This window comes from Tiliqua scincoides, chromosome 4 (assembly GCF_035046505.1).
Source record: "Tiliqua scincoides isolate rTilSci1 chromosome 4, rTilSci1.hap2, whole genome shotgun sequence".
Taxonomy (NCBI): domain Eukaryota; kingdom Metazoa; phylum Chordata; class Lepidosauria; order Squamata; family Scincidae; genus Tiliqua; species Tiliqua scincoides.
The window spans coordinates 134,502,442-134,563,389 of NC_089824.1; the positions used below are offsets into that span (position 1 = coordinate 134,502,442).

The window sequence follows — 60,948 nt, forward strand, 5'->3', positions numbered from 1 at the left end:
CATAAAAGAATATTAAAGAACGTGAAAAAAAAATCCTCTTTCAGCCTGACATGAGACATTCTATTCTACCACCTCAGGATTCTCCTGCTTCCTTCTGTTGCCTGTTTGGACTATCTGCATAGATGGATTGCCCCAACCCAAATCACGAGGGACACTGTGTGGTTTTTACTGTAGGGAATATAGATGCAGAACTTAGATGAAGGATTTTCTTTTTCTTGAAACAGATTGGACCTGATGAATTCGATATTTCTACTAAGAAGTTAATTTTTCTATTGCTTCCATCATACATATGCTAACAGTGAACATGTTTGTTTTATACTTTCTTGACAAATGGGTGCTTAATTGAATCTATATGACTTACACTTCATAGTTTATTATTTTATTTGATGGGTTGTTAACCACTCTGAGTAAGAACATAAGAATGCCCTGCCAGATCAGGACCCGTAGTAGCCCACCAGCACTAGTGTTCCTGGGGGATGGGGGTGGGAAAATGCTAAGTTTTCCAGGTGACTGACTGCCAGTATAAAGCTGCCCCTCCCCATCCATTTGAGCCATTTGGAGCAGTGAAAGCAAAGTGGAGGAAGGGAAAAAAGGAATAGCTGCGTCCAACTGTATATTCCTTTACTGAAGTTTCTGCCATGTTTCAAATAATGCTCTCTTGGGAATAAAACATAAAACATATTTGAGGGATCACCTCCTTCCATACAATCCAACCCGTCCTCTCAGGTCATCAGAGCGGGCCTTTCTAACTGTACCACCACTAGTGGAGGTGAGGGGGATAGCAGCAAAAAAGAGGGCCTTCTCGGTGTTGGCTCCCCATCTGTGAACAGAGATGCTCTGTTCCCTCCCCCTGGAACAGAGAACTGCTCCCTCTTGAGAGTCCTTTCGGTGGGGGCTTAAGACCTTTTTATTCAGGGAGGCCTTTCATGCCGACACCGGGGGGGGGGGCATGGTGCTTTTTGAGTGTATTTTAATACGGGATCCAGGTTTTATTGTGTTTTATTGTTTTAAAAATTTTTTTATACATATATGTACATTGTTTGTTTTTAATATGGTTTTAATTGCGAGCCGCCTTGAGTGCCCTTCATTGGATAGAAAGTCGGGATATAAATTCTATAAATAAATAAATAAATAAATAAATAAATAAATAAATAAAATATATTGCACACCTTTGCAATTCAAAACAGATAAAAATGAGGGGAGGCAAGCTGATCTTTCCAAGTAATGCATAGCCATAGAGACGTGTTGGGCATGCTTTGGGTGCACTATTGGTTCAGGTGGAATAAAGGTAAGGCCCACATGCTAGAAATATACATGAACTCTGTGCACCCTGCCCAGAATTGTCTGCAACATGCAAGGAATCAATGAAAGACATGCAGGAGTTCCACAGCAGGCAAGTCAATATCAATTGCTCCTTGAAGTTTGAAAGCCCCTGCTCTAGGTTGGAATAGAGTTTCCTTAGTCATATATCCTCATAACAAGCTCCACGATATAGGTAAGTCTACATTTTACAGTCAGGACAGTCAAGCTGCTGGAGTGTGATTTGTCCACAGCTGCCCGATAAGTCTCCAACCTGAGTTGGCATTTCAGTTCAGCCCTCTCGGGTATCGCTTGTGCCAGCAGACAGCCAATTACCAGTAACCAATTCTTCCAGGGCCCCTTTAGTGAAACCATTTCATCGAGTGCAACCTTAACATTTAGATCAAGTTCCCTTTTTTTTTTTTTGGAAAAACAGAACAAGACCAAGCCATCAAGGGCTCCGTTCAGCTGTCATGATCTATAGCCTGAAGCACTGCACGGGGTTATAGCTCCCTGTTCTACAATAAGAAAACAGCTGACTTATCTTAGAGAAAGGTCTGCCTCCAGATACCACTTTTCCCCTTTCAGCATTGCAAGTGCAGCTGCGATTTCCTTTCTGGACATTTTTTTCTCCCACTAATTCATGAAAACCTGAGGCCCAATTTTGGCCTGATAGTATATACCAGGTGACACCAGTGGGCATGAGGATCCTATCCTTATTCATCTCCCCTTCCCTCTCTCATACTCACCCCTGCAAAAGGGCTGGAGCAGATCTGAGGAGACTCATTGGGGCAGCGGAGATTTGCCCAGACGTAAGAGAGTGGACTCCTCACTCCATGCAGGATGCAGGACATGTTCTGTCATGTGGCTGCACAGGCAGCAGTGGTGTAGGTAATGATCGTGTAGCCTGGTGCCGAACTCAAAATGATGCCCTGGAAGTGACATCACAACCAAAAATGATATCAAACCCGGGCTTTTAAACAAAAGTGAATATCAGGGAAAAACCTGCCTCCTCCCCCCAGAATCTCGCCAACCATTTGCCCTTCCACCTCCCCCCCCCCGCCAGTGCTAGCTTGGATTTTGTTGTCCCCCCATGGCAAAAACAAATTTAATTTAGTAAATAAATCAAGAATTTTTTGTTCCATTTTTTGTTCCATAAGGCAGTTGTGTTTTCATTTTCTGGTTAATTGGTCATAACTTTTGATAGAAGACAGATATTTCAATGACATTTGTTTCATTGCATTCAGCATTAAATTACTTTTCCAGTGATATATAACATGATGGTATTATTTGTACATACCAATTTTTTCACAATTTTGGCCACTAGTGTCAAGCTCAGCTTGTTGCCCCCCTATCATTTGTTGCCCAGGATTGTCTCTTTAGCATTGTTCAGGTACAACTAGTGCTTACAGCTTTCTCTCGCAGTGATACCATTTCCCCGGCCCTATCATCTTTTGTTGATCATGACGATGATGATGGAGAATTGGAAAGGCAAAACCACAAAAGGAGAATGACACAATCACTAATCTCTCTCCCTTAGTGTGTATAAACCACTTGTGAACTGACTTAATATGGACAGCTTGCACATGAAGTTGAGCACACCAGTAATTTAATTTCTGCTACATCTGGGGTGGGGAGGGGGGAGGATTGCCTAGCTGAGAAGTCTGTAATGTAATGTTTGAGTGATGGTAAAGCTGCAATCACAAATATTCACAATTCACCAAAATTTCCAGTTTCAACATTCATAGTCCAAATGTTAAATTAGTAATGAGAATGTAAAATGTCCCCCTTAACACTAGAACATTTGAGCACTTTCCACTATTCAGCATTTTGTGATCATTTTGATTTTGGCAGGTCTCAAATATCACAGCCCATAAGTTGTCAGCCGCTAAATACTGTCGCATGTCATCTATCAAATACTACCAATCACAAAACACCATTACAATTCAACAGCCAAAGAATGTCAAATTTCAGCTGTCGCATAACAGCAAAATCAAACGACAAATATTAAAATAAGGTAACATTGGCTGATTAATACAGATGCAAATATTTAGCAAATATTTGAATATTCAGAATCTGCTCAGAGAAAATTCAGCATCAAAATCTGCAGTCAAGAATTGTGAGAAGCCAAATCTTTTCCATTTTAATTGTGCTTTTAGGCACGGTCGCCAAGATTGTAGTGCCTCTTACTGCTTCATTCTCCTTTTAACAAATATGAAGAGAAATCAAAACCAACCATTTACGCCAATTTATTAAATGTTGTTTACCTGGGTTAATGTTCTATACAAAGTTAAGCAGTTGGTTTTGCTACATTTTATGAAGTGCTTTGTGATTTGTCAGTTGATTTGGATGTCCTCGGAGAATGGATTCAAAAGAATTCACCTAGCCCATTCTATACATTTTGATAAGTAAATTCCATTGCTTACCTAGACTGTAGCAGCCCATTCCTAAAGACAGCACTGTCGCTGGGTGCAGCGGTGCCAGAGCGGCTACCACTGCATCCTGAGGCACCACAGCAGCTGCCGGAGGTCTCCTCGGGGGAAGGGGACTTTTGCCCCTTTCCCCCAGTGAAAGCCCCAAGCCCCACAATGGGGCTTCTTAAGTCTGTGCCAGCTATTTTGCAGGAGCAGAGTTGAGAGACTCTGTGTGGGACCGGAAGGCCCGACATGGAGGTCTGGATACAGCAGAGCAGAGCTACACTGGTCCTGCCCCTCCACCCCACTTCCTCCCCCTACCCTGTTCCACCCACTCCCTGCCTCCCCACGCCCTGATTATACTTACTGCCAACCAGCACCACTGGAGCACCGACCGGGCCTCTGAACAGCACTGAGGCTCAGTGTCAACTGAACACAATGAGATTTACTTCTGAGTAGACATGCATAGGACTGTGCTATAAATGCTTGGCCCTTACCTAAATGCTTGGACCTTACCCATGGAGATATGAAAGGACTTTAAGGTATTTCCATCACAGCGAAAACAGCAATTTAGTACACACACAGCACAAACCTAACCAACTTTCCAGTACTGATGCAGCCGCAATGCTGCCCTGACTTAAGAGAGCAGACATTCCCTTACTTACAGGAGGCCATTGGGACTGCCCCCCCCCCCGTTACCAAAAGGGCTGTTTTGTTTAGGGGAATTAGTATACTACCCTTTTTGGAACTTCAGGATCGCAGGCTGGATAACAAGAAGGCATAATGCAGAGAAATTCCCTTTAGGTTAATGAGGAGACTGAGAGAAAGATAACTTTCAATAAAAGATTAAATTTTTATTACAAAAGCACACAGGTAAACATAATGCACATGGAAAAATGATAAGTATATATTTCTAGTACTTGCATCTAGTGTACCTAGCTTATGGTGGTTGCATGTGAAAAGTATTTGGTGCATCTGAGAAGATTAGGAAAAGGGAAAGATTGTAGGGAAGGATTTTAGGGGTCCCTGATCTGCCAATCCCAGTTGCTAACTAAAGATGGGGAAAGAAGGGGAGGAAAAGGGGGGGGGAGAAGGGAAAGAGTTCCAGATGCGATATAGTTACCTTTCTTGTAGAGCAATTGGATGGGGGGGGAAGAGTCCTGGGAGGAGGACCTTCTGTCTTGGGGGGAAGAGTCAGAGAGAGCGAGCATGTGCCAGCCCTCTCTCTTAAAAGGATTTTTGCTGACCTGGAACTGACCTGGAGCTGACCTGGATGTACTTGCTTAGTACACACAGTGGGGTAAAATAATGAATGATCAGGAAGTCAGTTATCAGCAATGGCTGACTTCCTGGGAGGGGGGGACTTACAACATGCAGTAAACCAGGAAGGCCATTCAAATCTGCATACAGTGCTTAAGCAGTGATTGAGTTAAACAATACAAAGAATAGAGACATTTAAACAATGATTAGCTATGCCAGACTCCTTGACCCTAGGGAGGAGGATGTTGTCACCATGAGCTTGTGACTTTACCTGAATTTGGCCTGCATGAGAAGTTTAAATATGTTTGCATAAACAGTGATTGGATTAGGAGACACTTTTGCATAAACAGTGATTGGGTTAAAAGAATACAGTGTCCACATGGAAGGGGAGGTTGTGTAATCCATGAGCTTATAGCTTGACCAGGGTTTTTTGGAAAAGTGTGCTGGGAAGAGGGTGGCCTGCATGATGTTTTACTAACATAACCAGATATAAAATCACAACTAAGGAAAAAGGGGCTTTTCACATAACAGCCCCCCTCACAGAATGCAGTGTGTGCACCTGATTGGCATGGCTACATTGGCTCTGGAAAGTTGGATAGGACTGAGCTGATGTGTTCCAACCCCTTGATGGCTACAAAAGTGTTTGTCAAGGAGGAATTATGGGTGGGTTTTTTCTTAACCCGCCCCAGATTATTTTCATGCTCTGTGTTTGTCCTACAGATTGATTCTATTGCATCAAAATTAACAAGTCCACAAACAGCCCCTTTCCTCGAAGGCTTTTAGCTTGTACTTTTTAACAGCAGTATACTCACATGACCATGATGTACATCCCTGTGATAAATCCAGCAAGTGGTTGACACTTTCCATTTAGAAGTCATCACTTTTCAGCATCTGCTGAAGAGTGGGTGGAAGCAATCCCCAGACCCTGACAGCACATTACAGTACAGGATGAGAGTTCCTTTAGTTCTGAGATGATTTTATGAATAAGGGAAGGTGCATTACTGGTCAATAAGTTGCCATGTTTGGATCTTCGGTCTGAACCTTATTAAAAATTCTTCTCAGACAGTGCAAGGGGGAAAACCCTGTTGTGCTAGATTTTTAATACATGCCACCAAAATTTGATTGACTACTCAGTATTTTGTATTCATAAATTCTTGTAGTACTTGGCATTGCAGCATTCTCTCTCTTAACAGCATGAATAGAAATTGCCCATCTCCTGCTTTTCACTATTTGCCATTTTCACAAAACATCTAAAACGGAACAAAGAAGAATCAAAGAAGATGGCACTTTCAGTGATACAACAATTTCAGGGGCAGATTGAAAAGCTAGAAGTCTTGCAAGTTGCCCTTTTACCGCATGTAGTTGGAGAAGAATGTGTAGCTTAGATATACACACACCATAGAATTGCAACAAACTAGAAATGCTTCTACTTTCACATAGGTGTTAGCCATGTTACAGCCCAATCCTGAGCTGCCCGGGGCTCCCAGGCTCAGCGGCACCGAAGAGGGCTATCGATGAATCCTGCGCCTCCCGTGCTACTGTGGGAGACGCCTCAGGAGAACCTTCCCCCGAGTAAGGTAAGCAGCCCTGCAATGGGGCGCTCGTGTAGGTAAAAGCACCCTCCATGAGCACCTTGGATCCTGTGGAGCAGAGCTCCATGGATCCGCCTCCCATCCCTCCCCAGCCACGCCTCCTGCCCGCCCCCCTCCCCGCATCACACCTCCCCGGCATGCCTCCCGCCCTCTCTCCGCCCCCACTGGCCTCCCCACCCCCATCCACACCCCCACCTACCGTTCTGCAGCCTGGTGGTCCAGGAGACCAGGCGCTAGCACAGGTGGCTAGTACGGGTGGGAGCCCGGCAGTGAAACTCGCGAACGTGCCTTGCAGCACATTTGCGACTGTGGTCGGCAGCATAGAGCCATGCCGCCGACCACAGGATTGGGCTCTTAATCTCTATTCAAATCTCCAAAGAAATGTTATTGTTGAGTGTTATCCATTCTGGACTTATCCAGGAAAAAGGGATGAGTACATCGATTCATATGTCAGAGAACTGAAAAAAACAACAACGAAGAACTCTGCATTTGGAAATATTGATGACAATCCTGAGTTTAACTAAAGGGATGAAGACTAAGTTGGTTGCATATGGTGGTTTCAGAACAAACACCCTAGGGCACTGGTTCCCAACCTGTGGTTCGGGGACACAGAACAGAACCCCCCAGGATAATGAGGGCCGCCTGTATTGCAAATCTAAATGTATTTTTAGTGTGAGGGGGTGGAAGGTTACATGTGGTCCCCAACAATTCCAACTTTTGCCTCAGTGGTCCATGGCCTCCTAACGGTTGGGAACTACTGCCATAGAGAATGCACCCTAAGAGTGACAACTAGTGAAGAGAAGGCCACTTTCTGCTTCTCTCATAATCAGAGCATCTACAGTCCCATTGCTGGGAAGGGATGCCTGTGTGTAATCATTCATAATAGGCAGAATTTGTCCACTAGATACAAAAGCATCAAAGAAGAACTGATTATATAGTAACCTGCTGTTTTCAAGCAGCTAAAAGTATTCTAGATGCGACAATCACCCCGGTTTTCCATGGCTGCAGAAATATATCCTTCACCATTACAAACAAGCTGACCAAGCTAACATCATAATGTTAAGCCAACTAAAAGAGGTTGGTTTGTGGCCAAAGTGTATAGCTCTACCAAGGCCAACACTCTGGTTATCACTGAGAAAAAGATTGGCAACATCAGGGTTTGCATGGATCACTATTGCCTAAATTGGTGACATCAGGGATCTCAACAAAACCATATAGAGACAACACTTCTCAGTTCTCACACCCACAGAGGTTCCAAGACAGCTGGTTGGGAAAAGCATCTCCACCATCCTAGATAAGAATGATGGCCATTTATCAAGCTAGATGAGTCATCTAAATCAGTGGTTCTCAAACTTTCCCACCTTGCAACCCACCTTCAGCATAGAGCTTGGCAACCCAGATGTTTTGGTCATGCTGTCACTGCCAAAACATCCAGATTGCTGAGCATTTACATTCTTTTTTTTTTTTACATGAAAAGCCTAGTGTGAGGCCCGGAGTGGGCTGAAGACCACCACATGTTTGGTGAAGCAGCAGGTGGTTTTACATGACCCACAAAAAAATCAAGTCATAAACTACTTGTGGGTCACAAATCGCAGTTTGAGAAATGCTGATCTAAACCAGGGGTCTCCAAACCCCGGCCTAGGGGCCAGATGCAGCCTGCAGCAAGCCTCTATCCAGCCCGTGGCCAGCCTCTTGTCCCCTGAAAGCCTCTGGCCCACTCGACTGAACATGACCAGAGCTGTTCTCTGATTGCATCTGGAGGGTGTTCTGAGGGCCAGAGAGGCTGAGTGAATGAGCCCACTCATTCATTTATTCATTCATCTAAGTTCCATCTCTAATTTATTTATTTAAATTTTATATTTAAATTTTTTCCCGGCCCTGAGCACTGCGCCGGATATTTAATGCGGCCCTCTGGCCAAAAAGTTTGGAGACCCGTGATCTAAACCATGAACCTTTGAGGAAGATACAAGTCCTTTTGCTGTAAAATCTGCAGGTAAAGTATCCAGCAAATTAATTAAGTATTTGGTGATACTGCGGGTGCCTATCTCATAGCTAATGAAATTATCACAGCAGCCTCAACAAATGAAGAGCGTGATTGGACACCGAAGATGGTGATAGAGCTTTGACTTCTTATTTTCTTGATTTATTATTATTAATAAATTATATGCTGTCCTTCCATCTCTGTAGTTGATTATCAGGGCAGCTAACAACATTTGAAAAACAGTACATTAGAAATAAACAATGAAATCTCCCTGTGGAGGGAGGGCTGCAATCTGGGTACCACCATCTGCCCCCCCCATCCCTACCACCCACAACTCTCCAAATAGTGGGCTATTCAAGGAAATAAAGATAGTTGCTAGGGATGTTAGGATCTCTCCCCTGTTTCGCATCACCCCAATCTTTCCGTCATGATTGTGTCCATAAAACATTGTCATTGTCCAAATGGTAAGTACAGTACTGCAGGCACCACAATGCACTATGTAAGCAGCCCTTCCCACTCACAGCAGGCGCCATTCCAGGCAGCGACGGCAACACACAGGAGACACCATTTGGTTCAGCAAGTGCCTGCACGTTGCTGTTGCTGCCAGGAATGGCTCCGACGGCAAATGGGAAGGGTCACTTATTTAGCACATTGTATTGCCTGCAGTACTGTACTTACCATTTTGCCCCCCTCTAGCTATGCTATTGGAAGCTTCTCTTCTAGACCAGGGGTGTCCAAAGCTTTTGGCAGGAGGGCCACATCATCTCTCTGACACTGTGTCGGGGGCCGGGGAGAAAAAAGAATTAATTTACATTTAAAATTTGAATAAATTTACATAAGTTCATCTTTCATATATTCATTTATGTAAACTTATATGAATGAATGAAGGTCTTGCAATAGCTCAAGGCCTATAAAAGGCCTTGCACAAAGCAAGGCTGGCCTTTCCTTTGCTGCTGCTACTGCATCACAGACGTGAAACAGCAAGCAGTGGAGGAAGCCCTCATCCCACAGCGAGAGGTCAAACAGTCACCCTTGCGCTGAGAGCAGTTGCTTCGGGCCAGTGCGGGCTCCAACAAATCTCCGGAGGGCCAGAGGCTCATTGGAGATTGGGGAATCCCTGAGGGCTGCATTGAGAGGCCTCGAGGGCTACATGTGGCCCCAGGGCCGGGGTTTGGGCACCCCTGTTCTAGACTGAATTCCATAATCCCAAAGATAAAATTACTGTATGCATATACTAGCGTTGCTTTAAGACATTGACCTACATATGTAGCAACTATAAGGCAAGGTCATGAGAGGGCACAGCTTTGCAGGAGAAAGGAGAAATAACTGAAGGACGTAGAAGCAGTCACTTGAAGGCAGACCTCACCTTCCTTGTGCTCTCTAGAGAACTCTGCCACAGATCCTGATCATGTCCCACGGTAGAACTTTTGGGATTCGGTTGAATTCTACCCTGCTGTCCTGAGGTCTACAGTGTGAACCAACGTTGAGAATTCTTTCCTAAAAGAAGAAAACTTCACAGGGAGAGAGAAGGGAAGCTGCTAAAAGCTAATGTAAATGTTAATAATTGACAACTGCCCTCAATTCTATTCAACAATTCCATATTCACATATCCTACAGGGATCCCCCCCCCCCTTGGTAAAATGCCCTAGATTGCCTTTTCTAGTAGCATGCAATGCAATTATTTCAGTGAGCTGTTTACAAGAACAATAGTTTCCTCCCCGTCCCCCCCACCGCCGCCGCCAATTTTGAAGGCAATGACTTAAAAGTGTATTGTTTTTAGGTGGAAAAGTTGTGAAAATGGGGGGGGGGGTGAAAATGCAGCTGAATCCTAGGATGATGTATTTTGAATGTAAGTGGTCCCTGAGCAAATGCCTATTTCCGTACAAGAATGTGAAATAAGTAACTGTCCTGCATCCAGCTGAGCCCCAATTCGCTTTGCAGGACTAATGCATCTATTCCAAAACAGCAACATTCAGCCAAAAGGCTGCTTCTGCACAGCAGGCTGCAACTCCCATAATGCACCTCTTGTGGGGATTACCATATTATGTGACAAACTCAGTCGACTAGTCTGCTCTCAGTTGCCCTTGAGACATACTTCAGCAAAAGGTAGACCTACATGGTACATGGGGCCACTGCTGCAAATGGCAGGCTTGCACTGAGCCTCTTCCACCTCAAGTTCAGACTGTTTCCTACATTTCCTCACCTATGTGAGGAAATAGCCAATGGCCATTGACTGTGGCTATTGGGAACATGGAAGCACAGAACATAATGATGTCATTCAACATGGGTAAGTGTGCCTAAACCCAACAGGGGAGGGGAGAACCTGAGGTACATTTTTGTCAGTGATCCTGTGTCGAGCATAATGCGTAGTTCTGGCTTAATTTTGGACATTGCCCACAGCTCAGATTAGCAATACTCTTGGAAGACCTCCTGTGATATCATGATGTAGATTCATTCAAACGCAGTACATGCAAGTGCTACATATGTCAATTAAGCCTGAAAGACATATGTCAATTAAGCCTAAAAGAGAATACTCAAGTAACCACTAGCTGATCAGAGCAACATCTCAAGCAAACATCTATTTGCTTTGGCATGGGAAAGGTGGGATATACATTTTTCAAATAAATAAATAAATAAAGTATTCAAAGAACAGCCACAAGAGCATTTGCTCTTACAGTACCCATTTAACTTATTCATTATAATTTTTGGATTAAACAATTTATAGCCTGCAATCTCCCCCAGCTCCATAAGGCAACTTACAAAAAAAAAGTTGAAAACATAAAGCATGAGGCAACTGTAGCAATAAAACAAAGACAGTAACAACAGGATCAAAAATTGCAATAGAAAGCACATACACAACAAAAATCATACACCAAAGGCCAATGGAACAAAGAAGTTTTTAGCCGGTGCCATAATTCAACCAATGAGGGCACCGTCTTCACCTCCTGTGAGAGGGAGATCAACAACCTGGACACCACCACAGAGAAGGCCATTCACATATCGTTGCCAAACAGGCATCCGCTGAGAATTGCAGACACGAAAGAGTCTCCGCCTCCGCAAAACGGGAAGTGGAGCATGATCACCCCACTCTCACTTTCCCTGACCCGAGGAGCCCTGCAGGCGCTCGCACCCAGGTCCCCGCAGCCAGGGACGGCTGCTGCAGGGACAGGAGGGTGCACCCCAGTCCCTGCAGCCCAGTCAAAAGGGGAAGTGCTGGGGGAGTTGCTTAGGATTAGTTGGTTGGTTAGGGAGTTGGTTAGGACTTGTAGATGTGTTCTCTAGCTTCCAAAAGGATAGGCATCAACTTCTTAATGCAGGAAGCTAAACTGTTTCTTTTCAGTGTGACAACAATTATGGCCCAGAGAGCCACTCACTGCAAATACTCCAACCACCATCTTACAAAAGCCCAAGCTACTTCCGGAGTTGCAGCAGGAAGCTGATGACTCCTTTTCCATTCTCAATCCACTGAACAGTAATGCTGGGTATTCTTTACCACCACCTTTTTGCATGGAAAAAATCACTTACCTAGTTGAGGACTGAAGTTGAAAACTGAAAATTAAAAACTAAAACTCAACCTAAACAACTAAGACTAAAAATCTAACACTAAAACTAAGTGCTAAAAACTTAAGACTGAAAACCAAGCTAAAATCTGAACAGGAAAGAAGAAACAATGAGAGTTAATGCATGGTTACCAGCCCTGGAAAATACTACTGGTAAGAGTAAGGAGCCTGGTATGACTAGCAGCTGATGACAGTGTTCTTTTTTCAATGGGTAATTAGTCACAACCTGTTTTAGAACAGCACCAAATTCTAGTGCCTGAGGAAAACTGTGGCTTCTGAGGAAGCTCACCAAAGTTGTGGACCAAAAAAAAAAATCAGATTTCAGTTTTTAATTGAAGATCTTAAGAGTTTTAGTTCTTAGCTTCTTGTTTATTAGCCTTTATTTGTTTTTCAGTTTTAATCCATTGTTTTTAGCTTCAAATGTGGTTTTGGTTTTTCAGAGTTTTTAGCTTGGTTTTCAGTCTTTAGTTTTTAGCTTTTTAGGTTGAGTTTTAGTTCTTGATTTTCAGTTTTTAACTTAGTTTTAGTGTGGTGATGTTAGCCTCCCTCCCCTTCAAGACTGGTTTAGGCTCATTAGGTAAAAAAGCTAGACCATGGCACCCAGCCCAAAAAACAGTATATAGTTCAATCAGGATAGCATTCCAAAACCATTTAAACATAAGCCCTCCTGCTGACCTGTTCTGCATTCAAGGCTGCCATTTTTAAAAGAGACACATGCACAGCAGTCATACTTGATAGAGCCAATGCAGAAAATGCATAAAGGTGAGTGTTCACTCAAGGGCAAGAATTGTCCTGCAAGCTGGCAAGGTTTTGCTGCTCATTTTCAAGCATGATCAGCCACTGACACATCCAAGTTCCACTAAAGAAAATGACAGCCATCCTAATTCATTCAAGTACTTTGCAGAGTTATTAGGAAGTGCTCAACAGCCTAGGTCTCTTTATTTTCTACTTCCTTAATTGTTAAGACAGTGTCAGCCTCCCCACACATGTTAATTAATTGCTCTGACTGCCTATGAATTTAATAAGCAATGAGGAGTTTCATTAGCAAACTGAAAGTATCCTTTCAGCTGAAAAAGCAAGCCGAAAGTTAATATAACTGCTGCTGCCATCACCCACATGACTATATTGTCTCTCTGCAATCAACATCCTTTATTCTAGTATTCTGACATGCTCAGTCTAACAGTTCCAGACTACTAAAATGGCAGACCCAGACTACAAAAAAGAGCCATAATTTAGTTTTTAGAGGTACTGGAACCTTTGGCTGCTTTGGGAGTGAAATTGCTTCAAGGACATCAGCACTCCGCCCTCCAGAAACTGGAAACTTAATCCATGAGAGCACTCACTTTGCAACATTAATGTAACCTCTGAGTTAGTAACTCCTGGATCTCAGACACACCATGAAGTGGCCATCATAGACACTTCTGAAACTAATGTGATGTCATGATTACAAGGTTGGACTAGAACACTGGTTCCCAACCTGTGGTCTGTGGAACAGGTGGTCTGCAAGGGCTCAGAAAAAGGGTTTCCTTCTACCACTTCTAGCATCTTGCTAAGCAAGTGCTCCCCGCAGGTTGCTGAAGTGTTGGCTGTGGCTCCGGGTCATCTGATCTCCACCTTCTTTGGTAGTTCATGTGGGACTGCTCACTTGGGAGACACTTCCTCATGGACTACCAGAGAGGGTGGAGAACAGACAGCCCACAGCCAGCAACAAAAGCAGCATGCACATCTTCTGTATATAGAATAAATCTCTTATAAATCTTCTCTAATTATTACAAATTTAAAAATTTTTTGTGTACAAGGGTGTGGAGAATTGCATGTAGTCCATGATGATTCCAATTTTTGCCTCAGTGGTCTGTGGGCTTCTAAAGGTTGGGAATCACTGGACTAGAAGCAGGGAGACCTGGGTTCCACATCACCATGCAGGGAGTTAGGTATGATTGGGCTTTTAAAAAAAGAAAAGACTGGGGAAAAATCATGGAGGATGGGTCTTTCCATTTTTTTCACCTTGAAAGCTCAATGAAGCCTGTACCAATACCAGGTGCTGGTGACAGAGCATAAGGAAGGGCTACTGCCTTCACGCCTTGTTTAGGAACTACCCAGAGTCATCCATCTGGCTACTCTTGGAACCAGAAGGTTAGAATCTCTAGAGACTTTCTTAGATCTGATTTAACATAGGGAGCCCTTATAGCCCTCACCATGCTGCTGTAAGGATTACTGTGCTAATGTATGAATCCTGTGCAGTACAAATCCTATGTTGCATTATTACATGAACAGACATGGCTATTTGCAGACTCATTCAGTACATTGCTCCAAAAAATTAATTCCTCACACATCTAGAATATGTGAGTGACTCTCGCTCCCTCTCTCTCTCTCTCTCTCTCTCTCTCTCTCTCTTTCTCTCTCTCTCTCTCTGGAACAGATGGGGAGGAATAAGAATGTGCTCATACAGTGCAGCTCTGATAAGCAACATGTTCATTAAGTTCAATGGCAGCTTAGACAAGGCTTCCGGTTTGTGCCCACAATAAAATTCTTCTCCCAAAATAACACATCTCACCATGGAAACAATTGCTCCTGGTAGAGTCAGCTTCTTTCAGCATCCTGGCAGGAACAATGCAGGATGCCAGAACAAGTGCACCATGCCACATAAGTTAAGAAAACAAGGCACTGCCCCTTTCTCAATCAAAATAGCACCCTCTCCTTTCGCTACCATGGAGAACTGCTATTATGGCAATGGACAAGTCAGACTGTCAGGATCCAAGCAATGCACTGAAAGTTGACAAGTGGGGCAAATCCAGTTAGCGCAATGGCGCTTCAAGCAACCAGCTGCAAACTGTTTGCTACCTGAACATTCCCTCCATATGGTTAACATTAATTCACTAATTTGTTCATCCATTCATTCCATGCCTTGCCCCTCTCCCACAAATAAAGCACAAGGCAGTTAGTGGGCTGAAGGGCCACAACTGTATGAATTACAGCATAATCTGCAGCAATATAACATTAACTACCACCCCACCAAAGCAGCATGGGCTGATTAATGGTATTGGGTGGAGTACTTCCTCCACCCAACCCACCAAGCACCACCACAGCCATGGACAAGCCCAATTCTGGTCTCTGCCTTTCACCGTGAACTCCACCCCCACCTCCAGGTCAAGAAGTCCAACATCCTTAAGGTCAGTCAGCCTTGGAGGCTACAGTGTTATGATGCCCACAATGCCTAAAAGATCAGCATGCTCTAATTTCCTGGCACTATTTAGGCTCAAGAACCCACCCACTCCTTCAAGGCCTCAGGGTGCCCATCAAACTGCTTCTCCTCTCACACTACCCCTGCCAGCTGTGACCAATCCACGTCACCCAGCAGTGTGGAATAGTTGTAATGGAAAAGAACAAAGGCCAAACAGGTACTGAAGTAAAATAATTCCTTCTCAGACCCCAAAGATGGTCAGTTTCCCCCATACTGTTTTGGGAGGGGAGCACCAACAAACACTGAACTGAATCTATGCCTAATAAAGGTTCATTCATTCATTCATTCACTGAACTGAGGCACTGGGCAGACAGCAGTTTGGACAGCTCTCCTCTCTCTACCCCTTAGCTATCCCACAATGCATCTAAACCCCACTCCAGCATTGTGCTTTATTCAATGGTGGGGTGTTCAGATTAAACCACAAAAGTAGTGTGACGTACTCTGAAAAATGGCTCCCAAGGCAAAGCAAAAAAATAGCTCCTGTTGTGATATATGCCCCAGGCCTATATGAATTTACAGGCTGGATAGGGCAAGGCTAGGCCCCGATGTCTTGGCCTGAGTGCATACAGTGCAGCCCTGTTGCATCGTGGGATTGGCTGATGCAACAGGGCATAGTATGGATGATGCAATAGCCTGCAATACCATGTCACAAGACTATGAGTCATAGTGTCACCAGATCATACCCCACTTCCCATTGGCCAGTGCCAGTATATATTTGAGCCTGTACATGCTACTGTATGGGAGATGTTATGTGGCATGTCTGCAGGAAGCTACGTCGGTGGAGTTGGTGATCGGAGATTGTGGCAAGTTCTACCTTTGCTGTTTGGCTTTGCTGTGCTGCCTCAGCCCTGTACGTATTGTACATACTTCAGTAAAAGGACATCTGGTGGTGGAGCATTGCTGTGTCTGTACCTCGTTATTTCCTGGGAGCAACTGCCTGACCTTGGGTCTCTGGAGCAGCGAGGCTTCTGCATACTCAGCAGCTCCCAAAGCCACTTTCACATGAAAGCTACCAAAAAGTGCACTTAAGACACAATTACTATTAAAGTCTCCCCTACAAAATGTCAAAAGAGAAGATAAAAGATAGAAAGGTAAATTTTAATAAGACTCATAGTGACATATTACAATAATGCCAGTTTAATCACCGTTTTTCATACAAGGAAAATCTTTATTTCTTTTCTAAACAAAAAACAAAAACACGCAGATGGGCCTCCCTTGGCAATGTTTTCAATGGCAAAGGTGCAACAATATCCTGGCTCTGGATACCACATGCTGTACTGCTTCCAAGTCAGAACAATCTAGCACAGGGCCTCTCCAGCCAACCTTAAGGCACAGAGAGACACGTATGGGATGATCTCGTCCATCACAGATCACTGATGAAGCTGGAGGCAAGGCAGCCAAGGCTGCTCCACCTCATTCTTTCTCCCACCCTTCCGTCCCTCCAGCCTGCTCTTCTACATGCCATAACTCCTGAACAAGGAGTTCAGATGTGCTGGTGGAAGGTGGATAAACCAAGGAAGGAAAGGTCCGCAACTTTCCTTCTTTGATTTTACAAGTTTTTACAACTTTCAAAACTCTGAATTGCAAGTGTGCTACCTTGATGATTCTTCTTAATATCAGCAGAGACATTCCAGCATGCCGTGTAGAGGGTCAGAAAAGGTATATCTTTTAATGCTCCCTCTTCCACACAACAATTAAAGGTTTACTTGTCCTCCATTGCCTTTGGTCATCTCAGTGACACTCTGAAGAAACACTCTGTTGAACCACAAAGGAGGATCTAAAGCATGCGTGTGTTATTCTGTAGGCTCCAAATGAATAACAATATAATATATATAACAGTGCACTCTTTTAAACCTGTTAATATATATAACAATATATTATTTTAAACCTGTTAATATCAGTAAGTTCCAGTATTCAATACTGTCTGCCGTATCCCCATTCTTAAGATGACTGCTTATTTGTGTGAACTGAGAGCCCAATCCTGAACAGTGCGCGCCAGCTTACCGCCAGCGTTCCTGTCCGTTTGTGTGGAGCTCAACACCCTACGTGAACGCCTTTACACTACAGCAAACCTTTTGGTCGGGGGTAACTTGAGTAGAGCCATTGCAGGGCTACTTCCCTTACCTGGGAGCAGGGGATGAAAGTCTCCTTCTCCCGAGGTGCTGCCTGCAGTAGCCCGTGGCGCACAGCATCCGGCAACAGCCGTTTTCGGTGCCGCTGAAGCTGTGTGCCAAGGGAGCTCAGGATTGGGCTGCCCGCCTTATACAACTCTTCCTTGGGTTTGCAATTCATTCTCTGAGTGGGATCCTGTGTCTTTCATAACTGCAATGCATCAGCAAGTGATGCTTTCCCCATTTCTGCATGCTAGGAAAAGCTTCACATGCCTGCTTTTTCATGCAACTGCTGAACTGTTTTATGCAAATTAAAGGCGCAGGAACTCTGCTAGATTAAAATTGGCAACCATTCCCCCCCCACATTCACCAGCATATAACTTTCTCTTTATCCCCAGTGTACATATCAGACAGAGTTTTTAATACACGCACACACGTGCAAGTGCACATGTACAATATCACCAAATCTACACTTTTCTTTTTATATGGAAGCACAACTGCCTGCTAGAGGAACTGGACAGCCTGACACTTTCCAAGATCATACTATGTAAAAGTAAGTCCCACGATGTCAAACTTGGGGCCGCACTTTGGCTTCAACCATGCTGAAAGAGAAGAACATGGGAGACATCTTTGGACTTCTTGCACAACAGTATCTGAGGTTGGGTTATGCCAAATGAATAGCCGAACAGTCATTTAAAAAGAATCAAAGCAGTCATGCCAAAAAGAGATTCTGTGATACACTGGTCATGAAAGCCCCTTCAGTGGGGTGGAAGGCATGAAAAACAAGATGGAGAGGATAAAGAAGAGTAGGAGAAACAAAAGAAATAGACATGTGGATAATTCACTGAGCAGCAACTGTTACCCTGCACATGCCTGATCTCATCTGATCTCAGAAGCTAAGCAGGGTCAGGCCTGGTTAGTACTTGGATGGGAGACCGGCTGTGACTATGGGTGCTGTAGGCTTATACCATAGTCTTTCGAGACTAAAGGTTGCCAACCTATAATTCACTGAAGAGACTTCTAGAGGGGAGGGTTAGGGTTAGAAGAAAATGGAAGGGGACAGTGGATGGGAGAAGTCTGATCAAACTTGAAAGCAAAGAGGAAGTAGCAGAAAGTCCTTAAAAATCAAATAAAGAAAAAGAACGGAGATGTGCGTACTTTAGATCAATAAAATGGAGTGGAAGGGCACGGATCTCTATTAAGCACTGCAATGTATCTTGGGATGCCAAAAAGAAAAACCTGCCAACCTTGTGAATTCATTGGAAAGAGAAATAGCATGTTTCTCACCAAGGTTGCAATCCTAAGCATACTTATGAGGTACTTACTTAGGGATGCATTATACGTTAAAGAAACCCTTACCGGACAGGTGAAAAATCAAGGTAAAAAAATAATTGACCTATGGTAAGCTGTGAGTTAACCCTGGAATTGGTCACCCAGGAATTATCATGTGATTCCATATTTTACAAAGTTTGCAATGTTGATAACACCAAATAAGAGAAGACCGTTCCTTACTTTGGTCAACTTTTCATCAGGATAGGAAAGCACATCTCAAAGGACTCTCTTCCAAACAGAAGTTGGCATTTCGCCTCCTCTTAAGCTCCTCCTAAATGGCCCTGAATATACCTATACAAGAGGCAGAGAGGGGCAACATTCTTCAGAAGGAGATAAATTATCACTGCTTAAGAAAACAGTGATTAAATGCTACCCTTCTGTTTTGTGATGTCTGGGCAAAGCTTGGGTGTCATTATTAGGCTGGCTAGTTCTTTCTCTCTGCAGTGTCTTCAGAAAAAATGCTACCATCATTTTTTCCTGAAGAAGGACTAAAGCAGTAGGGATGCAAGGCATTTGGGAAAGGGTGTTTATTATCTCCATGGTGAGATCTGGGCTTCATGCTTATCCTAGTACATTACTGATGCCGCTCTGTTGGTAGTGCACCCACCAATTAGTATTCTGGACCAGGGCCTCTGAGAGGAATATTATCGGGGGTACAAAGTTTCTTTGGGGTTCCTTTGCAAAGGGGAGGGGTGAAACAGAGCAGCGGAGGGTGGTGATGGGCAAGCAGAATGGGGCAGGGAGGGGCAAAACAGGGTGAGGGGAGGGTGGAGACAGCTGGAAAAGTCTTCTGAGCCCTGGCCTACCTACCCACGTGACATTGGCAGATAGATACAGTAATACAGAAAACCAAACACACTCCTATGTGGCTTGCCAGTAGCTGCATGCTTGGGGTACTGTCTCCAGTATCCCAAGCAGGCAACAAGTCTGAATATATAGGAAAATGTAAGATACCAGGAAATTTCTATGCCCCCTCCTTTGGCTCCTGGGCCCCCTTTGTGACCCTGGGCCTGGGTACAAATTACCTCCTTACCCCCCTCTCCTAGGCCCTGTTCTGGACCTCTTTCTACGTCGTTAACCCAAAGCCATTTTTTGGAAAAGTTCCTTCAGAAAGAGCTCTCAGATCTTCCATTGAATCCTTGGTCACCACCACAATTCTTCACAAGATGATGGGCTGGCAGAGTTGCCCAAGAAAGAGCATCCTCTCTAGTGTGCTGCAGAAAACAGAATGGTGAAATGCAGGCTCAGACTTGCCTAGCACCTTAGTATCCACTTAGTAATAGCCTCAGTGGAGGCTGAATCTGAAGGAACTGCAACTACCTGGAGCCAGTTAGATATCAGGGGATCACCAGAAGGGGTCATCCATTGCAGGGGTCATTATTTTTTATGTGTGGCAAACTCTTTTAGCTGCCATTTCTCCCAAAGCAAAAACATAAGGTAGAAATAGCACGCTCACTCATGACAACTATATCATGGTGATATGAACTGATGCAGATACTGGTGAAGTATTATTGACTACAGTCTAAAGAGCAATAGGGCATGGGGTGGTCTGTGTGACAACTGCTGTGTAAGACAATGGTCCAAGCTAGGTTCATTGAGGTCTCTCTGGAATGTGGAAAACCATGAGGGCCTGGAAGAGATGACTACCAAGCTAAGGACAGTGGCTGATGTAAGGTGTGTGTATGCACAAAACAAACAGCAGTTTGAACTGCCTGATGGTGACCCCTGGGTTGCAGGGGCATCTCTCTCTGGATCTGGGGATCTGGACTATGAGTTTCTCCGGTAAGAGCACATGGTTTCCAAAGGACAGAGTTCAGCCTATTCCCTTTTCGTATTACCACTGTTGAGCTATTCACACGGTAGGTGTTAAGAAAAAGAGATACCTCTACTATATATTACTGAAGAAATCTTACAGTGTGTAAATTCAGACTACAGTATTACTGTACTAGGCAATGCAGTATTACATTTAGAAGTATATTTGCAAATGCTTAGCAGAAACAGTCATGGTTCCTCTCGCCAATTTTACCAAATCTTTCCATATATGGCCTGCCTTTCCACTAGGTTGCATAAAAGCTGTAATCAGTTGCAAACCAATATGTTTTAATTGTTATAGCAACCAGTGAGTATGCCTGCTGCTGGCTGAGGAAATAGAAGAATTTCAACATGGGGAATTTGATTTGCATCAATTATTTAAGCCAGTCTTTCTTTTTTTTCTCTCTAGCTTTTTCAATTATGATTTAAATATCTGCATCACCCCTGCTGAAATTGGAAAGGGTGCCTTGCTAAATTACCCTCCACCAACTAGTATATCATTCTAATTGTACACATGTGCATTCTTTGAGGATTGCCCGATGGTAGAGATTCACTTTTCAATACTAGGTTTGGAATGTGTTAGTTGATAATAAAGATGACGGTGTTCCTGAGCATGCACAGAATACAATTCACTCAAAAAATCTCAGAAAGCCCTACCCATCTGGGACTGGGGGTTTGCATGACTCCCAGGCAGACCTAGGTCCAAGACCCATGGTTTTCTGAGTAAACCCTCTCCACTGCCCTTTCCCATACTTGGGACAATTTCCCACCTTACACAGAAACAAGTCAAGGTTTTCACCCAGTGTACACGCCTGAGGCGTCCATCTCCAGTCACTCTACCACGTGGTTTTATTTTATTTTGTAAGCTGCCTGAGGCCTTTTTAACCCATTCCTGCCCAGCCCACAGGTGTACACACATTCGATCCCTGTGGTGCATATGCAACGTTGGGCAGAAATGGCTTGAAGTTTTGTAATATATCCGTGATGGCCCATTCACACACACTAGGCCATCAGTGCGGGCTGTGGGCATCCAATCAAGAGCATGATGTTAGCATGAATCAGCCCTCAGTGCGTGAGTGTGATGGACGGATGTATCGGCAAACGCGTTTGTAGCATTCACGCGTCCCAGAGCCCAATCCTCTGCGGGTCTACTCGGAAGCAGGTCCCACTTGAGTCAATGGGGCTTACTCCCAGGAAAGTGCAGCTAGGATTGCAAGCCTAGCCGCGCTTTCCCGAGAGCAAGCCCCAGTGTCTCCCATGGGGCTGACTCGTGAGTAGCTGTGCCTGGGGCTGGGCTTGCAGCTTCGGGCATGCGCTGGCTAGCCCCGTGGGTGTCCACCGAAGATGGTAATGCGAGCGGTGGCCCGTTCTCACGTGCTCGCCCTCCCCCAGACTTCCCGTTGCAGCCCCGCTGCCGCGGCTGAGCCCACCCATTCCCTGCTCCTTCGCCAGGAGGTGCTGTGCGCGCAGGAGGGAAGGGGTTAAGGCGGCGGAGAGCCTCTGGCCGCTCCGGGGCTGCCTCCCGCTCACTCTCCCGCAGCCCCACCATGTAGGCAAGGGGGCCGCGTCCCTTCTCGCAGGGAGCAGCTTCCCTGACGTCAGCCAGCCCTATGAATATTGCACGAAGAAGCCGGCTGGCGAGGGCGACGGCCGCTGCGGCTCGCTGTAGGCAGGGCGGCGGGCTGTACGCGGGCGCGGGGCTGGGAGGCGGCGCGGGCCAGGAGGAGGCTCTGATCGCCGCCGCTTTGGAGCAGCAGGAGGCCAGCCGGCGCCTGCTGGCCGAGCGGGAGCGCGCGGGGGGCCGGCCCGGGGGCCAGCAGGGCTTGCTGCTGCTGCACCGCGACGAGGAGGTGCTGGGCTGCGCGCTCCTTCCCTACCGGGAGGTGGCCCCCGGGGAATGTGACATCAGCGGCAGGCACTGGGGCAGGAGGCGAGGCAGGCTGCCGGGGAGCGCCTGTGCCGCCGCCGCCGCCAACTCGCTCCCCGCGCCCGCTCCTCTGCCCCTGCCGCTGCCCGCCGCCGGCATGTCTGCCAAGGAGAGACCCAAGAGCAAAGTGACCAAGGAGAGCGTCACCCTGTTGCCTTGCTTCTACTTCGTGGAGGTGAGTCCGGCCTTGGGGGTGGGAGGAGAGAGCCCTCCCCCGGGCAAGTCTCCTGCCCCATCGGCTCCCTCGTCCCCTCTGAGCACTCCGAGCGTCCCCCCGGCAGAGACCCGCTGCTAGCTCTGAGCCTCTCTGTCGACCCCTTCCCCCAGCAGAGACCCACTGAACCTCTCTGTGGACACCCCCCAGCAGAGACCCACTGCTAGCTCTGAGCCTCTCTGTCGACCCCTTCCCCCAGCAGAAACCCACTGAACCTCTCTGTGGACACCCCCCAGCAGAGACCCACTGCTAGCTCTGAGCCTCTCTGTCGACCCCTTCCCCCAGCAGAGACCCACTGAACCTCTCTGTGGACACCCCCCAGCAGAGACCCACTGCTGGCTCTGAGCCTCTCTGTCGACCCCTTCCCCCAGCAGAGACCCACTGAACCTCTCTGTCGACCCCTTCCCCCAGCAGAGACCCACTGAGCCTCTCTATCGACCCCCCCCCCGCAGAGACCCACTGGTAGCCCTGAGCCTCTCTATCGACCTCCCCCCCCCCCCCCGCAGAGCCCCACTGGTAGCCCTGAGCCTCTCTATCGATCCTCTCCCCGTCGTTTGTTTGTGTGTCTGGCTATCTGAATGCTGCTGGTAGGCTTTCCCTTGTCTTGTCAGGGAAGATCCTTGCTCATCATGTCTGCCATTCAGGTCTGAAAACTGGGTCTCTCCTGATCTCATCTTTAATGGGGGGGGGGGAGGAGAGTCTCTTTTCCTTCCTTCCTTCTGGATCATGTACATGAATTGGTTTCCTAGAAAAGATAAGGGTGATGATGGGCTGCTTTGAGCATCACCAGCAAGCCCTCCAAGTGCAGACCTGCCTGCTCCAATCCCCACTTCCTTCTCTCTCCCTCCTCCGTTTTGGGGGAAACGAAATCATTCATCCACACTGAAGGTAATTTTGCAAAGGGACGGGGCAGCTCCATGAGATCATATCACGTGCACAGGATCATCCCAATAAGAAGGCATGTTCCAGGAGAAGAAATGGGGAGGGGGGTTCTGATGTGCGTGCATGCGCTGTGCATGCATTATCAGAGAAAATGAAAAAGATGACATGCTAGGCATGGGAGGCGGAGGGCAAGGAAATCAAATCATCAGTGTGGGATTTCGATTAGCATATAGGTATTGTTGGTGGGTGTCCAGGTATAGGTGAGATGCTTTCATGGATGCTGTTCCCATCTGTAGTCAAAGCTGTGCTGTATCTCTTCATACGAGCAATGAGGTTCAGAGTGTATCTTTTCCTGTTCACAACAAATGCTCTATTATGGCCGTTGTGCTTGTACTTTGCTCCAGTTCTCACCAGCACTCTGTATTTTCATGTTGCCTCTTTCTGGCAATGGTGAGGTGTACAGGCATTTACAACATGTTTCTGTACAGCCAAGGAGTGCAAAGCATTGCAGATTCATATGGTTGTTTTTTTTTTTTTTTTTTACAGCTTACTAAATGAGCAGTGTTTATCCTTGTGAGGACAGGGCTCTTGAAGAAAGACAGGTTGGAGTGATTCAACCTGTTTTGCTTTAGGGGCAATTTGCAGGAGAACTTTGCAGAGTTGTAGTTGGTAAGTAATAGCCCTGTAATGTGCCAGCTAGATTCCTTAGAATGGCTCTTGTGTTGACTTACCTGGATGACTGGGTACAGGAGAGCAAACAGCCATTTCACACAACCTGGCTTCTTGCATACCAGTTTGTATGGCTAGTCAAAAAAAAGCTTTAACCAGAGAGAATCATAACTATAAATTGAAATACAGGCTTATTTAACAGGGATCTACAAAGATTTCTCAAGTTCCGGGGGGGGGGGGGAGGGTGAGAGTTATTTCAACTTTTTAGACCTTCTGACAGATTTTCTGTTTGTGGTCATAGGCAAGAAATAAAAACCTGTTGGGATGTTCAGAGGAGAAGGAAGGAAGTTGGATTCTTACTGTGGTACAAGTATGGTAGTGGACAGAATGGTCTAAGCAGGCCCTTTCTGACCTTTCCACAGCAGTCTTATTGTATGGGAAGAACAGCTATACCCATGATGGTCTCATACTTTTTCAGAGCTGATAAGTTGGTTCTCTTACCATTTGAAAAAAAGGAAGGGATGCATCTCTGAATTTGTGGATTAAAAAGTTCACTTTTTCTATTTTCCCTTGTTTCACTCAGTTAGGTAGAACAGCCCTGAGACTACTACCTGACTAACTAACCATTACAGGCCGATAGTTTCAACCCAAATGGTCGTATTTTGGCATGGGGGAATTCCAAGACACTAATTACTTTATTGTAGGAGAGTGCTCAGATATTTCATGTTTGTTTTGCTTAGCTTAGTGCTGTTGTTTGCTCATTTCCAAATACCCCTCAAAAATGGTGCTGGTAGCTAAGCAACATGATCAAGCACATATAGTAGATCGAACCATTGGTCCATGTAGCTCAATATTGTCTATGCCAACTTGAAGCAGTTCTCCAGGGTTTCAGTGGGGTTCTTTCCCAGTTAGTGGTGCAGTGGTAAATGTTGAAGTGCAGGAGCTTTTCATGCCACACACACCCCACAGCCATGCCCCACAGTTGCATGCCTACCATATGCCTATCATAGACCTGCCTGGGGCAAGAGCCCCAGGCGCTGGCATCCCACAGAAGCCTCTCTGAGGCTCCCGACGGGCGAAAACTGTGCTTCCAGTTTGCCAGAGGTGGAGGCTGCGCGAGGCTCCGTGAGCCTCTAGTGAGTAGGGGGGCAGATTTCTGCCCAGGGGGGCGGCAGTAGCCCACGGGGGGGGGCCATCGCAGAGCTTTGCCCCGGCTGTGGGGCTGCAAAGGTCCGCAGCTGATGCCCCACTAAGACTATGTGACAACAAAAACTCAACTTTAAGTTCTTTATGAGTGTTTTCTTCTTCCACAACTTAATCCTACTTATGTTTCATTAAATATCTGAATCATTAATCCCAAACACTTGGAGTGGGTTGCAAAAATTTAAAACAATTGTATAAAAATTGAAAAAATGAATTTAAAAATTTCAGGTAAATACGATATAACAGATATATTAGAGTGCTGATCTCTGCATATTTACTCAGAAATGTCCCTATGTGTTCAGTAGGCCTTATTCCAGGTACATTTGCATAGGAGACAATTGCCTATGTGTGCCTATGTGTGTCCCTGGGCAAGTTTGTCAGTTTGCCTTCTGCTGAGCCTGTTGCGTTTTCTCAGTTATAGTAATTTGGGAAAAAAAGTTTGAAAGGTAGCACCTGAATATTCCTGGTGGTGACTTTACCACTCCTGCTGTAGGAGAAGTCCCAGAGATCCCCTCTTCCCTCTACACTCTAACTAGAGGTGCCAGGATTGAACCTGGGTTCTTCTGCATACAAGTGCTCTGCACCTGTATGAAGGAAGCTGAGCCATGGCTGCTTCTGTGACAGACAGAAGGGTGAACTATGGGGTACAGCTTCTGTTGGTTAGGGTAACGCAAGGGTGAAACTAGATTCCTTGATGGACAGGCAATGCATGGGACATGATGTCATTGTGCTTCAATTTCCATCAGTGGTAGCTAGGGAAGCACAGAGCCATGATGTCCTGTCATGTGTTTTACTTTCTATACATTACTGGGGAGAGAGGAGGAGGAGATGTGGGTTGCTATTTTAAGATTCTTTTATCAGGGCATATGTGGAGGCTGCTGTCACTCCAGCAGCATCCACATGGAACCACTCAAAAATGGCTTCTGACAGCCATGACTTCATTTCATTGTCCAAGCACTAGCTCACAGAATTGTATGCCATGTAACCAAATAATAAGACTTGCTACATTTAATTGTGAAAGAAAAGCACACACACACACACACACACACACACACACACACTCTCTCTCTCTCTCTCTCTCTCTCTCTGCTGGCTGTTCTTTTACAAAAGCCAGCAGGAGTAGGAAGAAATCAGTCATAGAGGTTGGAGGGTGGAAGGTAAAGAAGAAATGTCAGTATGTGCATTTTAGATAGACACAGAGCAGGAGACAACAAGTGAAAAAAAAACCTGCAGGAAGTCAAAATAATGTACCTGTAGGCAAAGGGGAGAGCACTTACTCAAGTGGGACCTTACGGAAGGGGAAGGTCCTTGAGTTATTCTTGATAGGGAAATAGTCCCTTAATAGGATTCTCTCATTTGAATCTCCGTGGTCTGAGTGACTCTAGATAATTACAGTGAGCCTCTGATATAATACAGGGGAGATCAGTTCCAAGACCCCTCACAGGACCCCTCACAGGTACTGATTTCTGTGGCTAATTAAGTCTTCAGGGAGGACCTCCTGGATGCAGTCATGTTTTTTGGTCACCTCTGGGAGGTGTTCTGAGGTGCAGGGAGGCTGCACACAGACATTTCCAGAAGGCACTTCCAATATTCACCAGCAACCAAAAGTGCCTTCCAGATGTGTCTGGGAGGTTCTGTGAAGCCCTACAGGCACAGGTTTAGCACCTGTGAATACTGAAATCTGAAAATGCCGAACCCATGGATAAGGAGGGCCCACAGTACTACTGTCAGAACTACTCTGGGAAGGTGGTTATCATTCATCAGCAAGACATGACCAGCCATATTTCACTCTTGGATCTAATACTCTTTGACCACACATTCTCATGCACACACCTCTGTTTCTTTACATTCTGGTGAACTGAATTTGTCTGTGGACCTACAGACAGAAAGGAGTTTTAGGCTGCAATTCTAACCACACTTTCCGGAGAGTAAGCCCCATTGAACAAAATAGGACTTACTTCTTAGTAGACCTGGTTAGGATTATGCTCTTAGCAAATCTGAGTATACACAGATTTATTTAAACTGGGTAACTTTCATAACTTTTGCCTATATTAAGCACAGCATGTTTGAACATTAGATGAGGCTTTGTGGATTTGTCAGGGCAAACAAAGAACTGTTAGGCAGAGGTAAGATTAATTGAGGAACACATGACATAATTTCAAGCATATTAAAAAAAAAAGGAAAAGAACGAACCAGCATTCTGCCTACCTGTAAAGCATCTTTGAATGCATTCATTCAGGTAAGCCCACATTAACAATCTGAATTGGCCCAGACACAGGTTAACAAGCTTGGTGAGAACTAGGGCCAAGTTCTATATGGTATGCAACAAGTTTGGCTTCATGTCTTAATCGTAAAGGTTACAAAGTCATGGTTACCAAGTTCATTTTTAGTAAGTGAATGCAATCCTGTCCTCCAACCTGCCAGAGGTTTTTCCAAACATGATACATATGTGCTGCTGGTCAACCAACACAACCACCACCACTCCTGAGCCAAGCCAAACTCCCCTCCTATGAAGGAAAGCTTTTCATTTGGAGATGGAATAGCATTAGAGCACCCCTTTAATACGTTTCATCCAGCTTATGTCCACAGATCAGCAGGACTCCAAACCTGAGGCAGTCAGATCTAAGACAATACTATAGGTCACAAGTAGGCAAAGACTTTGAAGTAGCTGGGAATTAAAAGAAAACAGATTTATAGCTAGGATACACGATGAAGGAGCTAGGTACGGGCAGATAAGATTTACAACTTAGGTAGGCAGAGGCAGTGGCGTAGCTAGGTCATTTGATTCTGGGGGCCCATAAATTTTCCCCCTTATAACAAAATAATTTAGGGCACAATCCTAACCCCTTTCCAGCACTGACATAAGGGCAATGCAGCTCTGAGGTAAGGGAACAAACTTCCCCTTACTTTGAGGAGGACTCCGTGAGTGACACCCAACTGCAGGATGCAGCACGTGCCCCATTTTCACCACTATGCCAGTGCGTGGAAAGCACTGACATAAGGGGTTAGGATTGCGCCCTTAATTAATTAATGGCATTCAAACAACTGAATAGGAATTCGAGTATTAGCTCTGATACATGGAAAAGGGAGCTGACTCATAACAACATCTTATTGGTTCCATGCTGTGTCATAATAATACCTCATTCGCTCTCAGAACACTCAGGCTCATTGATCATTTAGTTAAGGAAATCCATTTTGTGACATAAGTCAGTTGTGTTTTCTCTTTCTGGTTATTTGGCTATAACTTTTGATTGAACACAGACATTTCAACACCGTTTGTTTTGTTACATTCTGCAGTAAATCACACATCAAATGATATATAACAAGATGGTATTATTCCTAAAAACTACAATTTCCACAGTTTTGGTCACTAGTGGTGTCACCCCAAGAGGGTGTGAACTCCTTATTAGATCCATGCTGTATCATAATATTGGAAAATTAGATGGGAGAATGGTAAAGAATACATTATAAGAGATGGTTGGTTTTATAATAGTTTGGAAATTAGATTATTTTTATTTGATATTAATGAGTAATTAAATTAGTTGAGATGATAAAAAGTGAATATTTAGAAAATATATTATAGGGAATTAGGAAAATTTATCATATATGATATAAGAAATATATAAATGAGTAGAAGAGTCAGAAATAGATGGAAGAATTATTTTATATGTTATATTTTGGTAACTAGATTATTTTGTTTTAATATTAATGAGTAATTGAAGTTAGTTTACGCTTGATAGAAAGTGAATATTTAGAAAATATAGTATAGGGCATTAGGGAAAATTTATTATATATTATATAAATAAATGGATAAATTAATAAAAGCTTGAAGTAGATGAGTAGTAGATTAGGAGATATGGTATGATCAATTAGTAAAGGTATATGGTATTTAGCACTCCTAAATGTATGTTGTATGTTTGTGTGTATCAATTAAAATAAATAAAGATTTTTAAAATAAGAAAAGGAACTTAGTCTAGGGAAAACTCCCTTGGCCCTACTCATTTCTTGGAGCTACTATGGTTATAGCCTGGTCACCTGTATATGCCAAGTGGTTCTGACAAGGAGATTCTCTGCAGTCTCTTTGGGTGAAGGATTTACAATGTGCTGAAGAGGTTCATGGAAATATTGTGCTTTAGGGAAGGAACCAGATCCCATAAGCTTGATATCAGAGGGTTGACTGCTGTGTACCAAAGATTGCTGGAAATGTGTGAAAAGGATTTGAGGAATGTCTGGAGTCCTGCTGGGCATGCAAAATCTATGACAATTCAAAAAGAAGTGCCTCAGAACTTCTGAGATGCTCACAGCAGCATATCTAGAGAAAATGGCTCCCGTGGCAAACATTGAAATTGCGTCCCTGTCCAAACAAAGAAGGGGAGATCATGGGGTGGGAAGCCAGCCCTGTCCCACCAAGTGAATATTTTCTCTGTCTGTTTGGAGATTGTCTTGTGTGAAGTCAGCTTCAGACTATGATTTAAAGATCTATATGTCAGCACCATGGACAGTACTTTAACAAATGATTCCCTTTCCTACTAGTATTGCATACTTGTAACGCCTCTGTTTTAGGTATATGGAAAAACCTTGAATTTTTTCTGCAGGCATTTGCCTCTTTACAGAGGTTCCCCAGAAACTGGTGCAAAAATGCACCATTGGCTGTGGTGCAGAAAAGCACCATTGGTAGAACATGAGTAAGTCTGTGCCCAATGCCCCCATTAAATTACATCTAAGGGCAGATGTTCCCACTTGCCTCACCCTAGATATGCCCCTGGATGCTCAACCTCTGCAACTATACTTGAGGATCCTACAATGACAGACAGGATGTTGGTGTTTTCCTATGCCATCTTTGTGGGCAAACTTCATCCTGTTTCTGCATCAAAGCTTTAAGGCTGAGGTCGTCCCAGGAAGAGGAAATTATATGCTAGCAGACTTGCTAACATAATTATCTGGTGTCACTACCCACATGTTCCTGACAAGCAGAATCAAATTGAAAGTGAATGTGCATATGAACTAAGGACTGATAGTCTGAAAGACACACCCCTTTGACCTATGCATCTTTTACAATTTACCAAATTAACACACAGATGTATTAGTGACTCTGATACAATGATGAATGTTTTATTTAATTATGAAACTCAAGTACAAAAACAGTTTTAAACACATTAATGTGTTGGTATTGGAAAAAAGTATTATACTGACTGTGTATATGTTCAGAGTAGTAATTTCTGTTGCTTTTATAAGATTGTACAGTTGCAGTGTATAGGGCCACTGCCATTTTGGCAAGTCAGATTGAAAATGTGATAGTGCTAGAATCAGTCATATGCAGGACTCCATCTTGTCTGAACAATGAAAATGGCTAGTGCCATTCAGATTTCTGAATCAACCTGATCTAGTTTCAGGGAATAATATTCCTATGAGCCTTGGTGTTCTAGGAAATAGGCCACAAATCCACTTGCTGGTCCTTTTAATGGCATTAGCTGACACTCAGAAGAGTGAACTCCTATGTACTTTCACTCTTGCCACAGTTAACTTCCCTGGCCATCTCCATCTCTCATTTCCTTCATCCCTTCTAGGACAGACCATCTGTTCTGTTATGCCCCAAGCAGTGGCGCAGCTAATGATTGTGTAGCCCAGTGCCAAGCTCAAAATGTTGTCCTGGAAGTGATGTCTCAACCAGAAGTGACATCACACCCAGGCTTTTGCATTTTGCTTTAAATTACCTTTCCAATGATATATAGCATGATGGTATTATTCATACATACCAAGATTTTCACAATTTTGATCACTAGTGTCAAGCTCAGCTTGTTGGCCCCCTAAAGCTTGATGCCTGGTACATCTGCTACCCCCTGCACCCCCTTAGCTACGCCACTGGCCCCAAGCCACAATAAGGAGCCTTTTGTACCATTTCTGCCAGTGCTAAAACTTTTGCAGGGTCCAGAGAATCCTCTCACCTTTCCCCAAATCCTCTTCTTGTGCAGAGGGAGGATTGATGTGCTGTGATGCTATGATGAAATGTTTACCTGTCTTCAGCACCTGCTCCATACACGTACTACAGAGTTGGTGGTTACATTTCAATGGTGGAGGGGCTCAAGAGGTAAACTTACTAGTGGAGATGTTGTAGAAACTCATTAGCTGCAAATGACAGGAGAGAAAATGTGCAAACCTTGTTCATGTTTTCAAGGGAGCCCAATGATCAAGCTGGGAGAGCCCAACTATAACTATGGGGGCTGAATAAACTGCTTCCAGGGGCCTAATTCGGCCCACAGACCTTATTTTTGACACCTCTGATCTGGAGTTTCGTTGAAGTTTCCCTGACATGCTGATGAGACAAACCTGTAAAACACATGTCACATTTCGGTGTAAATATTAAAACAAACAAAAAGCCTCCTTACCTGTTCAGAAGTACAAGTGACTATAGTCCAGCTGCCAAAGAATGTAAGGAAGATAAATGGAATCAAGGAAAGAGATTTAGGTTCCATAGAGGGAAGTGTTTGAGCAAGTCACAGAGAAGCCTCTAGCAGGATGTCTGCAGAAAATTGTTTTCATTCTAGCAGCAGGCTGAGGAGGATGAAAGATCTGTTATGAATGTGATTAATAGAGCAACAAAGGGTTCATAGAAGGAAGCAATTTAGCAAGAATAATTTCAGGTGAAATTGCCATATTGTGTCCATAAAACAAGAACATGTGGTGGTCTGCAAAAAAAAAAAAAATGAAAATGGTGCAACACTTGGTCTTAAACCATGGTTTCAATATTTTAAAGTTTTCTCTAGGTCTGTAACTTGTGATATAAAGTGATACTTAGAGGGCATATTTATATTGAAGACTGACATTGGTTTAGCAGCAAGTTCGTTTTTCCAGGGAATTCTTGTAATTGTAGTTCTATAGTTCTGGAGGGGGTGTGTGTGTGTGTGTGTGTGTGTGTGTGTGTGTGTGTGTGTGTGTGTGTGTGTGTGTCTTTCACTGATTATGTACAGATTTGTTGAAACGCTGGCCCATTTCAGTTGCGTACCCCAGTGTTCTTCAACCTTGGGTTCTGGACCCCAACAGGATCACAAAGCCTCTGTTGTGGGGTTGTGGCAACTTACAGGAATGGAAAAGATTGAAGACCACTGAACTAGAGCTCTACCAGGTAAAGGGAGAAGTTAATTCCTTCAGGCACCAAGGAGATTATGCCCCAGTCCTGCTCAGGTTCATAGCAATTGTGCTAAAATAGCTTTCACTAGTGCCAGGCTTCAGGGTAACTTTTTCTGCTCTCTCTAATAAGAATATTTCAGTGTTACAGTGAATAGTGCTGGGAGGGTGTTACGGGGCAGGGAGTGGATGGTGACAGGTGCGGGATGGACAGATAAGCTCCCAGGAGAGGGGTTTGGATTAATCCCAGTCTCACTGTTGATTGATTGATTGATTGATTGATTGATTGATTGGGGTCTTGGCACAAAAAAAGTTGAAGACCACTGGAGTATGCTGTAACAATTGGAGTCCCTTTCATATTTTTTTCCTAAACTCTTTTGTATGCAGTGCCATTCCTCTGCTCCATGGCTTTCTGTTAAGGTATCTAGCTTATTTATGTGAACACATCTCTTTAATGAATGGAGGTTCCACATATATATATACAGGTTGATGCATACAAGTTGTGTTTTGGGGGTAGGGAGGAGGGGACATATCAAAAGAACGAAATCATGTGTAATTTTTTTTTAATGTGGCAATGATTATAGGATATTAAAGGAACATAACCTCTTTGGGTAATTCATTATCATGAACAAATCAAAAGGTTCCTTTGTTATTATTGCATTATGCCATACTGAAATGAAAAGAAAGGGCTTGTGTCTAAATATGCAGAAGTCTGCTTTTTATCCTCCAGATGGAATGGGATTTAGGCCATGTTGCAGAGAAAGTTACAAGGGCACAGATTATTTGCTGGGATACAAGAGGTAAAAAAAAAAATTATATACTGTATGTAACCCTTCCGTTGCCCAGATGAAATCTGGATGGCGTTTGACTCCTTAATGCAAAGCACTATGGAACATGAGGATTGCGCATGTGACAACTCTTCTTGTGATGTCCATTGCAATTTTCTGATTTGTTTCAGAAAAGCAGTTTTGTTTTTTAAAAGTAGTGAACATTTAAAAGCCTATCAGAATGTTAGCTTTCAATAGGTACAATATACGTTTCAGTCCCCAAAACACCAGTACAATCCAATCTGCGCTGAGTGCCTTTCAGCATACAGAACGTTCCTTAACTGCAAAACTAATACTATCCCCAGTAGTATTCTCTGGGTATGACTGGAGAAAAGCCATAATAGCTGCTTGCTTTTAATCTCTGAAATAAGTATGCCCAGAGAGGCACTGCTTATAGGGAATAGTTGGTGGGAGCCTTCACATGGTCCGGTGTATGAAGCCATTCTGGTGTACTTGGGTGGGTCAAGGGGGCCAAATGCCTGAGTGGTACCACAACCCCCTCCCCTGCCACTGCTTGTTTATTTTTCTTTTTAGGTCTTTGAAAGGCCTTTTGAGGCCCAGGGAGGCTGCCAATGGCCTCCCGACCCCCAGAAGGCTTTATGTGGCCTCTGGAAACCTACAAACATCACTGAAGTCTTTAGGAAGTTTTAGGTCTTCCGGATGCCTCAGAAGGCCTCTTGAGGCCTCCAGAAAGGCCTTAGGGGGGTAGCACGGGGGCAGTACATTGCAGTCCTGGCCCCAGGCGGCACAGGGGCTGGTATTGACACTGCAGCCAATGAACAATTACCAAGTGTGGATGTCCCCATTCCAGGAGTTTTTGGAGTTGTCGCTAGCTGAATTTGAGAACGTCTCAAAGAGGCGTATCTGTTGTTGACTTACATCCTGAATTGCTTGATTTCCATTGATTTGAGATACTCTTTTTTTGTTGAGATGGTTTCATTTGGGAAGGACATTGCTCACCCCCTATGTACAACATGTGAGTATTCCTTAGGGGGTTACCTATCATTCTGATGCTGAGCCCAATCATATCCCCTATAGCAGGGGTGCTCACACTTTTTTGGCTCGAGAGCTACTTTGAAACCCAGCAAGGCCCGGAGATCTACCAGGGGGGAAGGAAGCGTCTGACAGACACCCCCTTTAATGTATGGAGCCCCTGCTGGAGTCTAGTCAGTTTCGTCAGTTTTCTTGCTGCATGCCTGAAGAGCAGCTAAAGTGTCAGTTTCAGTGTCAGTTTAGTGTCAGCTAAATATGTCAGTTTCGTCTAGTGACTAGACGAAACTGACATATTAACAGTTTGGAGAGACAGGGCTCCAGGATCTACTCATTTTGCCTCGCGATCTACCGGTAGATCGCGATCCACCTATTGAGCACCCCTGCCCTATAGCATGCAGCAGTGCCAGTAGCATGCATGCTGCATGCTATAGTGGAGGAGGAGAAGGTCAATAAGAGGTAAGTAAAACAATTTTTAATTACCCCTCAGTAGGCCTTCTGGCTGCCTATGGGTCTCCTCAGACCCACACATGCTCTTTTGCTGGTGTATGCCTGAGGCTAGGAAAGGGGTGGGGCAGATTGAAAAATAGGGGATAGGATCTGGTGTGCGCCTCTGCCACTGAGATCAACTCCCTGCATACCCGCAATCTACGCCCACTGCCATGTTCCCTGGGCTGATAGAGTATCCAAGAGAGTCTGGCATGCATGCAGTGCCACTGGTGTCACTGCAGTAGGGCTTATGGTGGCAGATCATGAGATCTGCCGCTATAGGTCCTTAATAGAATTGGGCTGCTACTCACCGATGCTATAGCTGCAGTTAAGACTCGCGCTAATATTTGTATATTCAGTGTCTATGGAAATTTTCTGTAAAAAAAAAAAAAAGCAGGTAATTGATGTGCTGTTGCTATAACATTGCTGTAGTGATTGTGAGGGTAAATAATTTTAAAAACAAAAACTTTACAATATTCAGGAAGGCATGTAAGGAGCAACATTACCCTGCAATTTGTCACTCCAAGTATCACAAATAATAGCTGCTTCTCAGTAAGTTTGTTAGTAAATCAGAATGATTCGTTTAAAGTTATACAAAATTATGATTGTCCAACTTCTTTTAACCAGTCTGACATTAATGGTACCTAAAATATTTTCTCTAGTTTGAGTACATATTTTTTCCTTCAATTACTTGATTCACTCCTTACTATATAAAGCTTATTATAATCAATAACATAGTTCCAGGTAACCTCATAAACTGTTTAACATCAAAAAGGAATTCTGTGCCCAGGTATTTCATTGATTAGCTCAAGATCTTCTTTTCTGTACTTCAAGATGACCTGTCTAGATATGCTGATTTCCATCACATGACTCAATCTCCAGCAGTCCTCTTGTGCTAAACTGTCATTATGTTGTATGGTGTTTGATACTGCTGAACCTGTAGTTTTAAGATATATTTGTTCAAATTTTCCAGACATCCCTTATCTGTCTCCTTTCATTGTCCAAGTCTTTCTCATTTTCTCATCACCAATTAATCTAAAGTTAACTGGAATCAATAAAACTTGTTGATCAAATCTTTTTTTTAGCTACCTGTTATAAGGCCCAACCCTAATAATCTTTCCAGTGCTGATGCAGCTGCAGTGCAGTTCTGAGGTAAGGAAACAAAAGTTTCCTTACCTTGAACATGAGAACCAGGGATGTGCTGGAGCCACAGCCTTGAATTTCGAGTCTAGCCCTGTCCCCTTGGCTCATGTCAAAACAAGTCATAATGGGTGGCCTTTGGGACTCATCCAGAGGCATTTTTAGAGTTAGTTTCTCTCGAGTTAGTCTTTCAGAAAAGTGGGTCAGCACACAAGTCAGTCACCACAACCCTGCAGAAAAAAATGGAGGTGCCGGGGGAGTACATGTCGGAGTACTCATTTAACACTCCCCAGATGTTCCTATCCCATCTGCCTTCAGCATTGTCTGTGTGAAATCCTTCACTTCAACCAACCAACACTTGCATTTTCATCATTTATTTATCATGTAAACAAAAACTGTGCTATGTTTTAGAAAAGCTATCAGTTCCATACGAACCGAAGAAGCAACCCCCCTCCTTCACATCACAACTCCTGATTCTGCCCTCAGAAGGAGTGGTGAGAAGCACACCATGGACTGACCAACAGGGAGGAAGGATCACAGATTTGATTATCCACAATTTTTGGTATCCGCACTGGGGTCTGAGAATGCAGATACCGTGAATACTGCGGCCCCACCTGTATGTTGCTTCTTCGCTCCAGGTCTCCTCTTTGACATTGTACAGGACTTCAGTGGTACTCAAAAGGTACCACGACTCCAGTCTACTGATTTCCTACTTACATACTTTTATGTATGTAAGCTCCATTGAACACACTTGGACTTACTTCTGAGTAGACGTGACTCTTGGGGTCACATCAGAAATGAATACTTTGTCCAGAACATGATGCCATGAAATCTATTCTGTCCTTCCACCTAGAAGCCAGCTTTATGTTTCTGAGCTTGGCATCTTGTGAGAAATGAACACAATGAAAAGTGAGATGTTTTGTGTTTTTTTTTCTTTCATTTTACATATTCTTAAAACTAGCTTAGTGAAAATGTGTCGCCATTTCCCCTTGTTTGCTGGATGCTTCACAAAGTGGCATTTGGGAGAAAGCTCTTTTACAATATTCTTCCTCAACTGCCAAGTCGATGACATTTCTGTGAAAGACAAAAATGCTCTTACTTGAACATGAAATTTCCTGTTTGGGGTCCTCTGTGTACCACAGCTTTAAAAAGTGCAGCCTTTTCAGACATTTTAAAAGGGGCTAAAAAAAAGAGAAAATAAAAGAGGGTTTTATCAGGAGTTCTGCTTACAGGAAGTTTCGTTTCTCAAGGGCATGTTCAGCAAGCACCTGCAGTCTGGTCGCATTCTCAGTTCCGCCTTAATCCCTTCCTGGTTTTGAGGCTTTTAAAGACACCGCTAAATTCTGTTTCTGCAATTCCCTCTTTTACGCAGCTAGTGTGCACAGAAGGCTGGTTTTCTGTTGCCTCTGATAATCTGAATGCTACCACTGACTTGCAGAGCCCAACGTATCACATGAAAATGCTCCTTTGAGATCCCTGGTCACAGCCCAGACCAAAATGAAATAAACTGAACAAGCATTTTCAATGGAGAGATGTCTCCTGGAGTCAATGTGGTGAAAACCCCTGATATTCCACTATGTTTGGCCTGTTTGTTCAACTCATTTGGACCTTCCTGTCAGCTGTATGGCTCCTGCTGTGCCCCAGCAATCGGAAAGGGCTGCTGAGTCATTTGGATGCAGTTGCCATTTTTGCTCTACTGATGGTTATTGCATGAGCATCTTTTTTTTGCAACCATTGACCAGTAAACAAAGAGCCAGCTTAGAGCTAGCTCACTGGATCATGAGGCCTATTTGAATCCCAAAAGTAGGAATTTCAAGCAGCACTGGTGACATTAAGTATCCAGATAAAACCCACAGATAAAACCGGGTTAATGTCCACAGGTTATAAAGAGTGGGGTCATGCACCCCCCCTTCTGTATTTTTACCATGGTCTAGCATCTGATGCTTCACTGAGAGTTGCCCACTCTCCCAGCTGGGTGTGGGTGCAAAGACCATGAATTTGAACTAGCATGACTATGTAATTTTAGTTGGTGGTTTATTTTTGGCTTGCTTTTTAACCTCTGTGCATCCTTTGCTCGACCGAGTCTACCTAAACAGTCTTGTGGTCCCATGCTTCCTCAAATGCAGTATTGTTGCCTTTTCACTTTACCCCTTTTCTTTTGGAGTTTTTATTCTTTTCATAAACTCTTTTATCATTACCTATTTTAACCTGCCTGGTCTCCATTCATTAGAGAGGGAGTTCATAGTCCTGTCTTCCCAGGTCACCAGCCTTCACTATTGTTCAACTTTTAAGAAGACCTCAAGATTTGGGGACTCTCCTTTGTTCTGGGAGGAAAGTTTCCCTAAGGCAGCTTCCTTCTGGCTGGTTTTCCTGGTCTTGGGTGGTGGATAACAAGAGCTACCATCCCAGTTTAAACTCAGTTACAGGATGAGGTTGGTGGGGAATGAGTTTCAGTGCTAGGTGCTGTCTAACTAAAATCTTTGAAATACCTCATCATTCCTCTATGATTCCTTTCTTTAAAATGCACCCACATGGTGATCATCTGAATTTAACTAAATGCTGAAAAATGTTGTTGCAAAGTGTTTATTTACAGAGGCCACCTTTTCAGATGCTCAAGGCAGCTTACATTACTCGATAAAATACAAAATGTTTGTAACATTCTCTGTGTTTAGTTTCCAGCATCTTAATCAGGAATGTACTGTCTTTAAATGTGAAGGCCCCATTTCTAGTTTCAGAGCTAAAAGCCTTGACATGTGCTACCCTGTGTGAATCTGTTAAACCGTTTTAAAAGCCATTTATACTGGTATACCTCCTCCTTTGGGAATGAATTCCATAAATTAATTAGACATTTTATGAAGATTTCTCTTGTTAATCCTGAATCTGTTGCAAAGCAGTGTCCTGGTGTTGAGAGAATGAGTAATACCTGGCAGCTGCTGGAAATGTGCCAGAATAATTTTTTGTTGTTGTTTTAAATGCAGGAGTTAACTTTCTTTTAACTATGCTTCCCCAGTGTCTTCCCTAATTATGCTTGTTCTCTAGGTACTATTTCACTCAAGCAGCACTTAGGAGAACTCTGTCAATTCTATAGGTTAAAGAAGCTTATTAATTACACTAAGTGATCGTTTTTACCCTGATCTGAAGCACATTCACTCAAAAGTAAGAGCCATCCCTTTCAGTGTCACTTATTCCAAGGAAGTGTGCCTAGGATCGTCAACTGATTGGCTTTCCCCTGCATACTCAGAAGCTCATTAGAAGCTTTTTCACTGATCCCATTGGGTTGAGATTTCACTTATTTCTCAGGGATACATTTCAAACCGGAGCAAGGGTTAATTGTTAAACTCTCTTCGTCTCTTCATCAACCACGTAAATGAGTCAGTATTAGCCCAGGTCTGTGCTTTGTATCTGTTTGTCTTTAAAATTCCAATTTGGAACCAGAAGGGGAATGTTTACTTTGCAATTAACACAATGCGCTTTATGCTATCTAATTATGTTTGACATGCTCAAGGTGTTTGAAGTTAATGCCTGTAATTGCAAAACTCCTGCTGTCCTAAGCAGTACACCCAATAAATATTCATAAGTTCAAGTAGCCAGTTGTAACTTTTTGGGGTGGTTGAACAGACATTTATTTTTCCTTTACTTTTGCGCATGAAAAAAGTGCATTTTGCATCTGAGGAGAGAGGCCTGAAAAAGGTGGTTACCTGGATGCAGCAAACGATGTTTGGAAGACTGGCTCCCTAATTAGGAATTATTATGTGATAGATGTTTGCATGCTTGTTAGGTTTTGCATAAAGCACTTCAATAAATTCAATGCAATGTGATGTAGTTCAGAGTAGATGTGTGGTTCTGATCCCAGTGAAACAGAACCCAGACTTATCCCATACGGGTATATGATGTTGCCTTGTTTGACCATGCATATGTGGAAGAACTTTCACTGAAGTCAATGGGAATTACTTGCAAACAAATGTGTGTGGGATGAAGGCATTATTGCCTGAAAACTGTGAAGTTCTGTACTGATCCACTGAGTTCTCCATTGCCATATCCAGTCTTCAGCCATTGGCTTACTGGCATTGCAAATACACTTTGCAAATACACTTACTTAGAAATAAGCATTCTACCTATGCTCGTATAGTAAATTAAGGCCTTTCTTCCTCCCTTTTTAGCATTCTAAGGGCTGGTTTCAATTTTATGGTTGTGAGGCTCACATTGAGTGTAATGGACTTTACTTCTGAGTCAACATTCATAGGATTGTACTGTTAGCCACTTTATGGATAGAAGGCTAGAATGAAGACAATGCAATAATAAATGATATACGATTTATATCAAAATAAAATTATTTTTCAGCATTATAAAAGCCAATGAGCAGAATTATGTGATGCTGGGTTTTGTTGGTTGCCAACCTAATCCTAATTAAATCCCCGTGTGGCGATGTATCTCTCAGGGGATTTTTGGCCACTGAAGGCCTCTGTAGCCCTAAGTGGAGTTTAGTTCCCTTGCCCAAGGGTAGCCCCCAGCAGCCACTAAGGTTCAACTCAGACCCGCACCAGCTCAATCACTGGTGCAAGTCTGAGTTGATCCATGTAGGTGGATCCGGGAAGGGGGTCAGAATTTGACATGTGAACTTGCCCTTCTCTCAGGCCTGATCTGCCCTCTCTCACCACCCCATTCTGTCCACCCCTCCCCTGTTCCATTCCATCTGCCTTCCAGTGGGAATGCACTGGGGGGAAGACACTCCACCTGCCTTCTCCCCACCCCATTACACACTCGGGGGCAGCCTTACCTGCTCTGGCACTTCTTCAGCTGTCTACTAGCATGTAGAAGGCCACTCCAGCCTCCCCACCTGCAGCTTGGCAGTGCACACTGGCAGAGGCTGCTTTGCAACTTTGGGTTTATATTCCTCTCTGTTCACATGGCTCAGAGTAGGCTGCTTTATAAATCCATAAAAATGGGAAACTCTCTCTCAAGTGTATATAATATAATCTGGAGACATTTTGTAGTATGGGGAAGAAAATTATAGGAGCACATCCTGCATGTAATGGGGTGAGATCAGATGGTCTGTGAGAGGTAAGTGAAAATATTTTTTACTAACCTCCCAGTAGGCCACCTGGTCACCAATGGGTGTCCTCTGACCCATGCCAGCTATTTTGCTGATGCTAGTCAGAGGAAAGGCAAGGAAAAGATCCAGGCAGGAAAGGGGACAGGATCTGACATGCATGATTGTTGCCGTTGTCCACTCTCCCACCCTTAAACCACCACCACCACCCAGTTTGGTCCACACCTCACCCTGACCCTCCCCCAAACTACCCTGCCCACCACCTTACCTGCTCCAGCATGGCATCCAGCAGCTACTGACCACTGTCTGCTCCATTGGTCCCAAAGTGCATGGCAGTGGCACACCTTGTACAATGCTACTGCAACTTGTACAATAGCAGATCACGGGATTTTCTATTGTAACTAGCCCATAGAATTGGACGATCAATTTATTTTGTGAGTTTTTTAAAATGAAACTGTAATGTATTTTATAATGTTGCAAATGTTCTAGGGATCCCTAGAGGATCAAAAAATCAGGGTATAATTTCATACATAAATAAATAAATGCCATGATTACCTCCCGTGCTGGCAATGCCATATCTCTCTATGAGCCAGTGATATGAGTCTGGGAAGCAACCATATCCTTTACCTAGTGTGATTGAAATTGGAGAGGTGAGGCTTAGAGGTACTTGGCCCCTTGAGGTATAATTCGGTTTCTTATCTTGAACCTTCAACCTAAAAAAAAAAAGAATCTAACCTTTTTACAATTGGAGATTTAAGTGAAAACCTGCAGAAGATATTCTCCCCAATTGTTCAATATGAAGTGAACCTGTCCCTATGTTCTGGCAAATGCACTGGGGCATTTGCCAAGCACAATTGCATTCAACAGGAGAATTAGGGCCCAATCCTATCCAACTTTCCAGTGCCGATGCAGCCGCAGTGCAGCCCCAAAGTAAGGGAACAAATGTTCACTTACCTTGGGGAGGCCTCCTTGACTGCTCCCCCATTGCAGAAATGCAGTACATGCCACATTAGTATGGCTGCATCGGTGCTGGAAAGTTGGATAGGATTGGACCCTTAGTTGATAATTAAGCAAGTGCTCAGCCTTCCCTCATGTGTACAAATGGGATTTTAAATGTGACTAGTTTTTGTGGAATCGTGCCCACTGTTATCATTACAATGATATTGGCTGCAATACTGTATGCACTTTTCTGGGAGTAAGCCCCAAGGAATACAGTGGGACTTCCTTTGGCGTTTACATGCTTAGGACTGTCCTGCCTGAATGTTAATAGTATCACAGAGCAACATTCATGTATTGATTTTTATTTTGCCTCCCCAGTTGCCCATCCTGGCATCTTCTGTCGTTAGCCTCTATTTCCTTGAGCTGACTGATGTCTTCAAGCCCGTTCACTCTGGATTCAGCTGCTATGACAGGAGTCTAAGTATGCCGTACATTGAACCGTCACAAGAGGCCGTTCCTTTTCTGATGTTGCTCAGTTTGGCTTTTGCTGCACCTGCCATTACGGTGAGTTACAGAATGCTCCCTTTTGGCTCTTCTTCCCTTGCTATGATTTCTTTCCCAAAACATATCCAGCACATCAACAGAAGACTGTTTTCTCATTAATGAATACTTGCCACAGGGGCATCAGGGATTGACCTGATGGGCACTGGTTGAGGGCCCTTACAATCAGAGGACCCACCCAGCCAGGTTAACCTCTGAACCTGCAGTACAGGTAGCAGGGATGAAATGACTTGGCTACAAGTCTCTCACTCCTGTTGCAGATGAGAAAACAGTAACAGAAACCATGAGTTAGATTTAGGAGTAATTGATCATTTTTAAAGAAACTAATGCAAGGAGTCCATATACTAACAAACATATTTCCATTTCTGTCCTCCCCATCCCCACCGGAGGAGTATGGAGGTGGTCATTCTCTCTTTCACCTTGATATTGCCAGGCAATCCTAATCTCCCCCATATACATGCACACACTTCCAGAAGAAAATGCATACAAACAAAACAAGTGAGTAAAATGTCTTTAGAGAAAGCCAAACTTAACAAGACTTTTCTTGTGACTGGGATCTTCTGTGTTGCTATATGAAAACTAGGCTCTGTGCAGCAAGCTTCCCACTTTAAAGGAGGGGAGAAAACCCAGTTTTTTTGTACCAACTCCCTTTGTGTTGTCTTTACAAGACTGATTAAAGAAAGGGGGGAGCCTCCAAAGGACCAGTGGCATCACTACGGGGATGCAGGGGGTGCAGACTGCACTGGGTGACACCATTGGGGGGTGACACCAAAATGACTGCAGAGGGCTTATTGCAGTGGTTCCCAAACAGTGCGTTGCAGCTCTCTGAGGAGCCACAGAAAACATCCAGGGGAGCCATGGAATCCTCACAGAAAACCCGCCGCCCTACGCAGTGTATAGGATTGTAGCCCTAATGGGGAGCCACAGCCAATGGCCAAGTAGGTCAAAGGAGCCACCAGTCAAAAATGTTTGGGACCCACTGGTTTATTGCAACCCAAGTCCCATGAAGCTTGTCACAGAGGAACGGCCCTCCCTCACCTCAAAGGGTTCCTGCACACAGCAGGGCTGAGGCCAGGGCCTCACTGGGTAACACCAACCTTAGTATAAAAGACTGAGGTGGTTTGAAAGGGTAGGTTGGCCCACAAACCTGGGAGGTCATCAAAAGGATGTACTGAAATACATCATTTTCCCCATTGCACTTTTATGTAATAGAGAAATATGCCTTTTCTGAGTGGGCTCTTCAGACATAACTGCCAAAGGCTGCTGAAAACTCTGCAAAAATAGAAATGTTAATTTAAGATCCCGCTAGTTGCTCTTGATCAAAGTCATATCATCATAATGACTACATTGAGACAGATTATATTGGTAGAGGCTGTTTCTGACAGTTTCTCTTAGTATGTAGAATTCCCCAGGTCTCTTTTACCATCTGCATTCTCATGGAATTATACAACCCTCACTGCCTTTATTTTGCTGTAGGGGAAATAAGAAAAATCCATTAAGATACACTGCACAGCTCGGAGGAGGTTATTGGTCTAGGACCACTGTGCTCCTTGCTGCCCACATAGTAGAAGAACTGTTGTATCAGCACTTTCCCCACATTTTTAATTAAAACTTTAAAAAAAAACATTTTTGCCTTTGTGGCTTTAGTCTTAAAACTTGTGAGAAATGCACTTTGTTTATAGGTAACTAATATTTGTAACTGCGTAGCTAGAACACCAATATCGGTATCAGTTTAAATGATTCAGAGCCTGATCCTATGCATGTTTACTCTGAAGTAGGTCCCATTATATTCAGTATAAGAACATAAGAAGAGTCCCGCTAGATCAGGCTAAAGGCCCATCTAGTCCGGCTTCCTGTATCTCACAGTGGCCCACTAGATACCTCAGGGAGCACATAAGACAACAAGATACCTATAGTCTGAACTCTAAGACTGCATACTGTATATATAGTATATAGTCTGTATTCTATATAATATACTGTATTCTGTTGCCACTCCCTTGCATCTGGCACTCTGATGGTAGTCTACTAAAATCAGGGGGTTGCATATATACATCATGGCTTGTGATGGACTTTTCCTCCAGAAATTTGTCCAGTCCCCTTTTAAAGGCATCTCCACATCTTGTGGCAAGGAGTTCCAGACTAATTACAGTAGGGCTTACTCACAAGTAAGTATGGCTAGGATTGCACCCTCAATAAAAGTTCACATGTAAATTGCCTGAATGACATCACAATACTTAATAATGCCTAGTGTTTGTATGGCACTTTCCACAAATGCAGAGAGCAGCACATTTATCAATTCGATGTTACACTGAGGTTGGGAGGGAGTGACTTGCCTAAAGCCATGGACTGAGTTCATGTCAGAGGTGAAATTCAAGCTGGGAAATTCCCTGTTCACAGCTTAGGTTCTTGGCCATTTCGCTCATGTGATCTGAGGGGTTCTATATGTTGCAAAGACTCTGTGATGGTTCATGTACATTTAAAAGGACACCACTTCAGTTGTTTTTCATCAGGCAAAGAGTTTGCTTGTGTGTACTGGTTCTATTATAGTTGATGATGAGTTGAAGGGAAATATTAAATTCCTCTGTAAACAAGATAGGTGGAGAGCCCAGTATAGGCTTCTTTAAGTGGTAGAGTTATGAATTCCAGTGTTTAGTGAATGGAATCTAGGCAAAATAACACTGCTGGAGTTCTGAATCCAGAGTATGAAAACTATTAGGCAATGATTGACTTCTGGGGAGAGAAGCTATTGTGGTTATTGCATCCAGACCACAAGTAGAGGGCGACAGAGATTAGACTGGGTAGTTGCAGATGGGCAAGGCAAGTCCTTCCAGAGGTTTGGAGGGCTTGGACCCTAAGAGTACTGTCATGGTCTAGAAGCTTTTCCAGCTCTGAAACTCCTCCAGTTGGGGCCTGTGTCTGGTACAGGTCCTGCTTCCTCAAACAAAACAATAATCAATCAGTTTAAAACAATCACAAAATACAATTTTAAAGCAGCAGCACAAACTGGAAGCAGCAAAAAATCCAGTGAAATCATGAAAAACACATTCAGGCTGAGTGGGCTTCACTGACCATCTAATGTGCTGATAGAATGGGAGGACCAAACCTTCCAGGTTCCACTCTTCTATGGCTAGGAATTCCATAGCTTGGGCAGTACTACTGAGAACGCCTGGCCATGTGTATTTGGTGCAAATACATTCCTGAAAACAGGAGTGGCATCAGAATATGACCAGATCAGGTACAGACCAAGAGTCCACACCCATTAGAGGACGCATGCACTTAGATCAATCCCTTTGTGCCAGTGGCAGTAGTAGTTGCCAAAGGCTTGAGGAACACACCAGGTGGAGTTCAGCACAGGGCTTTCCTCCAGGATACCCAGCAACCTCATGCTGGCATTGCCTGGGGGGGGAAAAAAAAATCCTTACCTCTTTGAAAGTTTGTATCATTCCAATACTGTTCGATGCACTTTTGTACCCTTGGCTGCTGCTTCTTCTCAGCAACCCGTGTGGTTTCATTAGGAGGGTCTGTGATGTTACCATGTGGCATTTTGATATCTTGAACTAAATGGTTGTCACAGTCAATCACATTAAATGATAGCAAGAGCAAATGAAGCCAAGCATGCCAAGGGCTGGGAAGAACAATGGTATAGAGCAGCATTTCTCTGTGTGTGCTTCTCAGAGCTCTGGGGCTTCCGTTAGGAGTGGAAAGGGCTCTGGAGACCAAAATGTTTGCGAACCACTGGTATGGAGAATCACAGTATTGAAACAACAGAGGTATGCTTTGAAAACAGCCCAAAGCAGAATGTGTTTGGGCAGTCATTAAAATGGATGTGAAGTCTGGCAAGTAGTTTCAGTCCATGCTTTATTACAATGTGTAACAAAGGGCGCAATCCTAACCAACTTCCCAGCACTGGTATAGCTGTGCTAGTGGGGCATGTGCTGCATCCTGCAGTTGGGCCTCCTCAAGGTATGGTAATGTTTGTTCCCTTACCTCGAAGTTGCATTACCCTTATGTCGGTGCTGGAAAGTGGGTTAGGATTGCGCCGAAAGTCATTTCAAAATGTAAACCATTACCTAGAGCAGCAATTTTTGACTTTTTTCTTCTCATGGCACACCAACCTCTCTGGTCTTCTCTCTGTGATGTCACTTCCCACTTCTGGGAGACATCCAGGTGCTGCGGCTCTGTTTCTAGGGCAGCTGTCTGTAGTAACAAATTATAGCGCTGGTGGAGCAAGAGACAGACCATTTGTTACTACAGACAGTTGTCTAGAAACAGAGCTGCATAACCCGGAAGGGTTTTTCAGCAATTTTCAACATTGTGCTCCAAACTCCCATGGCATTCCTGTGAACCTTTTGTGGCACACCAATGTGCCATGACACACGCATCAAAAATCTCTAAGCAAGAATATTGAGCTTGGACATGGTAAATCTGGGTTCATTGACTGACTCTGGAGATCTGGTTATATCTCAAGCTGCTGGTGGGACATTAAAACACTGTTGCAAAGGCTTTTTCTAAAGAGAGAGGGGACACTTGGGTGGGCTTTTTTGTTTGTGCATACTGCTGTGTAGTGTTGAGGTCATCTGGTGAAAATCTGCATATAAAAATAAAAACAATAAACATAATAATTTCACTTGTTTAAAAATGTTATATTTATTACAATAGTTATAGCCCACTTTTCAATTCAAGAAACCACAAACTCAACCCATGAATCAGTGCCTGATACTGAACAGATCCAAGGTTAGTCAAGCTCTCAGCCAATGTCTCTCTTCCAAACAAGTTGTTTTCAAGATAATGATGATGTACATACACTGTCACCTTCTTCCCTGCCCTCACTTAAGAAAATTGCATTAGTAGATAGATGTCTGTGAAGCAATGTTACACACACTTTGGTAAATGACTTATGTTCTCTTACAGTTAATATGAGTCCTTCAAATCAAATCATGCTCTTCCCAAACAACTGCTACGATAACCTTGACCTCCTCCTCTGTCATTTTAGATCATGGTGGGAGAAGGCATTCTCTACTGCTGCCTTTCCAAACGTCGGAATGGAATTGGAGCAGAGGCCAATATCAATGCTGGTGGCTGCAATTTCAACTCCTTTCTTAGAAGAGCTGTACGGTTCATTGGTAGGTTTCGGCACATGCTTTTTCTTGGAGGATTTTTTGCTTTTGATTATAGAAATCTTGATTCCTTAGATACACTTTTTAGAACTTTTACTGAACAGATCTCAGACTTGCAGGAAAGACTCATAAGGGGCTAGAGCAGCAGTTCCCAATCTTATTGGCACTGCTGCCCCCTTCATCCTCTGTGGTGTGTCACAGTGCTCCTGGTGATGCCAGAGGCTTCTTCTGGGTCGCATCAGGCCAGTGACCTCCTCTAGTAGTAGACTGGATTGCTGGCCTGGCAAAACCTGGAAAATGCTTATGGGACCACCCAACGCCTCTATAATGGCTCCAATTTAGAGCCATTTGGGCACAGGGGCAGGCAGGAGGGCTCAGCCCTTGACCCACCTTGCATGGGAAAGGCTGGGCTAAAGCAAATACGATGTTCACCATAGAGAAGCCATCAAAAATTGCATCCAACTGTCCTGTCCACCCTAATCTTTGGAAGGGATCACCTTGTCAGTTGGGGCTAATGACTGCCTATGCTGTTCTGTGTGATTAGGGGAGGGCATGGAGATTCAGAACACAAAGACCTCAGTCTGTGTCGTTATTTTTTTTCTTTTGATGTGAAGGACTGATCAAATATATAAGTATCCCTTTCGTCTGAAATTGTACAGTCCAGGAAGGAGTGTACCACATTGTTTTCCTGTATATTTGAATTCATCATAACACCAGAAAAACAAGAAATAAAAAATAGCTGTGGGGAGGAATAAATAATAATCACAACATTTTCTTTACTGCAGAATAAACAGATTTCAGAGCTGAGCCCTGCTGAGTTGTGGCTCAGAAACCCTGTATGCATCTCATTTCTCATTGCAGAAATGAAACACATTTGTCCACTTCGGACATGCCCAGAGAGGGGAAAAAAGAGGTGCTCATTTCATAGGAGCAAAAATATATATTCTTAATAACAATAATCCTCTTGTTTTGAATTTAAAACAGGATGTGTTTTGCTACACTTTAATTAAAATATGGCCACTGAATAATAAAAATAGAGCACCCAAGGTCCAAATAAAATTGTACATGGGGTCCCATTTGGCTTGCAGAGCTCCAGTTACCTATTCCTTGACTAGAAGACAGCTCTGGTCAAAGGTTTAACGGGTTCTTCTGCCTTCCTTGTAGGTGTCCATGTGTTTGGCCTTTGTGCCACTGCTCTCATCACTGATATCATACAGCTGTCAACTGGGTATCAAACACCGTATTTCCTGACTGTATGCAAACCTAATTATACATCTCTCAACGTCTCCTGCTCAGAAAATTCTTATGTGGTGGAAGATATTTGCTCAGGATCCGATCCTACCATCATCAACAATGGAAGGTTAGATACAAAAGACCCTTTAAAAATATACTGATTCAGTCTTTATTATCTCATTCATCTAGAACAAAGGTTTGGATTGATAACTGGCTAAAGAACAGGAAACAGAGATTAGGAATAAATGGGCAACTTGCACAGTGGAGGAAAGTAAAGAGTGGAATCCCCCAGATTTGTATTGGGATTGCTGCTTTTTAATGTGTTAATAACCTGAGTTGCAGGTAAACAAAGAAGTGGTCAAGTTTGCAGATGACACCAAACTACATAGGCCAGTGCAGGGAACTTGCAGTGGCTGAAAAGCCAGTCTGGATTGCACTCTTACAAAAATATGTGTGGTGAGGAGAGAGTGGAGAGTGATCTGTTTTTTTCCCTCTCTCACAATACTAGAACCAGCAATCATCCCATGAAATGGAGGAGTGGGAGATTTAGGATATACAAAAGAAGGAACTTCTTCATTCATTGCATAATTAGACTATGGCAGAGGTTCCCAAACTTACCTGGGTCATGATGTCCCTCTTCTACCCAGTTCAGCTGGGTGCCACCATCTTGGTTCTTACAAGATCCAAGATGGTGGGACCCAAATCTCATAAGATTTTGTGAGATCCAAGATGGTGGCACCCAGGGGAACAGTGAAGGACCACTGGGGACATCCTGCGGCACCCTTGTGAGTGTTCCATGACAACCTAAGGAGTTGTGATGCACACTTTGGGAATCCCTGGACTATGGAATTCGTTGTCAAAAGATGTGATAATGGTCACTGGCTTGGATGGCTTTAAAAGGGGATTGGACAAACTCATGGATGAAAGGGCTATCAATGGGTACTAGTCATGATGGTTATACACTACCACCAGGTTCATTGTGCCTCTGAAGACCAGTTACAGGACAGCCATGGTAGAAGAGAAGTATGTTTTTCCAGAGGCAGCCGGTTGATCACTATGAGAAACAGAGTGCTGAACCAGATGGGCCTTTGGCCTGATCCAACAAGGCTTTTTTAGAAATGTATTTACGTTACGTTCTTCAACAGGTGGGTTGAGACTCAACTTCAGGTGGACTGAGACAATTCTATCACCATTTTGTTTCAAGGCTCAGCTTTCACAGTTTGAACAGTAGCTAGGCATGCAGTACTTACCCAGAAGAGGCAGCGCGATAAGTAATGCATGTGCAGCAATGCACCCTGTAACCAGCCCCCCCCCCACTTGCCATCCGAGTCTTTCTGGGCACCGAATATGCAGGTGCTCACCAAACCAAATGACATCTCCTGCACCTTGCCATCACTGCCCAGCAGTCTGTCCTGATTGACCTCCACCAGGTGGGAAAAGAAGAAGGCTGATCACTCACTTACCCCTCTTGCACACTGAGTGCTTGAAGGTGGGTTTAATGCCACAGGTTGGATTTTGAGGCAGATCCTACTTTTTGACAAGTCAAAAACCAGTGACCTAGGGTGTGTTGCCATTATCCACATCTTGAGACATAAATCTGGTGATAACATCTGAAAGCTTTTATAAGACCATAAAGCAACATATGTTGCTTTTTCAACATTGATACATGTCTAAACCTTGCTGAAGCTAAGCAGATCTAGATCACATCAGTGCCTGGATGGGTGAGCATCTTGGGAACTCCATGTGCACAACCTTGCATTCCATGATGGATGAAATGTAGAATGGAAATGTTCCCATGCTTTGTCACACTGTAGCATGACCAGGAAATCCAGGAAGAGAGTGTACAGATGAACATAAGAAGAGCCCTGCTGGATCAGGCCAAGGGCCTGTACCTCACAGTGACCAACCAGATGCCTCTGGGAGGACACAAGACAAAAAGATTGCCACTCCCTTGCACTTGACACTCAGAGATATTCTACCTCTAAAACTTGGGAAGTTTTAGAGGTTGCATACGTCATAATGGCTTGTAACTCAGATGAACTTTTCCTCCATAAATCTGTCCAATCCCCTTTTAAAGGCATCTAGGCCAGGTGCCACCATAAAATCATGTGGCAAGGAGTTCCACAGATGAAGTGTGGAAACTATGCAACTAGGACCATGCTCAGTGCTCACTGGCTTCCACTGAGCTCTGTGCGTAAATAGATGCATAAGATTATTTTGGGAAGGAGCTAAAGCTTTGTTCCTTTCCCCAAAAGTTGACAAATGGTTCGAAAAAGGTCTCCACCTTTTGTGATCAATTCTTCACTAAAATCAGTGTTAGCTAACAAGCAGTCTTTTTTGTGTAGCTTTTTGTTACTCTTCCAGTTGCAAAATAAATGTACTCAGAATTTGCAAAGATGTGTATGCCTCTCTGTGTATTCATTAAGAACTTGTCCTGGCTTCAGCAGGAATGATGGCCACATAAAAATATAATGACCTATAAACACAGATTCCGATAAGAGAACTTGGAACTAGCAGGCTGAAATTTGGGCCAGGGATTTCATGAATTATTCAGACAAGACTAACACAGTAAAACTAACACAGAAAATGTGGCTCACTTCTGTTCTACAAGCAATCCGGAAAATCACCCTTTCAAATCCCTAGAGTCATGTAGTGCAGTGGCTACCCTTAAGATTGCCTTACGGCACATGATTGAGACATACAAAATTATGCATGGGAAGGATAAAGTGGATAGAGAGATGCTCTTTACACTCTCACATAACACCAGAACCAGGGGACATCCACTAAAATTGAGTGTTGGGAGAGTTAGGACAGACAAAAGAAAATATTTCTTTATTCAGCGTGTGGTTGGTCTGTGGAACTCCTTGCCACAGGATGTGGTGACGGCATCTGGTCTGGATGCCTTTAAAAGGGGATTGGACAAGTTTCTGGAGGAAAAATCCATTATGGGTTACAAGCCATGATGTGTATGTGCAACCTCCTGATTTTAGAAATGGGCTTAAGTCAGATGCAAGGGAGGGCACCAGGATGCAGGTCTCTTGTTATCAGGTGTGCTTCCTGGGGCATTTGGTGGGGCCGCTGTGAGATACAGGAAGCTGGACTAGATGGGCCTATGGCCTGATCCAGTGGGGCTGTTCTTATGCCTTGACATTGTAAGGGGGCCTGCAGCTCACAGTGGGTCACCATCTATTTGTATTCCCCATTTGTAAAGGTCAGTGCAAATTCTGCACTGTTTTTCCATGTGCCATAAATTCTGTTGAAGATTTTTTTTCTTTGCAGAGTTGTCGGCAGCAGTTCCTAAATCCAAATTTGTAAAAATTCTTTTTAACATTTACCATTTTTCTGAGAGAAAGTATTAAAATGCAGAGAGGTAATTTAAAAGCACGGCAGGGCTCAGTTTACCTCTGTGCCCACTTATGTCTCCATGAGATGACCTTAGGTCATCTCATGGATAGGCTGGCTTTGCTCATGTAAGGCAGTTGCCTCAGGCAGTGAGTTGGCAGAAGGGCTTCTCTCCTTCATCCACCCATCCTCCTCCTCCACTATTATTCCCATTTTCTGGATCGAAAAAGGGAACTGTGGAGGACACAAGTGATGGGCTAGAGCAGGGGTGTCAATCATAAGACCCACGGGTCAGATGTGGCCCCCAGAAGCTCTTTATTTGGTCCTCGGGCTCTCCCAGCACCACCATCAGCTGCTCTCAGCTGCTGAGCTGTGCTGAGGTATCACTGCTGAAAAGGCAGCCAGCATAATTGGGCTCTCCCATATCTTGAAAATATGATCAAGAGTTGCTTATTTTTCTCTTCTGTCACTAATTGCAACTAATGACTTTCTAAATGAGAAAATAGTGCTTATTTCTGGTCATGACCTGTCTAATGACATCACTTCCTGCCTAATGACACAACTTCCAGCCCTCAGAAGGCACCATGAATACGATTTGGCGCACTGTATGAAATGAGTTTCACACCCGAGGGCTAGAGTGTCAGAGATGCTCTAGCCCAGCAGTTCTCAAACTTGGAGGGAGCTTTACTCCCTCAGTAAGTTCTTGCGGGGAGGGGCTAGGGCAGCAGCACGATCCCCCAGGTTCACATTGCTAAGAGGGGGCGAAGGGGAGTACTTGTGACTTACTTGATGAAGGCAGGGCTGCAGGAGATGTGGGGAGCCCTGCGCAGCCCTCCGCAGCGCTCCCTGAGGCTTGGAACATTCACCAAAAGCAGGCGCAAAGCACCTCCTGCAAAACGGAAGTGCTTTGCGTCTGCTTTCTCTGAACATTCCAAGCCTCGGGAGTGCTGTGCAGGGCTGCGCAGAGCTTCCCACACCTCCTGCGGCCTGCTGCGGCCCTGCCATCATCAAGGAAGTCACAAGCACCCCCCTCGCCCCTTAGCGATGCAATCCTGGGGATCGCATCACTGCCTCCCTCTCCTTCTCCCGCCCCTTAAAGGGATGGGGGAAGCATTACATGAATTGGTGGGTCGCGACCCACCAGTTTGAGAACCACTGCTCTAGCACCCTCTCTCCTCCACACTCTCTTCAGCTCCATTCCCTTCTTCCTTTTGGACTCCAAGGAGCAGAAAGAGGACAAGCAGAGCTGATATGCGGTTCCAAAAGAGGGTGGCCTTTGCTATGCTTCCTCGGGAACTGGGAAGTCTTTGGCCAGCCTTGCTAATGAACAGTCCACAGAGAGACAGTCAGCTAATTTGGAGGCAGTGGGCTCAATGTTTAACTGGTTGTTTTTTCTTTTCCCCAAATTACAGTAGTTACAATTATATTATCCATTACTGAATCATTGTATGGTATTGAAACTTGCATGTAATTGTAGAATTTTTTTCCATTATATGCCCCCCCCAAAGGAAGGCAATTTAGTTGAGATCAGAGGTTTAATCATTGCAATCAAAATATGTTATTTATTAATATGGGATTTAGCAGCCATTCATTCCACAATAGTAAAGTGGAACTTAAAAAAAAAAAAAAAGAGCAATAATTTAATAATCATTTCCTTGATTGCAGCTTGTAAGTCCAACATGATTACCATTCTGGACCACCCAGTGCTTTGGTTATTTTTAAACCAACCCTAGCAGAATGCATTTTTAAGTGAGAAATTTAATTTGGGCGTCCTTCCTTTGCAGAAAGTCATTCCCTTCACAACATGCTACCCTGGCAGCCTTTGCAGCTGTGTATGTTTCGGTGAGTCATTCAGCTCCTTCGTAATTGTTTGTACAAGAGAGACAAGTCAGAATGTCATCCTGTATTTGGGGTCGAGCAAACAAGGTTAAGACTAGAGATTTTTATGCTGAAGAGAGGGGGGGAAAAAAATTATTTGACCCTTGGCCCCCCCTTTTTTCCCATAAGGCCTAAAATGGAAATTGAGGAGGGGTAGAGAAAAATCTTATATGAGATATTTTGACTTTGAGAAACAAATACTTTTTAAAGTACTGTTTTCTAGCAATTTCATTACACAGCCAAACATGGAGATCCAGGATTCAAAGGTAGTTGTGTTAGTGAGAATAGCACTGCTGCTCTGTTAGACTGCTGATCTGTTAGACTGATCTGTTAGACTGATTTAGAAATGGGCTATGTCAGAAGGCCAGATGCAAGGGAGGGCACCAGGATGAGGTCTCTTGTTATCTGGTGTGCCCCCTGGGGCATTTGGTGGGCCGCTGTGAGATACAGGAAGCTGGACTAGATGGGCCTATGGCCTGATCCAGTGGGGCTGTTCTTATGTTCTTATCTCAGGAGTAGTGTCAGCAGCTGACCAGGCTGAGCACTGACTAGGGGGCCCATTTGCCTAGGCTGACCATTTGCCCAGCTGACCAGGCTGAGCACTAGGCTAGGGGGCCCACTGACTAGGCTGGCAGCAATGGTGGTGCCCCATTTGCCTAGGAAGAGTGCCATTGATAGCCAAGTGCAGGGGCCCCTACAATGCCTGGTGCTGACATTGACTGGATTCCTAGACAAGCAAGACTCTCCAGGGATGATACTGGAAAAATACTCTGCAGAACATCTTCAGGAATTCAGCACATGATCCTGCTAAGCATAAACTGCTCCTGCAAGCAGGCCTTTGTCAAAACCAGCCTCTGATTTCCCTTGCTTCTTTCTCATGCCTCAGATCTGGCCATCTTTCACATAAAAGAAACTGATGGCTATATGAAAATAATCACGTGCCATAATGGAACAAGCTGACGTGAGAAGATTTGAAAAGCTCACGTCAGTTTGTGCAAACCTATTTTCAGAAGGCGACAAAGCCCACAGTTAGAGTTCAGAACAGGAAGCCATGACCCTTTCAAAGGCTCTGACTGTGAGAAGATAAAAATATGCATGCTTTTTTCGCTTATCCCTTATTGAGATGGAGAGGGGTAGAAATCAAAGAGTGTGTGTAGGATTGCAGCCTAAGAATATAAGAATAAATAACACACACACACTGCTTAATTCCTGAGTAAATTGCACAGGTCTACAAAACAACAACAACACTTTTTTCGTTGCCAAGGATGTTTGAATGAATTTAGAATATTTTTGGGGTGCTGAATCAAAACATGACATTGGTTTTGTTCAATTGGGTCCAGTTTTAGGGTTATGGCATAGCCACCTTATACACCAATTCAAGCATGTTCCTCGTGAAGAAGCCAACACCATGGCTTCCTCTTGGGGAAGCTGCTTGAATCAGCGTATGCAGTGGCTATGCCATACCCCCAAAACTAGAGCCAATCTGGCAAAACCAGTGCCATTTTTTGATTCAGCAGCCCAAAAACAACCAAAAATAGATCTAACTTTTAAGACAGCAAAATGTGTGTAGACCTGTGTTATCAAGGGCACCTGCAGACTTGGTTCTTTTGTTGCCCTTTGCTGCTGAAGGAGGGATGCTCTTCTTATCCCATATGTATGTTACAAAAGCACACTGGCTACATCCCACACTGTTCCCCTAGCACCAGTAGAAAGCAGTGGTATGAGTCAGGTGACTGACAGGTTAATTGCCACCCCACAATTGAGGGATGAAACTGGCATGGCAAGTAACCATACCAACAGCCCCAAACTTATGATGCTTTCCAAAGCTGTTTACAGAGTAGCATGGGATCCAAACATACAGAAGCAGTTCCAACAGCATCCCAGTAACACATGAATTGGTCATACAAGGAGAGAAATTGCACAATATTGCAGCTCAGCTGAGAACTGAACTCTCAAAAACATTCAGTGACAGCTGGAACATTGGGTTGGCCCAGTTCACACACTGAAGCTTCCTCATGGGGAAGACTGGATGGGAGTCCAGTCTGGATGGGAGTTCCACCTGGATGGGAGACTGTATGGAATGCTGAGGAAGGAAGCCATCTTCCTCGCGTACAGTTGGGGCAGGGACGGCTTGGGGAACTGGCTTCCCATCACTTTGTTCCATGCTGTTGGAGCACATGAGAAGAAAGGAACAGAAGGAGCCACTGTCATGGATTTTCTCGTATCATCTGGTTGCCCTCTTCAGCCACACTTTTTCCAGACAGCAGTTCCTCAGTTTCCCAAGCAGCAACCTAGTTCCTGAAGCTTCACCAACTGTTCTGGCAGAAGGGAACTCAATCCCTTCCTCAGAATTCCAAGTAGCTAGAAGAGGACTCCAATCCATTTGGTCTCTCAACAAGTCTAATTTTATCCTTTGAAAACTATCCCAGGCTTTTGTCACTGTTCTGTCTTACTCAGGAAACAGAAAAAGATGTAAAACCTTTCCATCTGGAAAATTTTACTAAGTTTTTTTTAATGTATCTTTTCAAAGATGTACTTCAATTCCACTTTAACCGACTCCTCTAAACTTCTGAAACCACTTCTAGTCTTCGCATTTATCATCTGTGGGATTATATGTGGACTGACACGCATCACCCAGTACAAAAACCATCCAGTTGATGTTTACTGTGGCTTTTTAATCGGAGGTGGAATTGCCCTTTACTTGGTAAGTTCAATGTACACGTTTAAAATGAGCAGAGATGCCTGTCTTTGGGTGGCTAAAATCCTTACAATTTAATCTTGCACCTCGTACTTGGATTTGCAACAGACTATACTCTGTGTGTATCTTCTGAAAATAGACACATTCGCAAAAGCTAGAAGCTCTATATATAAATTATAGGCATCTTGAAGTTCTTCAGTTTCACAATCTCGCCCACTCCTTGAAAGTGACAAGGTTTGTAATGGGCCATTGAATGGGTAAACAGAGTGAGATTAAAACCCAGCTGAGGCTCAGCACAAATTGATTTGAAACTGATAAATTCGTCTCTCACCCAGATATTGCATTACATGGATATTAAGCAGCAGAGAGGGCATAACCTTTCAACAGAAAACTAATCAGGTTGAGGCAAGGATCAGTGAATCAGGTGGTATAGTCATAAAACAAAATGCAAAGTACACCCCCTCCACCACCAAACAAAGCTGAAATGTATAGGAGATATTTGGCACTTACATTCTTAAAAACCATTTTGATGATTTTTTTTTATGATATGCAGTGCAATCCTATGCATACCTACTCTGATGTAAACCCCCAACGTTACTTACTCCTAAGTAAGTGTATATAGGATTGCAGTCAAAATGTATGGTTGGTAATTTTGATAACTTGCCTTGAGTTGATTTTGTCTGACTTTATATACTGGTGAATTTAGTTTGCTCAGCTTCTCTTTTCCATTCTTCTGACCCTTCCTGGCCATGTTGTTTCGTCAACCCCATTGGAACACGTGTTCCAACGTTCACAAAATTCAGAGAATTTTTGATTCCGGATCAAAACCTTTGAATCACTCATTGCATGCTTCCCACAGGGGCCAAGACCCAAAGAACTGTGATGTTTGATCCATGCGCCCAACAGGGTTTTGATTCAATGTGCCTTGATCAGCGGCACAGTATACTGAATGACAAACGGTTTTTGGAACTGAAAGAAATTTTAGAGCAATCTGGGAGGCTGTGTAGAGGCTTGCTGTTTAAAGAAAAATCAAAAATTCCAGTGGGTGTTCCCAAACCTTTGAGCCTGCTTAAAGTCATTCAGGATGACATTTGGAACACTATTCTGAAATTTACATGCCTGTCAGTATTGATCTCTTAAGACAACCCAACATAAAAACTGCATATGGTGGACTCTCACGTTAAATTTGGTACACACTGGCACCAACTGGGCTCCTGCAAGTCATTCTGTATATGTGCAGAATTGCAGACAACATATTTATTTTTCACATTTTCTCCAAGTTGCTCAGGATAGTGTACATCAGTGTTTCTCAAACTGAGAGTCGGGACTCACTAGGTGGGTCATGAGCCAATTTCAGGTGGGTCCCCATTCATTTCAATATTTTATTTTTAATATATTAGACTTGATGCTACCACTGTATGTGATTGCATTTGGGGAAATGTTACAGATCTGCTCTTTTAACAAGCTACTATGTATCTGCTTTCAACAATGACAGTGCATGGAACTTACTCCTGGGTAAGTGTGGGTAGAATTGCAGCCTAGGATTGTTAAAAATCTTCCTGCTTGATGATGTCACTTCCAGTCATGACATCACTTCCGGCGGGTCCTGACAGATTCTCATTCTAAAAAGTGCACCCCGGTGCTAAAAGTGTGAGAGCCACTGCCTTAGTGGACTAGAGCCACAGATGGGCTGAAGCATGGCAGGGTCCTCTTTCTCCTCTGTCTCTTTGGAAATGTGGGAAACGGGAAGATGGAAAAGCCATTCCTGAAGCCTCTCCATTTCTCTCCACCTGTTCTGACCACCTATGAGTCTTCTCACTTCTTGGGCATCCTGAAACAGGCATAAGGAGGACTCTGCATGAATCATTCCATGATAGGTAGACCTTGATGACTAGTTCTTTGGAGTTGTACCTTGTCTGCAACATGGAGCATGAGAAGCTGTCTATAATTAAAGGGTTGACAAATATTTATTTTCCATAATGGGATCCTGTTTTTCTCCCAATGCCAGGGCCTGTATGCTGTGGGAAACTTTCTGCCAAGTGAAGAGAACATGTTGAATCAAAGCCAGCACAGAGAGCCATTAAGGTCTTTGACTGACCTGAGCCAAGATCCTAGTAGGATTTTGCCAGGTAAAAATGGTAGCAGCAATGATGCCCTTGCCACTCACCATGCTGAGAGTATCTTGAACCGGAACCACAGAGAAACCGGCTCACTGACTAACCTCAAGAGAGCAAATGCTGACGTGGAGATTATCACACCACGAAGCCCAATGGGAAAGGAGAACATGGTAACGTTCAGCAACACTTTGCCAAGAGCCAACACACCTGCAATGGAAGAGTCAGCCCGACGGAATGCCACAATTCACGCATCTATGGATTCTGCCCGTTCAAAGCAGCTCCTTTCCCAGTGGAAGAACAAGAATGAAAGTCGGAAGTTGTCCTTACAGGTCATTGAGACAGATTCTGGGCAGTCACCACCAAGAGCGATTGAAATGAGGTCAAGCTCTGAGCCATCCAGAGTGGGCGTTAATGGAGATCACCATGGCCTCAGCAACCAGTACCTGAAAATTCAGCCTACTGGTGTGCCAGTCTGTAACAGCACTGGTCTTTCTGGTGGGCCAAGGGTTTCGATTCAGTCACGCCCCGGTTCCTCACAGCTTGTGCATATTCCTGAAGAGACACAGGAGAATGTGAACGCATCTCCAAAAACAAGCTCTGCTCGAGCTAAATGGTTGAAAGCTGCTGAGAAAACTGTTGGATGCAGAAGTAACAGCCAGCCAAGAATCATGCAAGTTATAGCCATGTCAAAGCAACAAGGTGTGCTTCAGGGCAGCCCCAAAAGCTCCGAAGGCAGCACAGTCACCTGCACTGGCTCCATCCGCTATAAAACCTTGACAGATCATGAACCAAGCAGTATTGTCAGAGTGGAAGCCCATCCTGAGAACAACAGGCCTATAATTCAGATGCCATCAGAAGGGGAAGGCAGCAGCTCATGGAAATGGAAACCACCCGAGAAAGGAAGCCTTCGTCAAACGTACGAGCTAAACGATCTCAACAGAGACTCTGAGAGCTGTGAGTCTTTGAAAGACAGTTATGGATCCAGTGACAGGAAAAGAAGTAACATTGATAACAGTGAGCACCACCACCATGGCATGACTACGATCAGGGTAACACCCGTGGAAGGCAGTGAGATTGGTTCAGAGACCCTGTCCATTTCCTCCAGCCGCGATTCCACGCTTCGAAGAAAAGGTAACATCATTTTAATCCCTGAAAGAGGCAGCAGTCCCGAGAACACCAGGAACATCTTCTACAAAGGAACCTCCCCGACAAGAGCTTACAAAGAATGAAAGCTAGCATTTGTCAACCAAGCAATGCCACTAACAATACATTTGGTACACGCTTTGTGCGCTCTTTAATTTTTTGAGCTGATGCCGAAATATTGTCGATGTGCCAAAATATCGAACATCAGCCTGACCGTTTTTGGATGTTGCTGATGTGTAGTGATTGTGCATGAGTTTGTGGGTTTCATGTTGCAGGGGGGAAAAAAGCACAATGCAAGAACCTAACCAATGGGGAAAATTTCCTAAGTTTTTTCTTTTTTTTTTAACTCAAAATATTTCTCCAGTGGGAGTGATGTCAACAGAAACAGCTCTCTTTAAATACAGACACCTTAATTTCCTGAATGTGCCAACTTTTTGATTTATATATACACATATAAGTCTAAGGACAATGGGAATTTTTCTTTTCTTTTTCTACAGCAAAAGCTGTACCAGTGTTGTACTTCACCTTTGCGGGTTTTGCACCAAAATTTAATAAAAAGCCGGTGCTGATTCTAACTTTACATTTTTGAAAATCCTACATACTACAAACATGGCATTTTGATGTGTAGTTCCTTTTCCAAGTAATTTTGCTGAAAATATGCTGGCTGCATTCATTTAGAGTAGAAAAATACCAACAGCTTTGTTATAGCGGATCTTTCCCATTAAGAGAGGTTTTATGTAGTTTTTTTGAAATGTTCCCTGGAACAAAAACTGTGTGACTGATGTTCCATTAAAATGGAAAC

At 44.0% G+C, this 60,948-nt stretch overlaps 1 protein-coding gene across 2 annotated transcripts; it reads left to right on the forward strand.

Annotated features, from left to right (window-relative positions):
* Positions 1 to 22,212: 22,212 nt before the first annotated feature.
* On the forward strand, positions 22,213 to 60,232 carry PLPPR4 (phospholipid phosphatase related 4). 2 transcript variants are annotated; one of them, XM_066625724.1, is made up of 7 exons: positions 22,213 to 22,704; positions 42,436 to 42,621; positions 47,612 to 47,741; positions 48,900 to 49,095; positions 54,095 to 54,152; positions 56,719 to 56,892; positions 58,895 to 60,232. In XM_066625724.1, exons 1-7 carry the CDS (start codon positions 22,213 to 22,215, stop codon positions 60,230 to 60,232), a joined length of 2,574 nt encoding a protein of 857 aa, XP_066481821.1. The 2 variants fall into 2 exon arrangements, with proteins under 2 accessions (XP_066481821.1, XP_066481822.1); XM_066625725.1 differs by lacking the exon at positions 56,719 to 56,892 and having other exon boundaries at positions 22,627 to 22,704.
* Positions 60,233 to 60,948: the final 716 nt, after the last annotated feature.

What these genes read in the sequence shown, in the direction of transcription:
- PLPPR4 (XM_066625724.1), top strand. Translation starts at nt 22,213, where the DNA reads ATGAATATTGCACGAAGAAGCCGGCTGGCGAGGGCGACGGCCGCTGCG. An exon ending in AAGAGCTGTACGGTTCATTG is followed by an intron (nt 47,742 to 48,899) that starts GTAGGTTTCGGC and finishes CCTTCCTTGTAG; the next exon opens with GTGTCCATGTGTTTGGCCTT. An exon ending in GTGGAATTGCCCTTTACTTG is followed by an intron (nt 56,893 to 58,894) that starts GTAAGTTCAATG and finishes TCCCAATGCCAG; the next exon opens with GGCCTGTATGCTGTGGGAAA.